This window comes from Urocitellus parryii, chromosome 6 (genome assembly GCF_045843805.1).
Source record: "Urocitellus parryii isolate mUroPar1 chromosome 6, mUroPar1.hap1, whole genome shotgun sequence".
Taxonomy (NCBI): Eukaryota; Metazoa; Chordata; class Mammalia; order Rodentia; family Sciuridae; genus Urocitellus; species Urocitellus parryii.
In genome coordinates, this window is record NC_135536.1 from 173,233,984 (window position 1) to 173,302,171 (window position 68,188).

Here is a 68,188-nt window from a genome sequence, read left to right on the forward strand (position 1 = left end):
GGGGGGAGGGATGGAGGCCTCGGGTGTGTTCACCTGGTGGTCACGCGCCTCCAGGGAGCATGCGCGGGAGAGTCCCAGCGCAGGACCCTGCCCAAGCCTCGCCCAAGCGGGAGAGTCCCTGCCCAAGCCTCGCCTTGGAAAAACGTCGCCAGGGCCAAAGCCAGGGCGGAGGGAGGAGGCCCTGCAGCAGAGAGGCTGGCAGGGACCAGTGGGTCTGGGGTGGGGTTCAAGTCTCCCACAGAAGCAAACCCTGGTGTCCAACCAGGAGGGATCACGGGGAAGATCCCAGCAGGCAGCCCCCGCGTCACCCTGAACGGGCGCTTAGAGACAGACATTGCGCTGAGGAGGGCAGTTCCCGATCCGAGTCCACGAGAAGAGGTGACTGTCCTGTTAGGTTACCTTTGCTGGCCAGCAGGTTGGCCCCACGGGAAAGCCAAGTCCCGGGTGGACGGTAACAGCAGCAGGCGAGGAGGAACAGAAGAACCGAACCGGCCCAGAGATCCGTCCGCCGAGGGCTGGGTAAACAAACAGCGGCTAATGATAGATGCCGCGGCCATAGCAGCGAGAAGATGACCTTGGTCACAAGACCTCTGTGTGTAATTTGGATAAATCTGGAAAACACATAGCGCAGGCAGAACACTGCAGCCTGCATAATAGCATGTATTTAAGTTTTGAAAACACAAAAAAACATGATGCACTGTTGGTGCACTGAGGGTGTCCCCAGGGGTGGGAGGGAGAGGAAGGAGGCCGGCCTCACCTGGAGCCTTTCGTTTCTTTCCAAATCTAGGACAAATAGGCCCAAGGTCGACACGTGCCAGTGGGAGGATGGGATGTGGCGGATGTCGTACTATCTTGAGCATTTGTCTGATTTCCGGGGCGGTGTACCAGGGATTGAACTCAGGGGCACTCCACCACTGAGCCCCATCCCCAGCCCTATTTTGTATTTTATTTAGAGACAGGGTCTCACCGAGCTGCTTAGTGTCTCGCCATTGCTGAGGCTGGCTTTGATCCTCCTGCCTCAGCCTCCCCAGCTGCTGGCATTACAGGCGCGGGCCATCTGAATTTGTCTCATCTTTTTTCCCAAAAGATAAGTCCAAAATAAGGAAAACAAAATCCAGAAAATGGTAAAATGGTTTACAGCTGCTTCTTCTTCTTCTTCTTCTTCTTCTTCTTCTTCTTCTTCTTCTTCTTCTTCTTCTTTTACTAGAAATCCAATCCCACCAAAAAAACCATATGCAATGCCAGGTGCAGTGCATGCCTATAATCCCAGTGGTTCCAGAGGCTGAGGCAGGAGGATCTCGAGTTCAGTGCCTCGCTGTTACTGGGGCACTAAGCAATTCAGCACCACCCTGTCTCTAAAAAAATATAAAATCGTGCTGGGGATGTGGCTCAGTGGCCCAGTGCCCATGGGTTCCATCTTTGACACTCCCTTCCCCTCAAAAACCCACCATCTGCATCTACAGGCAGCAGGAGGTGGTGGAGGGACCTGAGCTGTGCTGTTGGTGGCACAGGCTGCGTTTACTTTCTCCCGCTTGACAATGTGGTCTTTCTGACTGTTCCAGGAGGGACACTCTGTGCTTGTTTAATAAAAACAAACAAAATACAGAGGGGCTGTTGGTCCTCTGGGTCACAGGCTCCTCTGGGCCTCCACGGGTCCCAGGTTCCAAAAGAGACCTGCCCTTGGACCTGGCAGGCCCATTCCTCGTGTCCTGGAGTGAGCGCCAAGGCGGGCTCAGTGGCGCAGAGCTCCCCAGGCCTGGGAGAGGACGGGCGCGGCCGGGGGCCCGGGCTGGGCACGGCAGAGGGGAACCAGATCTTCCACCCGGCTCCCCTGAGGACCAGAGCCGGGCAGTCCCGCGGTGGAGAGGGGAGACGGAGGCCAGGGAGGGCACCCAGAAAGAGGCAGCGTCGCTCACAGCGGAGGCTGCTGCGTCCGTCCGAGGCCCGTCTGCTGGGACTGGGCGCTGGGACTGGGTGACTTGGGACAAATCCCCACACACTTATGGGCCAGTTTCTCTGGCAGGCCCAGTGGGAACCGTTCTGCCTCCTCCTGCACCTTGAGCTGTCACAGGGTCTGTGCAAAGGGGCTCTGGGTCCTTCCAGTGACAGCCAGGGGACACTGTCACCATCCTTGGAGAACTCAGGTGCCGAGCACTTGAAGGCCTTTTGAACCCAGCCTCCCTGGCCAGTGGACCTCTCCAAAGTGGCCTCAGCTGTGTGTCCCATCCTGCATGCTGTCCATCGAGGGCCACCGCCTGCCCCTCCCCTGAACTTGGCCGTGACTCTGACTGCCCCTGGGAACAGGAGGCAGAGGAACCCTGCCCTGCATGACTTTGTGTGTCTTCTGCCGACACTGTCCCTGGAGATTCTTGCTCTTGGAGCCCCGGCCACTCGAGGAGGTGGATGTCATGGCTGGGGGGGGGGGGTGACAGTCTGCTGTGTGGGTGAAGGAGCTTCAGTGACTCGTGACCTCAGCCTTCGAGTGGCTGCTTCAACGCAGACAGAGCAGAGCTGAGCCTTCTTGCTGAACCTGTCCGTGGCCACAGAGGCGTAAAGCATTTGGGTCGGCTGATTTGTCACTGAGACCCAAAGACCCGACAGGCACAAGGGAGAGGGGGAAAGGTTTATTTGGGCTCATGGTTTCTGAGGTTCAACCCACGGTCGGCCGACTCCATGGCCCAAGTGAGGCAGGACATCACAGGTGGGGGGACAGCCGCCCTGGTATGGCACCGGGGAGCAGAGAGGAGAGCGCTCCACTCACCAGGGACCCAGCCTGAAGCCCACGGCACGTCCCCAGGGACCACTTCCTCCAGCCACACCTCAGGACAGTCACCCCCAGTTCACCCTCCTCAGTGGATCGATCCGCTGATTGGGTCCCGGCTGTCACCTCCCAGGGCTCCCACTCCAGCACCCCTGCGTCCTCACACCTGAGCGGTGGGGGACGCCTCCCGTCCAAACCGTCACAGTGCACGAAGTTGAGTGCCTTGCGACCCAGTGCAGGGACCCAGACCCTGGGCCCCGCCCAGGACCGTTCTCCCCGCAGATGCGGAAGCCCGGTCTCACCTGCCAAAGGAGCAGGATCAGGGTTCAGCCCCAGGGGCCCCCTGAGCCCTGGGTCTCTCTCTCCCTCACAGCAGAGGCCACGCCCACCCCGGCTTGTCCTGAGGCTCTGGGTCTGGGGATGGAGGCAGAGAGGGGACAGGTGACAGATTGTTGTTTGGGTGGACATACTCACAGGGACACTGATTACTTGCTCCAAAGATTCGTATCTGGCCTCCTGGGGACTCTGACAGACTGGCCCCCGGGATTGTCCTCAGCCCCAGGGCTTCCTGCCAGGACCTCACCACGCGCCTGTCAATGGCTGTGGGGATACCAGGTGATGGCCTTGGGGACCGACGTAAGCTGACCAGTTTACAACCCTCCACATCCACCCTGGGCCCTGAGATGTGGGGCCAGAGAAGCATCGGACGGCAGGAAACTGGTGTCCAACTGATGACAGCCAGCTAGCAGTGGGGACCCAGGCTGGTGACAATCTTCTTCTGAATGCAGATACCTGATGAGCCCAGATCGGCTTGTGGTCCCCCTCATTCCCAGGAAAAGATCAGTTTCTTTCAGGACCAGAGATCCTGGCGTGGCTCTGGGCTGTGGCCTTCCTGGTGGACATGAGTTTCCTGGTGACCTAAATGAGCCCTGAGGACCCTGGACACCCCAGTGACCCTGATGCTCCCCTGGTTCATGGGGGGAAATGGATTCACTTGGCAAATGGCCAGGCTGGGCAGGCAGTGGGCAGGGGACAGGTGCTTCGTGCCCACCAACGTCCAACCCCCTCTGATCACTTCACCCCACATCAGTGCCTTTGGGTCCCACGAAGTGGACCTGAATCCACAGCTCCAGGCCTGGATCCATGGCCCAGTCTGATGAACCCAATTATTCCATTCCTCTGGCTGTAGTGACCAGTCCAGGAATGGCCTTGTGACCTAAAGTGGAACTGTCCCCAGAGGTATCAGGAAACAGGCAATCCATTTCAGGGACTGAGAGATTGCAGCTGCTGCTACCAGCGGTGGTGACTGTCAGAGGGTGAAGCCCACAGAGGAAAATCAGGGCCTGGGGCGGGGGGAGCGGGAATCCCAGTAGCGTTTAAACACCTAGATCCAGCCATATCTGAAGCCGGACCCCTTGAACTTTTCAGTGACACTGGCCAATCAGCTCCCCGTTTCGCACCAGCTGAGCAACAGTGAAAGTCTTCAGATGTTATTAGTGGATTCTCCAGGCTCCGTCTCCATGGTAGCCACAGGTTGGCAGAGTCAAGTGACCTGGCCTCCAGCTCCAGCTCCCCGCCCCCCTCAGGAGTGGGGATGATTCATTCCATAAACGCTCGTGGAAACGGCAGTGAGCCTGAGCAGAGGACAGGCGACACTCAGATCCTAGCAGAGGGGAATGGTGACAGCTGTCATTTATTGAGCACATAATGTGCAGCAGGCTCTGCGTTAACCCCTTTCCGGGGATGAGCTTTTTAACCTCTTAGGCAACATGACTAGGCAATGAAGAAGAAACCGAGGGTCAGAGGGAGGTTGAGCAAATTGGGCAAAACCACACCCAACAGGCACAGCCAGGATTCCAGTCCAGACAGACTGGCTCCAGTCCACCCTCCACAGAGAGGAGAGGGCAGGAGGTCTGGTGGGACAGCAGGGACAGGGACAGGGGAAGGGAGAAGCTCTCCTGGGCAGAGCCAGCTCTGTCATCTATGGGCCCCGGACAGAACGCAAGTGGCTTCTGAATAGGTCCTGAACGATGATACCGTCTCCTCCCGGCTCCCGGGGGAGCATCTTCGTAGCCCTCAGCGTCCCTGTGAGACACCCGGCCGCCTGAAGCCACCAGGGCAGCCCAGGTGCTACAGGGGAAGGAGGAAATGACACTCAGCACAGAGGTGATCTGTTGGCAGCCACAGTGACTGGAGCAATAAGGAAACAAGGAACAGCGCTGGGTGGACAGCAAAGCTCTGGAAAGTGAGAGCAGCGTGTGCAAAGGTCCTGAGGCAAAGCACTGAGAAGGCAGAGCTGAAGGGAAGGCACAGAGGTGGGCAGGGCCCAGTTTGGGTCCCAAGCAGAAGGGGCACACCCCCACATCCACTGGGCACTTGTGTTCCTGCCTACATCCCTCCTGCAGAGGGGTGAAGCTGCTTCCTCATATGATTTTGGGCAAATCACTCAGTTGCTCCAGGTGGAGGACGGTTTTTCCCTTTTATAAAATGAGGAGAATAAAGCTCCGGCCTAACTGGGATCACCAACCTGCTCCGCCAGCACCGTTGTCGTGACAGCGCCACCCACTCTGGGCTGGGCTGCACCCGGCACTGGGGTTCGTGCCTCTGGCCCTGTAGCAGTGCGCTTCCCCCTCACGGGGCCTCGTCCACCCTGGAGGGAACTGAGGCAGCGCTGGCCCTGCGCACACAGGAAGGCCAGGCCCTGCTGGTGGCTGACCCAGCTGTGGCTGCTCTTCCTGCCAGAGCCCCACACCTGGCTCAGTGTCCCCAGGCCCCCAGGTGAGCCCTGTTCAGGAGGACCGCTGCCCATTCAAATCTCCACCAGGATTCGGGAAAACACAGCACGGCACAGCCCAGTGGACCTCGGGAAAGAGGCAGAGAGAGAGGCCCAAAGGCCACCCACTCCGGAGAGCCCACTGACCTGGCCGTGTTGGCCCGGCAACTGTGGCCCCAGGGACACAACCTGCCCTCCTGGGATCTGAACTCCGTGGGCTGGGGGCGGAAGACACACCGACATGGAACAGAAAACACTGACTCTGTGCTCACCTGGTGCCAGCACTTCCCTAACTTATTTGATTTTCATGCACCACGAAGGCACAGAAAGGTTAAGTGACTTTCCAAAGTCACACAGCTGATAGGTAGTGGAGCCAGATTGTAACCGACAAACAGAATTCCTCAGTCTCCACACTCACACGCCCTCCCCACGTAAGGGACGGGGGTCACACCAGTCTACAGTCAGGGGGCAGAGGCCCAGAGCTGCCCACCCGAGGTGTCCCGGCGAAGCGTGGAGGGGAAATTTAGTTCTAGCCTCCCCTGGGTCTGGGGGGTGGGAGTGGGGGGCTCGGCCAAGACACTTCAGCACCCCAAGCTCTTCTCCCCACAATCCACCGCCTCACTCCAGCCCCAGGCAGCCCCGGCACAGCCCAGGACGTGACAACTCATTATGTCACAGCGGCTGAGCCAGGGCCAGCCCCAGGGCATGACATCGCCCAGGCCCAGGGAAAAGTGAGGACAGGAGCCAGCCCCCAGGGGCACCCACTTCTCTGGCCTCGCCCCACCCCCTCCCCTCTTTGTTCTGGGGCTGGGGGTCGCTCCCTGGAGTTCAGCTGTCCCATGGCTGTCCCATGGAACCAGAGGGGACGGTGGAGGGGCTGGGAAGGGGGAGGCGCTGGGTCCTTGGGAGGCACGGGTCGAGGGCCGGGAAGCGGGTGTGAGTGTGCTGTCCGAGTCTCCCCTCCCCTCCCCTCCCCTCCCCTCCCCTCCCCTCCCCTCCCCTCCCCTCCCCTCCCGCAGGGAGGCCAGGCCCGGCTGGACAGCAGAGGTCCCGAGGCCTGGAGGCTGAGCCAGGCCTGCGGGCAGGAGCGGGAGGAAGGAAGGGACGCGAGAGGACAGCAGTGAGGGGTGCCTGGGGGTGGGCGCCGAGGCCAGGGCGACAGGAAGCCCAGCAGCTGGACCGGGGAGCATAAATAGCCGCGCGCAGAGCCGGCACGGGGCTGGGCGGTGCTCCCTCGGCAGGGGCTGTGCTGTCCCCGCGGTGGCCTGAGCACCGCCAGCGCCGACCCCCACCCCCGCCGGCACCGCGTCCCGGATGCTCTCCCGGCCAGCCATGCTGCTGGGCGGCCTCCTCCTCGCGGTGGCCACCATGGTTGCAGCCCAAAGGAGGGGACCTGAGGCGGCCGCGCAGCGCCAGGTGCACCTGGTCCAGAGCGGCCCGTGCAGCTACACCTTCGTGCTGTCCGACCCGCAGCTCTGCCCGCCCGGGGACCCCGGGAGCCCCGACAGCCTCCAGAGGGACGTGTCCCCCGCGTCGCCCTCGGCCTCCCTGGGCGCCTGGCGGGCCCAGCGGATGCGACAGCTGGAGAAGGCGCTGGAGAACAGCACCCTGCGGCTGCAGAAGGTGAGTGTGGCCACCCGCGACCTCGGGGACCTCCCAACCCGCGGGCGATCTGTCACCCCAGGACCCCCCAGAGACTGGATGTGAGGCTCCAGGCACTGGCGGAGGCCACACAGCAAGGCCAGGCGGCCTCAGAACAGGAGAGCAGGCTCTTTGCCACCGCCCTGGATTCATTCATTCACTGCTCAGTGGAACCTCCTTGGGCCCTGGCCACAGACGGGTCTGCCCCACGTGCAGGGGTTCAACAGACACAGTGGGGGGACAGCCCCTCTGGGTGAACCGGGGAGAGGCATAGAGGTGTCTACTGTGTCTGATGGGGACCCAAAATGGGAGAGGAGTGTGGGGCAAGTGGTGGCCGGGGCTGGCCATCTGAGGTCAGACCACTGGAGAGTGGGGTGACGGGGAACAGAGTGTGACCAGGCAGAGGGCCCAGCAGCAGCCAGGGCTACACAAAAGGGACGGGGTCATCACCTGGGGAAGGCACGGTGGCCAGCGCAGGCAGAGCAGAGAGCGAGAGGGAGAAGAGGGTCCAAGGTGGATCCCCAGAGGTGCGGGCAGGGCTGGCCGTGAGGCCCTGAGTGTCGGGGACCCAGCGTGGAGTCCTGAGCGGGCAGCAGCTGACTCCCAGCTCATCGCAGGGGGCAGGAGGGACTGCAGGGGCCTCCAGGGGAGGACACTGTGGCCCCGCAGCTGCCAGAGGGACGTCAGGTGACGCGGCCTGTGGCAGGGGGGCCTGGGCGCGGGGTGGGTGGGGTCCTGGCATGTTGGGAAGGGGCGCCGACCAGCTCTGGGGGTGGAGTAGGTGCGCCGTGGTGGACAGATGGTCGTGGGTCTCTGAGGGCACCCGTCCTCTCCATTCTTTCAGCAAACACTGAGCACCTCCCAGGAGGCCCAGGTGGGCTCTGGGCGCAGGGAACAGGCAGCCTTGGGGCGGCAGGAGGCAGGCAGGACCCGAGTCCAGGAGAGAGCTGGCAGGGCCACTGTGGGCCCATGGCAGGAGGACGAGGCCCAGGACACGGGACAGTCTGCGTGGAGGGCGCGGCAGCCCTGAGCCAGCTCAGGACGCACTTAACAGCAGCCGGACTTGACAGGGGAAGAGGCGGGGGCTTGGTGTGTCCCCAGACGCCGCTGACCCTCACGCCTGGCAGACGGTTTGGGCGGCACCGGCCAGCAGACACCTCCGCTCCCCCGGTGCGTGGGCATGGGCTGGGCAGCTGGACCCGGGCGCCCACAGACAGCGCACCTGGGGTGACGGGTGGAGCTCTGAGAGGATCGCATGTGAGCCTGCGTCCCCTCGTCTTCCAGAGGACAGTCCCAGCACCCTGTTCACCCTTCTCCAGGCAGGCCAGGTGCACGACGGTGCCCAGGTCGGGCAGCCCCGCACTGCTGCTGCTTCTGCCGGCCTCCTACGGCCCCGCCAGCTCCCCTGTCCCACCTGCCTGCCTGCCACACCCGGTCCCTCTGGCCTCCACCCTGCAGCCAACCCAATGCCCAGCCAGTTGCCTGTGTGTCTCCCAAGTAGCTGTCACGGAGTCCCATGGGAGAGTCCACAGGACAGAGGCTCCTCCTTCTCCAGCCTGACTCCACCCCCCACCCAGACGCTCCAGACAGGGACCCCTCCTTAAGGAGGAGTGGGGGTGGAGGGTGACCTCTCAGGCTCTGGGAAAGGAGGGTCTCCCTGGTCAAGGCCACTTCCCTGCCACCCCATGAGACCCTCAGACTTCTATGCTGGTCCTTCCCCTGAGCCTCCGCTCACACCCAAGTACCTCGTGTAACAAAGAAGGAGGAGACGGGGAGGAGGAGAGGAGGAGGGAGAGGAGGAGATGGAGGGTCAGAGGAAGAGGAAGAGCAGGAGGGGAGGGAGAGGAGGAGGAGAGGAAGGAGTGGAGGAAGAGGAGGAGGGGAGGGGTGGGGGAGGAGGGAGAGAAAAGAGAAGGGGGAAGAGGAGGGGAGGAGGGAGAGGAGGGGGAGGAAAAGGTGGAGGGGAAGAGGGAAGGAAGAGCAGAAGGAGAGGAAGAAGAGGAGAAGGGGGAGGAGGGAGAGGCACCAGAGGAGGAAGGGGAAAAGGGGGAGGAAGAAAAAGAGAGGGAGGGAGGGAGGAAGAGGAGGAGGGAGAGGAGGGGGATTAGGAGGAGGATAAAGAGGAAGAGGAGGGGGAAGAGGAAGAGGAAGAAGAAGTGGGAGGATGAAAGGAAGAGGAGGGGAAAGAGGAAGAAGGGGAAGAGGAGGAGGGGAGGAGGGAGAGGAAGAGGAGCAGGAGGAGGAGGAGAGGGAGGAGGGGAGGAGGAAGAGGAAGAGGAAGGGGAGGAAGGAAAGGAAGAGGAGCAGGAGGAGGAGAAAGGGGAGGAGGAGGAGGATGGAGATGAAGAGGAAGAGGAGGAGGAGAAAAGACGAGTCTCTTGCCAGCTCACTCTTCCTCACTTTCCAGTGGCTCCTTGTCCTGGGGTCACCTGCCAATTCCCAAGTCCCGAGGCTACGGCTCAGCCTTCCTTTTACTTGACCCCTTGACAAGCTCCATCTTGGTGACCAACACCATCCTTCTGGGAAGGGTCTCCATGGGCCAGTCCCTGCCACCAAGCACACCCGCTCTGGCCCCCACCCACCCCTGCCACCCCTGTCCCCTGCCTGCCACTTCGGGGCCTCCCTGCTTCCATCCCCACAGACAGAGGGTCCTCACGGAGGCCCCGGGGGACGCTGGCTCTCTGCCCGGGCTCCCACCCCTCAGAACACAGGGGAGTCCTTCCCTCTGCAGACTCCAGGTGCCTCCCCGACTCCTTCAGGACTCAGCTCCTCTGCCCCGTGTCACCTTCTCAGAGAGGTGCTCCTGTCCTCCCCAGGCCTGAGAACCCTCCTGTCCCCTCCCTCCCTTCCCTGGTGCCCTCGCAGGGCTCACCTGACCCTCTGCAGAGCTCTCGTCCTGGTCTGGGCCCCAGAGGACGGTGCCGTGTCTGGCTCACTGGGTTCCCAGGGCCTGCACCCTCATGGTGACAAACTGGTAAATATCTGTGAGGGAGTGTGGCCGTCCCCTCATCCCTCTATCTCCACTCAGCAATGTCACCGATTCACTCCTCACGGGATCCTGAGTCCCAAACCCGACTCCCCACATGAAGTGCCCCCAACGGGCACCCAGGGCTGTGGGCGTGTCCCCCAGGGCTGCCTGGGACTCGGCTCCTCGGCTGTCTCTGTCTAGGACGTCACACCACCCGACTCTGGGGGTCTGCTTGGCTCCCTGCTCAGCTCCAGGCAGCAGGTCCCACCTGTCACCTGTCTTCCCATCCCTGGCCATGGCCCTGGCTCAGGGCCCCCCCTGGTCACTACCAGCACTTCCACCCCAAGTCTCACGCTCTTGTCCCTCTTTTGAGTCCGCTGGGAGCCCTGGCTGAGCCAGCAGATGGAGTTGACCCCAAGGACTCCCTGGCCCGACCCTTCAGCCTGAGGTGGAGTGTCCTCTCTAGGTGTCCATGGGGGGGTCATCAAGAGCCCCGGGGTGCCCGAGAGTCCCATGGGAGCCCAACCAACCTGAGTTCACGTCTGACCCTGGCACGCACTTGCCTTGTGACCAAGGATGAGCAAAGTGGAGAAGGTGACAGCATGCTAGGGGACCCCGGTGAGACCACTCGGGCACTGCACTCAGCCCACTGCTGGCCACAGGTGCACGGCACACAGCTCCACCCCATCTGAGCGCTGGCCAAGCCCAAGCCCAGTTAGTCTTAGTCAAGTTGGTCAAAAGGTGCAGTGTCCCTGGGGCCAGGTTGTGACCCATCCATGCTGGTCTCAATGGGACCCCCATCCTGCTGTGTCTCAGGTGGGATCCGGGCACCCAGCAGAGACAAAGGGTCCACCATATGGTGACTGCCATACCATCCTCTGGGTCAGGGACCCTTGGCGTGGAGCACCCCATTCATGCCCTGTGATATTCACCGCCAGGTCACCCTGTGTCCAAGGAGCCAGCCAGAAGCTCAGAGCCATCTGAGTAAACATACCCCAGCGTCACTCTCCCTGCGTCTGTTCCGTCCCCAGACCCTGGAAGGTGGGGGCCCTGGCTGTGGAGCCAGGGGTCAGAATTCAAGTTCCACTTCTGCTCCTTCCGGGCTGTGTGCCTGGAGGAAAATTGCTTCACGTCTCTGAGGTTCAGTTTCCTCACCTACAGAATGAGGGGACAAGACTGCCCACCTCGGAGAGGATTTAATGAGATGATGCCCAAAAGCCCTTGGCCGGGTGCCAGGCGTCATGCAAGTTCTTGGTACCTGTTGACTGCTTCCCTTAACGGCTCTTACCGGACATAAACGTAGGCCCTGTGGCTTGGGGGTCTCTCCTCCTCCCGCCCCATGGTTGAGGCAGGCAATCCCTGGCTCCTTGGAACCACGCTGTCCCCTGGTCCCACCTGGGATGCTCACCACCTTCCCAGGCTGTGACCGGGACCTTCCTCTGGTTCTTCTCCTGGTCTGGGAGGCTGAGTCAGGAGGATCCTGAGTTCAGCAACTTGGCAAGGTCCTGTCTCCAGATAAAATAGGAAAAAGAGCTGGGGATGTGGCTCAGCGGTAGAGCACCTCTGGGTTCAGTCCGAAGGAGGAAAGGAAGGAAGGAAGGAAGGAAGGAGGGAAGGAAGGAAGGTTGATTCCGCCCACCTGGGAGAAGGAGGGAGTGCTCCCTGGGTGAGCACTCTAGCAGCTGAGCTTGCTCAGTCCACGCTCCCAACTCCCCTCCTGTTCTTCAGTGTACAGATGAGGAAACCGAGGCCGGGTGGTGGGGGGAGTGAGTGGCCCTGGTCATGCAGCCCACCTGGACTCTGGGTCCAAGTGCAGATTCTTCCTCCAGCCTCTGGACAGAGTCGAGGATGGCAGGGAGCCAAGTTCTGGAGAGAGTGGGCAGCTCCCTTCACCTCCCAATGGACCTCCAAGTCCAGGCAGGCAGCTGGTAGGGGCCCTACTGTCCTGAAAGAGTGCCAAGGCGGGGGTCCAGGCTCACCCCCTCCCTGGCTCCCTCTTCCGCCCCTCCCCCTCCTGTGCACCCCTCCTTCTCTCCCCACATTCCCAAGTCCCTCTCGTGGTCCCCACCCCCCTCCAGGCCCTGGCTGTCCACGCCGGAGACCTGGGTCCCCAGAACCCCGAGGTCGGCACCCACCCGCGGCCAGGCTGCTCGCCCGGGGCCTCTCTTCGCATTCTGCACCCAGAGCCTCGCAGGGAGGGCTCAGGACAGGCAGGGCCCTCCGACCTGGCACCGCCCCAGGCCTGCGGATGGCTCCAGGTCCCTGACGTCAAACCTCAGAACACCTGGGTCCCTCAGCCCAGCAGGGTCCAGGCCTGCCGGGTGGACATGGGTGGGAGAGCACCCAGCGGGAGCCCAGTGTGGGGTCCCCGCCTGGCCCAGGACCCTCCCAGCGGCCCCGGCCTCCCAGGCTGCCCGCGAATTCTTGGCCTTTTCGGCCTCGGGTTATCCAAACAAGAAGTGGGTCCCGGTGGCTGAAGCCCGCGTCTTGGGGTTTGATCCTGGCCTCTCGGCTGGCTTCTTTCCTGGCAGTTGGGCACCAGGGGGTGGGGTGGGGCGCAGGACCTCCGCTTCTAGGAGCAAAAGGGTTATTTTTCTGCAAAGGGACCTAGAACTGTCCACCCAACGCCATCACCCTGGGGACGGCCGGCTGGTTGGTGCCTGGGGTGAGCGGCGGCAGCAGGCCTCTCTGGCTTTCCCCAGAGGAACAGGTTCACTTGTTCACGTGGTTTGGTGGGGCCATCCCCCAGGGCAGGGTCACATGTTCCTGGCTCTGTCCACCCTGGACCGAGAGTGCATGGGGCTGGGATCTGCGCAGACCCTCTCCCCTTCCCCTCAGGAAGGGAATGTGAGGAATCAGGCCCCGTCTGCCCCTTGACAAGCCCACACCTCCGGCCAGCTCTGGCCTCAGGGCCTTTGCTTAACCTCAGAGAAATGTCTGGAATGGACCTGCCCGTGGAGTCTGGGTTAGACCGACCTGGGAACAGAGGTCATGTTCTGGGGGGGCCACCAACCTGCTGTGGGACCTGGGGAAGTCACCTCCTCCACTGGCTTCTCTGTGAAGTGAAACCCGATGTGCTCTTGGCCTCCCAGAGTGAGGGGGACAAAGAAAGTTAAGAAGAACTGCGGGGGGCACATGCTGAGCGCCCAGGGGGTGCCCCTGACCGTCCTGCGGACTTTGTGCAGATTCTTGCATCTGCTTCTCAAAATGCCCAGATGAAGTGAGATTGTGCATGAAGAGATAAGGAAACTGAGGCCCCAGGAGGCCAAGGGGACTGAGACCTTTCCACTGTGGGCCCCTGGACACCCACTGGGGCCTGGGACCCCAGCAGAGGTTCTGGGGCTCCCCAGCTTTCCAGGCTCTGGTGGACTGAGGTGCTCCCTGCGAGCCTGGAGCTGTCCTTGGCTGAGGGAAGGGAAGACCCAGCCGCTGCCAGTCTCCCTTTGGTGGCCATCCCTTCCCCCTCCCAGTCCCACGGAGGCCACTGACTCCACTTGAACCCCGGCTCCTCTTCCCACTGGCTGCATCCTCCCAATCAACCACTGGGCCGCTCCAGGCCCCCGTTTCCTCACCTGGGAGACAGGGACACAGGTAGAAGCTGCTTTGGAGGTGACGGTGGTGATTAAGTGGGTCAGCGCTCACGCAGGGGGACAGACAGCTCCTGGGGTGGGTGAGGGGCCGGGGAGTCGGCTGGGGAGTGCGCAGAGCAGGGAGCCCAGGCTGCAGGGGGCGACAGAGGGCCCTGCAGCCTCTCCAGGTCCCGACTCCCACCAGAGCCTTTCCTCCTCCCTGGGCCTCCGTTTCCTCATCTGCAAAGTGGGGCTCATGGAAACCGCCTCCGGGGAAGAGCACATAAGGCACAAACTCAAACCCCGGGGTGTCTGGGGTGAACCGACTCCTGGGAACCTTGAAGTTGAGAGCAAAGCCGCCTCTCCTTAGACCAGCAGATCCTTGTGGACCCCCCTGCTGACCCTAGTCCAGTGTCCAGGGGTCCATGCACACACTGAGGTCACCAAGCAGGGCTGCAGGAAGGAAGACAGTTTCCAGGTGGCCGAGGGGAACCCTGGGAGGCAGTTCTGCAGAGAATGCGGATGGGCTGCGGGGGCCGAGGGGAGTCGGGGGATGAGCCAACAAGGCGTCGGAAACCTGCTCCCGCAGCCCCGAAGACCTGAGCTCCAGGCCCCACCCCGCCTCTGGCCAACGGCCTTGTGGCTTTGCTCAGCTTTGTAGTTAAATTTCAGGGTTCAAAATCGGGAAATCTTAGCTGGGTGTGGTGGTGCACACCTGTAATCCCGGCTACTCAGGAGGCTGAGGCAGGAGGATGGCAAGTTCAAGGCCAACCTCGGCAACTTAGTGAGACCCTGTCTCAACGTAAAATCCAAAGGGCTGAGGACGTAGCTCAGTGGTGGAGCTCTGGCCCAGTGTGAAGACCTGAGCTTGTTTCCTAGGACTGCCGAAGTATGTGTCCCTCCCTCCTCCTCCCACCTCCCAGAACTATTCTGAATTTGGTGCTGATCACCCCTTCCCTGTGCCTGTCCCTCTCCAACCTGGAGTAAGTGTATTTCCTACCTATGTGACGTCACATCATCTGCCATCGATCGCATCTTTCTATGAGTTGCCTGTATTGGCCGGGCCTTGTGTTTGTGGAATGGGCACCTCTGCAAATGTTTGCGGAATGAGCCTCAGTTTTGCCATCTGTGAAAGGGAGACACGGTGCCCGGGCTGGCGGGGGTGGGAGAAGTCACTATTGTTCCTGCCGTGTGGCAAGGCCACACTGAATCCACACAGGGACTCCGAGCCAGGACCTGTGGCGTGTGATTTACGAACATTGGCTCAGCTCGCTAAACCCCGCTAAACCCCAACCCCCTGGCCCCCGAAACAGGAGGGCTGTCAGGATCCTAAGAAGAGAGGGCCTGCACCCCAGCAGACAGCTCCAGTCCCACAGTCCTACCCCTGTGCAGCCTATCTCTCTCCACCCGCTCCTTGGACAGACGGGGACACTGATGGGTAGAGGAGTGACCTGGCCTCATTCACTCCAAAGTGAGTGACGAGGTTAGATGGGGCTCAGAGTTCCTGTTTGTCCTCCCCAGGGGTGGACAAACATGACACACAGCATGTCACGATGTCGTGAAAATCCATGATGGCCTTGCCGTTGCGGGGTCTCATGCAGCTGAGCGCGCACATGTGCCAGCGCCTGCAGTTCTGAGCTGGATCCGCTGGCCGAGATTGCTCCCTCCTGCCTTCCCTTGCCCACGCCTTCCTCTGAGTTTACTGAGAGCTTGCTCTGGACCCAGGCCCTGGGTAGGTGGGAGGACTCAGCCCTGAGCAAGGAAGGCACATCCCGGTGCTCCTGGGGCAGTGGCACAGACACACCTAGCCATCTCTCATAGGTAGTGGTCATTCATGGTATGTGCTGTAAAGCAGGGGCGGGGGACCACCATGCGCTGGGGCGTATAACAGGCACCTGACCTGGAGGGAGAGACTGCATCAGGAGAACAGAGCTGGGCTAGTTCTCTAGTTCCCAGGTGAGGAAAGGAAGGGGAAAGCATTCCAATCACAAGGAACAGTGAGTGCAAAGGCCCTGGGGTGCAACCTAGCAAGGAGGTGAAAGGAGCTCTGTGTGGCTAGAGCACACAGGGCCAGGAGGGCGTGACCATGAGGGGGTGGAGTGCACAGAGGGACCAGGCCAGATCTTCCTGGGATAGACTCTGTTCTCGAGGACCATGGGGACCAGGAACTGATGTGGCCATGCTTCCATTCCGTCCCCACTGAGGGTGACTCTGTGATGGGCAGTGGCTATGGACATCTGGACGTGTCCTTCCCCCCTTGCCCTGATCTTCTCTCTGACACCCCAGCTGCAGGCACTGCTGGGCTGCCACATGTGCAAGATGGGCATTTATGGCTGAGGGTAACACTTGGCCTCACCGGCCCTCCGTTTACTCATTTGTGAAGGGCAGAACCCATAGGTGGACAGAGGACCCCATGAGAGGGGAGACTCAGAAGGCAGGATGGCCACAGGTATGCAGCAAATGTTGGTAAGCACCCACTGTGTGCTAGATCCCAAGAACAAACTGGACAGAATCCCAGTGCCCAGGGAGCAGATTCCAGTGGCCATTCCTCTGCTCCTCCCAGCCAGTCTGGGAGTGGGGGACGATGAACTCCGTCTTCCAATGAGGCCACTGTGGCTCTGAGAAGCCACATCACTGCACAGAAAAGAAAGGCCCCAGCTCCCGGCTCCCAGCAGGGTCCACACCCAGACTGGACTCAGGGTCACAGCTGGAGTCCGGAGGTGCTGGGCCCCTGCTGGGGCACTGTGGCCGGGCAGAGATGCACAAGGTCCTGCTGGTCCCTGACTCCTGCCTGCCTCCTGCCCACTCCCTGCGCCAGCTCTAAGCTGTCGGAGGAAAGACCACAGACTCCCTGCAGGGAGGGGATCAGCTGGGGGGGGCTGGGCGCGCTGCTCCCAGACAAGACAAGTGACCTCAGTCTGCCAGGAATCAGAGGGTGGCTGGACCCCGCAGGAGGGAGCCTGGCTGCAGGGCCCACAGGTCCAGGGGTGGCAGAGGGAGGGGTGACTGGCCAAGCCTGGAGCAGGAATCAGACGCAAGAGGAGCTACCAGAGGGTGAGTGCGGCAAAGCAAAGCCCCCGAGGACATATATCAGCTTAAAATGACCTCGGACATTTCCCAGCTTTCTGTTTCTGAGGGGCAAGGGAAATCCAGGAGATGGAGGAGGCCGTTCTGCACTGGGGTCTTTTCCGTGGGTGGCGCAGGGTCAGCTGCTGGCTCGTTGGTGCGCCTATGGGTGAGGCCTCGGTTCCTCTCCAGGACGCGTGGCTCTTGTCCTAGAGCCAGTGACCAGACAGAAGGGAAGCCCGTGCGCCGGCCTGAACACACCAGCATCTCTAGGACAGCCAACGGTGACCCAGTGGGACGGGAGAGCACCAGGGCCAGGGATCTCCGGGGGCCCCTCAGGATGGCCGCCACGTAGCCCGATGGGGCCCTGGGTGCTGGATGCCTGCACTTTCCCTGTGATCATGAACACACAGGAAGCCACCGATTGCTGGGGGTCACCGCGGTGTTTCTGCGCTCGCCTGCGCCTGCGCCAGGCGTGGGTGTGTCCATCCGCCCTTCTTCTACCCAAATGCTGGCATTTAAATCCATCCTCTGCCGCCTGTGACTCGGAAGAGGCTCAGGCTTCCTCACACCGCTTTTCCCTGTCTGCAAAATGGGTGAGCGAGACGGCGGAGGCCTGAGCCAGTGTGTGCGCACCGAGCCCCCAGCCCCTCCCGGGGAGCCCCTGGCCCGCTCTCCCCTGCTGTCTCCCCAGTCCCTGCACAATCTTGGCACCTCTGAACAACTCCGCTGATCAAGTGAATGAGCACAGAGACTGTGCCTCACTCATTCTAGAACTTTCCTCTGCGCCCCCCCTCCCCCCCCCTCCTCCCAGGCTCTCGTCTCCATGTTGGCATTTCCTTCCCTTCATTTCCTGCCCTTCTTGGGATGCCTGTCCAGTCTCTGGGCTCCACCCTGCTGCCCTCTCTCAGGGCTCCAACAGTGACCAGGGCCAGGACCTGGAGGCCCAAACTTATTTCTAGCTACCAAACAGCTGGTCCGTGGAAATCTGGTCCCGTGTACAAAACCAGCTCGTCTGTTCTTTTTGGGGGGTGGGGGTCGGGTTCCAGGGATTGAACCCAGGGGCACTCGGCCACTGAGTCACGCCCCCAGCCCTGTTTCCTATTTTATTTAGAGACAGGGCCTCACTGAGTGGCTGAGGCTGGCTTTGAACTCGAGCTCCTCCTGCTTGCCTGTTCTTGACTGAGGGCCACCTGTGTGCCTCCTACTGGTCCATCCTCGCAGCTGCGGCCATGAATGGGGGCACTGTGGGGGCTGAGATTCCCGGGGGAATCAAATGACACGGCATGGAGCCGTGCAGAAACCAGTGTGGGCACCCCGGTGGGCAGTGGGGTAGAGAACAGCGGGTGGGGCAAGGCTTGCTGTGGGTGGGTGGTCAGGGAAGGCTTCCCAGTGGAGTCAGAAGGAGGCTGGGGAGAATCGGGGGTCTGCAAGTGCGGGTGGACAGCCCTCTGGCTCCTGCGGCCACCTCTGCAGACTCCAGGGCTCCTCCCAGCACAGGGTGGAACTGCCCAGACACTCCCTGGGCCAGCCCAGGAGAGAACAGTAGTCCCAATCACCAGGGCACACACCCTTGAACGTGCAGTGCCACTTGGAAGGATCTGCTTCCCTCGAAGCCTTGCAGGGGTGATAAATGACAGGTGCACAAAGACATTCACCTCTTGGTGATGGCAAAATCCTGGAAGCAACCTACAGGCTCTGCCCTTGGGGACCCGATGAGTGGACAGCGGTGGCCTAGGTGGTCCGGCACGCAGCTGTTCACCAGCAGGCGAGTGTCACTGGATGGATGTGTCGCAACTTCCATAATTATGTCAAATAAAAAGAAGCCAGGCGCAGGTCCCCAAGCCCACGTCCCGGCAGACCACAGGGCAGGGGACGGGGGTATAAGCATGCTCGCGGCGGGTGTGCGTAGTTTTCTCTGGAAGGAAACCCAGGAAACTCCCTCGGTGGCCTGTGGGGACAGGAACCGCAGGCTGGGGCGGCGCTGGGAAATTTGTTTTCCATTTCATTCCTTGGGGCTCCTTGGAATTCCGAACAATGTGTCTCTATCGCTCCTTCAAAACAATTAAAATCATAAAAATTTACATGTAAATGGAAACACGCAGGAAGTCATGTGACCAGCTGTGACTCCCAGGTTTTCACAGATCTGGACCAAAGGTGGCTCTTAGTCCATGTGTCCTCGGCTTTATCCCTCTCCCAACTGGGACCTCAGTTTCCCCGTCTCTGAATGGAGGGGGTAGGGTTGAGTGGTCCTCCTGGGTACCCCGCCTCTGCACTTGGCGCTGCCCGGGGTACACCTCTGCTAAAGCCCTTCTGTGCCACCCCAGCAGGCTCCCCCGCCATGGCCTGTCTCAGCTTCGAGGTCAGAGAAGGCTCACCCTCATGGCCACCCCCTGCCCAGGGCATCCGGGCTTGAACCTGCTTGTTGGGGTGGTCTTGCAAATTGCCAAAGCAAAGACTTTTGTTTCCTGGAAAAGAAACTGCCAAGAAGCCTGCTTCTCCCTAAGTGACGGGCCACCGCCTGGTTTGGGGCACAGAGTGCCACAGTCTGACTTGGGTTTTCCGAGACCTTCTGGCTTCGTACGTGTGGGGCTTACTTTAGAGGCTGTGGGACTGAGGACAGAGGCTGAGAGTGCAGTGAGGGGGCATGTGCCCCACGAGGGGTGACGGTGGTGGGAAGAGGCAATCAGATTCGGCATGTGGCCGAGGCTAGGGACCACAGGGATGTGGGGCGCCGGAGAGACAGAGGAGCCGGGACCCCTCTGAGGGCTTGGGCCTAACACTACAAAGGAGAGAGAGAGGTCAAGTCATTTGACTGAAGTCACACAGCCGGAGATGCAGAGCTGGGACCTGTCATGGGGGCAGAGAGGCCCTGGCCCCTAGCCCTGCCGTCTCTGCCCTCTGCAGTGTGCTGGGGGAGGATCCAGGGGGAGACTCCAGGGGGAGGCTCCAGGAGGAGGCTCCAGAGGAGGCTCCAGGGGGAGGCTCCAGGGGGAGGCTCCAGGGGGAGGCTCCAGGGGGAGGCTCCAGGGGGAGGCTCCAGGGGGAGGCTCCAGGGGGAGGCTCCAGGGGATCTCTGCTTTCTCTACCTGGCTCACAGCCTGGCTCACCCAAACCCTGGTTCTGTTTGGTCTGGTTCAGGAACAGGCCTGGGACGGGGACCCAGCAGCTGGGTCAATAGGTAGAAGCCCACAGCGGGGCTTGCTGGGTCCCCCCTGCTCCTGGCTGGAGGGCTGGTCCTCACACTGCTCTGCCCCGACCCTCCCACCTGACCTGGCCCCCCAAACCAGCGGACCTGGGGACAAGCCTAGCATCTTGACTGCGACGTGTGTCTGAGCCCCCAGTTGCTCCTCTGTCAGTGGGGCCAACCGCAGAGCCCTCCTGTAAAGGACTGGGCTAGGTGCCCTTGAGAGGCTACTTCAGGGGCCCCAAGCCTCCTGATGCACAGTAGGGGCACCCCAGGGATTACCAGGACAGCTGCCATCCTTCAGGACCCCTGTCTCTGTGCCCCGTCTCTGTGCCCATTCTTCAGATAGTGAAACTGAGGCTCTGAGAGACCACACAGGCTGGTGTGGACAGAAGCCCTCTCCAGGCCTGAGAAAAGCATAATTAGGTGGGCGCAGTGGCACAAGCCCCAGCAGCTCGGGAGGCTGAGGTAGGAGGATCATGAGTTCAAAGCCAGCCTCAGCAACTAGTGAGGAGACCTGTCTCTAAATAAAACAAAAAGGGCTGGGGATGTGGCTCAGTGGTTAAGCACCCCTGGATTTAATCCCTGGTACCAAAAAAAAAAAATCGTGCGTATCTTCCTTACACACAGTAGGTCCACACTATAGGTAGCACTTAGCACCCTGCTGTTTTTTACTGGAGTGTGTCCGGGGCATCTTCTCAGCCCACTGACTGAATGAAGTTCAGCCTGGTTCTTTTTAACCATTGGGTGTTGACCCATGACCCAGACAAACCAGAACGGTTCACACGGTGGTTGTGTGACCACTCATCGGGCCCTTCACACGCCAGAACGCTCCAGATGACCTGGAGCTAGGAGGCATGATCATCATCATTTGAGGGAAGAGGCTCTGACAGAGGCATCTGCCCAAGGTCCCCCAGCAACAAGCTGAGGGCTGCGTCTCAAATCCCGGCCCGTGCTGCCCCCTCTGCGTTTGTTGATGTGCAGTTGACAAATGCTCTTTCCCTCCATAGGAAGACATCAGAGCGGGATGTCATTGAGTTGCTTGAATTTCAAATAGTGGACGCACTCCCGTCCCTCCCTTCCCTGGGTCTTGCCTGGCAAAACTCCTTCTCTTTAAGGCCCTCTCCACACGCCTTCTTTCCAACAGGGTTTACCTTCCCATTCACAGATGTGACAGCGAGGCTCTGAGACATGTGATAACTCCAAGGGCCCAGGCTGGGACGCGGCAGAATCCGAACTTGAACCCAGGGCCCGCGCTCAGCCTCTTCGTCCGCCTCGGTTGTGGGGCAGGTTAAACCCTGTCTGGGCCCACTCCTCCCTGGAATCCTTCCCCTGCCCTTCCAGTTGGTGCCCAGGCTCCAGACAGACCCAGCCCCACCATCCTTGTGGATCTGATCTCCAGAGCCCCAGCCAGTGAACTGGGCCCATCTGGTTCAGATCATCTGCCCCAGGACCCGTGCTGGTGGGCGGCATGGCGAATTGGGTGATAGGATCCAGCTGCGGGTGGCCTCTGCCCAGCCCGGCCACTTGGAGCCACAGGACCAATGGGGGACCAGTGAGGGCACTCTGGGAGCTCTAGTCAATTGAGGTGACCCCAAATTACCCTCAGTCCCCAGAAAGCCTAAAGAAGCCCCGGGGCGAGAAGTCTGGGAACCTGGCCTGGTGGCTGGGGACCTGGGACCCGTCTTCTGAGTCCTCTGGGAGGCTTGGGAGAGATGCCCGGGAAGGTCCCAGCTCAGGAATGAGCTTGCGATCCACCCCAGGAGCAGAAGCTCAGGCCTGGGGGTCCGCGTTTGTACCCAGGGTCCAGGAGCCTCTTCTGAACGGGAAAGTCAGGGACCAGCCTAGGAAGCTCTGCTGGCCCTGTCCCCTGGTGGCCCCAGCCAGCCACCCCTAGGATTCCTGGGCAGTTGAGTTAGCAGGAGAGGATCCAAAGAGGCAGCCCGTGGAGAAGAGGGAGTGGGCGAAGGATTCCACATTTGCATTGGCATCACAGCGGGCAGAACCCACCAGAGGGTGAATGTGGCGGGTGACAAAAAGAGCAGTCAAAGTGGAGGTCCGGGTCGGGGGCTTCAGAACCAGGTGGGCCGTCTACTGAGATGGGAAAGATGTGGGAGAATGGGGTGCAGGGTCGGGGGAGCTGGCGGGGACGTCCAGGGGAGAAGTCCAGGGGAGACGGTGACAGTCCCGTCAGCGTGGGGGATAGGGAAGTCCCAGGAGAAGTCGGGCGCCTGGCCGGGGCCCCGATGCTGTTGGAGCCTTGGGTCCTTTGGCCTGGGGTCCTTCGGTCCCGGGTGATGATTATGGGTCATCCTCAGAAACACATAAAATAAATGCATAAGGACATCTAGTCATTTTGAAATTATAAAACAAAATATTAAAATCTAATCTTTAATAAAATCATAGCACGATGGGCTTCCTCATGTCCAAAATCACGATGGGAAGGAGCATATTTCACAATACAGTTGCCAGCTGCGTTAAGTCTGAAAGTATCCGTGAGTCCTATTGGCCTCGAAGTCCGGGGACCCCCCGAGATCCGCCTGGTCTGTGGCCCATGCTCTTAACTGAAGGAAGCGGGAGGCTTTAAGTACAAGTTAGTCAACCGAAGACGTCATCTTTTTCTCTCAAGGTCATGGAGCCCCTGAATTCTTCTCACAGACCTAGGGTCCCCCTTGAGGACCCACCCCTGACCTAGAGGAGGTGCAGAGAGGCAGGGGCCCAGGAGGGCCATCAGAGCCATCGGGAACCTGATAAAGGAGGAGTCAGAGGGGGGTGACAGAGAGGGGAGGAAAGCAGGGGAGGTGGGACCTCCAGTGGCCACGCTCCCCACTGGTCAAGAAACAGGACACGGAAGTGTCCCTTGAGTGAGGTGTCCAGGATGGCCACAGCAAGGTGAACGAAAGAGGGAGGAGCGTTCTCAGGACAGGAGAGCCATTTGTGGTGGGCATGGGCACAGAGGAGTCACGGTCAGGTCGCTTCCTTGTTCTTCTTTGTTCGCGCAAAAGGCACCATAATGGCCGGGTGCGATGTCACACGTCTGTCATCCCAGCGGCTTGGGAGGCTGAGGCAGGAGGATGACAAGTTCAAAGCCAGCCTCAGCATAAGTGAGGAGCTAAGCAACTCAGTGAGACCCTGTCTCTAAATAAAATACAGAATAGGGCTGGGGAGGTGGCTCAGTGGTCAAGGGCCCCTGAATTCAATCCCTGGCACCCCAATATCCAACCCCCAAAAAGGGCACCATAATAATATATTAATTTTTAAGGGGAGGCTGGGTGTGGAGGAGAGAAAAGAGCTTGTTTAAGAGTTTGTGTGGAGGAGAGCAGAGCATGGCAGAGGCAGGGGGGCCGTGGGGTTCATTTTAGATACGAGCCACACAGGGATGGGCTGGGGCCAAAAGCCGATGGCCGAGAGAAGCTCCAGCCTGTCTGTCTGGCCCTCTGTCCGCTGCGATCTCCACCCTGAGGTTTCCCACAGTCACGTGACCTCAAGCATCAGGTTCAGTCGGGGGACCGCTGGGCCAACCGCGTGCCTGGCAGCGAGATTCCTCACGTGCGCCCAGGGGAGGCCGGGCCACCACACGTGGAGAACCACACTCCTGTGTGCACCAGCCCTGCCCTCGGGCACAGGGATCAGACAGTGGCACATATTCCTCCCAAAGTGCTGCGGGGCTAGGGGGGGATGGGAGGGGACGTGGAGGAGGAGGGGACCTGGAGGAGGAGGGGACCTGGAGGGAGCAGCCAGAGCCTGGCCCCCAGCCGAGACGGCCTCCTCTCCCCGCGGGGCACCAGTGTTCCCAGGGACCCTGGGAGCTGCCTCGCTGGACCTCTGGGAGCCAGAGGGTGAGAAAAGGAGCCAGGCACAGGGGCGGGGATGATGGCCAGAGGCCATGCTTATGTGCAGCATGAGGAGGATGGACCGGCGCTGCCCGAGGCTCGGAGCCCCGGAACACACTGTCCACCTTTCTGACTCTGTCCTGGCCTCCCACCAGGCCGCTCCTCTGGCCCTCGGGAAAGTGCAGTCAGTTCTGTCAAAGAGGTGAAGCTGGCGAGGGCATCTCAGGACCCTCGGAGACCGCGGTCACCCTGTTTGGCAGACCGGAGGCCAGAGGTGGAGGCACAGCTGGCGAATGGAGCTGTGAGACTGTGCAAGGGCAGGATGTGGCCCACCCCTGCTGGCCGGCCCTCCCCTGGGAAGCTGGGGAAAGGGCACGAGATGGGCGCTGCCCGCCGACCCTCGCAGCTCCCTGTCCATCATTGAGCATAGATGTGCTGCGGACCCACTGTGCAGCGAGCATCAGGCCAGACATGGAGATAAAGTGGTGACCAAGGCTGCGTCCCTCGCTTCATGAAGCTGACATTGGGCAAATGAGAGTTTAGAGTCAGGGAAGATAAGTGTTTGAAGAGACCTGAAATGATGTGGGGGAGTGAGCCACATGGACGGGGACAGATTGGGGGAGGTTCTAGAAGGAACACAGAGGGAACTGGTGCCAAGGCCCTGAGGTCGGCATATGCTTGCTGCATTGGAGGGATGTCATAGAGGCCAGGCATCTGGAGCAAAGGGAGGGAGGGAGGGGGAGAGGGAGAGAGGGGACCAGACTGGTTAGGAGGAAAATGCCGTCTTGATGAGGACTTTGGACTTCCCTCTATCAAGATAGGAACCCTGAGATGGTACTGAGCGCAGGAAGGGCGTGGCTTGACTTGGGTTGAACGGGATCCCTCTGGCTGCCCGGCAGAGGATGGACATGTATGTGATGAGACTAGAGGTGCAGGGGCCAGGAGGAAACTCCAGGGACAGTCACCTAGACTGTCAGCACAAGCTGAGCCCGTCATGGAGACTTGTGGGAGGGACAGGAGTCAGGACGCTCCCCCAGTCCTCCCCATGACCCCTGTCCATGGTCTCCCCGCAGCTAGAGAGGTACATCCAGATGAATCTGAGGTCAAAGCTGGCACGGGCCCAGCAGCACATGGTCCAGAACCAAACGGCCGCCATGTTGGAGCTGGGCTCGGACCTCCTGAACGAGTCGGCGGCCCGCACCTCCGACGTGGAAGCCAAGGTAACGGGCGGGTGGGGGAACAAGCCAGCCCGGGCCACCTGGTCCTGACCTCTGTCCCTGGGTGAGGTCAGTCTCCCCTGGGCCTCTAGCCCCTGGTATCTTCTCCCCAGTAAACCCTGTCCTAAAATTGTCACCCCCCAGGCCCAAAGGGGTGGGCAGACACTGGGCAGTGACAGGTCTGCACTGGGCCCTGGGGAGGGGTGGTGCAGCACAGCCCTGTCCTGGGGTTCACACAGGAGAGGAAGAGTCCCTGAGAGCTCGGTGACGAGGACCCTCTGCATGGCACAGCAGAAGAGAAGGATGGAGAGAGAGAGAGACAAAGGGTTGATGGAATGAGCAGCAGATGGGCACGTGTTGGCTGAGCCCCCACTGAACATCAGGCACCACTCAAGATGCCTGGCCCCAGTTTACAGCAGTGAGCAGAAGAGGCAGGCTTACTCACTGGGGAGAGTGTGCCAGACAGGGAGAACAGCATGTGCAAAGGCCCAGGGGTAGGACTGTGCTGGCAGCTCCAGGAACATCCAGGAACCCAGTGTGGTGGAATGACTGGGGGAGAGAGGCAGAGGAGGGGCAGAGACATGACAGAAGAAGATGAGTCATGTGGCCTGGGGCCTGGCCAGCTGGGCCAGGACCTGGCTTTTCTGCTTCCCAAGATGCGAGTCACAGAAGGCTTTGGAGTAGAGGCTGTATTTTGAAAGCCTGCATCAGGCTGCTCAGTAGGAAATAGAAGGGGACAGAGGTGGGACTGGGGAACCCTTTAAGGAGGCTAGCATGGGACACTGGACAAGAGACGATAGAGACGGAGGCCACAGCAGTTGGTGGAGGGACACCGTGGGGCTGTCAGCACTTGCTGGAGGACTGGCTGCGGGGGTCAAGGATACCTCTTCTGGGGCCTGAACAGCCAGAGGACAGTCCGCAGGGCCATGAGGCAGGGAGGTCACATGGCTGCAGGTGTGAGTGACCTGTGGGTGTCTGTGGGTCTGCAAGTTTCCCGAATGGCAGACCCAGGGCCTGCAGGTGGGGGCTGGGCAGGGCTCCCTAGGGCTCACCCAGCCCCATCCCGCCCGCTCCTCGCTGGGTCAGGTGCTGAACGAGACATCGCGCCTGGAGGTCCAGATGATGGAGACCTCGCTGTCCACCGAGGAGCTGGAGAAGCAGCTGCTGCAGCACAGCAACGAGCTGCACCGGCTGCAGGGCCGCAGCAGGTGGGCGCTGGGGACCAGGGGTGGGCGCAGAGTCAGGCTGGGTCAGGACCCACACGGAGCATGGAGCCCAGGCTAACTGGGAGGGAGGGCAGGGGCTGGGTCCTGGACAGGGCTGAGGCCCAGGGCTGGGTCCAGGTGGCCCCGGGCCAGACTCCCCTGTGTGGTGTGGGCAGACAAGAGGCGGTTCCGGGTTGGGTCGCCTGGATACATTTCCTCCTTTCTTCCCTTCAGTCTTTCATTGTCTTTCATTCTTCCCTTTCCCTGTCTTTGCTTTATAAATCTTAACTGCTTTATTGGGATGAAATCTACATGCTCTACAACCCACCTGGTGATTTTTAATCAGCTCGACCTCTGGGTTTTGCTGCTGTTTGTTTTGGTTCTGGAACTTGGGTCCAGGGGGGCTTTACCGCTGAGCTGCAGCTCCAGCCCTTTTGAGTTTTTATTTTGAGACCAGGTCTTGCCAAATTGTGGAGGCTGGCTTGGAACTTGCCATCCTCCAGCCTCAGCCTCCCAGATGGCTCGAATTACAGATGTGCACCCCCCCCCCCAGCTCTGGCTTCACTTATTTGTAAATAAATACACCTAATTCCATCCACCTGATCACCTTCCCTGAAGAGACCAGTGAGCAATTTCTTGTCTGCAATATCAGAGAGTTCTTGCATTATATGCAAATAAATTACCAAGGTAAAAATAGACACAGGTTATAGATAAAGCAGAGAGCTCTGACTTCTGAGGCCTGATTTTATCTTGGTTTCGAGTTCAGTGGAGGAAGAACTGCCAAGGTCAGAGTTCTGGGAGGGAGAATCTACTTACTGAACAAGGCACTGACCGCTCTGCGGGGCCAGATGTTGGCGAGTGCTGGCCAGGACACATCACATCACAAGATCCTCCACCCCCTCTGATCTGGGTACAGTTAAGGGCGGTTCTTATTGCTATTCCCCCACCCACCCCAAGGTCTAGGTGGCGAGAACCGGGACATTTTCAGTTACTCTGGACTCGTTATCAGGTGCCTGAGAATCAGTGCAGACAGAGAATGTTATCGATGAGCCTTGATCCACAAAGACAGCGAGAATCCTAGAGCTTCAGCACCCAAATTCTCACTTCCCGCAGCATAATTTGGAGCCTGAGGAAATTCCTTCTGCCCTGGTTGAACTTATTTCTGTCTGGAGAATGGATCAGGACAACTGGATATAGAGTCAAATGTCCCCTCCCTCAGCCACAAACCCACTAAAGCCAGTGACCACCCGCCTATCCCTCATTTCTTATAAGTCCTCCCTTGCATTTGGTCAACAAGTGTTTTTTGTTGTTGTTGTTGTTGTTGTTGTTGTTTTGTTTTATTTTTAATTTTTATTTTTTTTTGTACCAAGGATTGAACTCAGGGGCACTTGACCACTGAGCCCCATCCCCAGCCCTATTTTGTATTTTATTTAGAGTCAGGGTCTCACTGAGTTGCTTAGCGTCTTGCTTTTGCTGAGGCTGGCTTTGAACTCACGATCCTCCTGCCTCAGCCTCAGAGCCGCAGGGAGTATCAACAATTACTTTTTCAGCCCGCCTTGTGCAGGCATGTAGGACCCTGGGGATTCATAAATGAAGGAGTCTCTGTCCTGGTGGAGTGGCTATTCCAGGGCTTCTTATGAATATGCAAATGTGCACAAGCCTTCCCCCACCCCACCCCGGTTTTTAAGCCCCACTAGAGCACACCCCACCTCCCACCCTATTTTTTCCCCAGTTCCTTGGAAATGGCTCTACAACTGCATGACATGCTTGCAGGTTCTTTTCTCCAACTTCCCATTATTCCAAAGTATCTATTCCCCCCACTCCCCAATTAATGGACACTGAGATTGTTTCTGTTTCCAGTCTGCTGATCCAACGGTGATAGGGTGACTAACACTTCCATATCTCATTTTACTCAGATGGGAGTAAATCTGGAGGATGAAATGCCAAAAGGGGAGGAGCTGAGTTGAAAGCTTTCTTTAAAAAAAAAAAAAAAAGCCTCTTTGTTTTTTAACCCATAACTTTGTGCCTTGTTGTAATAACGGAGACCTGTATAACATAAAAGTAAAGGGCTGGGGTTGTGGCTGAGCCGTGGGTGCAGCCCTTTCCTAGCATGCAAGAGGTCAGGGGTTTGATCCCCAGCACCACTCAAAGAATAATAATAAAAATAAAGATGAAAGTCAGCCCTGCCCACCCTGCAGAAATCAGCAGGGTGGGGACGTTCTTTCCCATTCTCTCCAAACTCGGGTGTCCCCCAGGGTCTTTCCACTCTTCCCCCATATTGTTCACCCTATCTCTCTACATTTCCATGAATACCTTTGATCTTTCTTATGTCATCCAACACGTGGTTAGAACTAGAGGCATTGGCTGGGCGCAGTGATACACACACCTGTAATCCCCCAGACTCAGGAGGCTGAGGCAGGAGGATCGCGATTTCAAAGCCAGCCAGTCTCCTCAACTTAGCGAGGCCCTAAGCCACTTCTTTTCTCTTTTACTAGCAATCTCCCAAGGCATCCTGGCCCATGCTCCCTGGAGGCTATCTCCTGAGACTGGACTGTGGAGTCAGAGGACGAGCATATTTGGGATTTAATAATGACTGTCTGGTTGCTGCTGTGTCCCCCCCGCACCACCATCTCTTTCCTTTTCTGGATCCCAAACCATACTACTCCGGGGCCGGGTCTCTCCTTCCTCCCTTCCTCGGTCTGGGCTACGTGGGCACGGACTGCGGGGCGGTGTAACCCAGAACCGGATTTCTCTGAGCCTCCCCGCAAGCCTTCTGTGCGTGCTCTGCGGGCGGCGGGCTCACCCCGTGCGCCCCGCTCCGCAGCGCGCTGGAGACGCGGTTGCAGGCCCTGGAGACGCAGCAGCAGGAGGACCTGGCCAGCCTCCGCGAGGAGGAGGAGCAGCTGCGGCGCCTGCTGGGCAACCACAGCGGCGCCCTGGCTGTCCTGGAGCGCAGTCTGCGCCTCGCCAGCAGCAACTCGAGCCTTCTGCAGATGCAGCAGCGCCAACTGCTGGAGTCGGTGCAGCGCCTGGTGCACGTGATGGCGCAGGGCCCCGGCGGGAGCGCGGCAGGTGAGCGCGCGGTGAGTGGGTGGGGCGCCCGGCGGGGAGAGGAGCGCGGGAGGAGGCTGGCACACATCAGGGGTACGGCCCACCCACCCCGACTGTAAAATAGAAAGAACAACAGCGGGGAAAATAACAGCAACAGCAATCCTAAAAGAAGCAGTGGAAACTCTGCCCGAGTTAGGTGACCCTGGTTAGGCCCCGCCCCCACTCTCGGCCTCAGTTTCCCCATCTGTTTATGGAGTGATGACCATAACCAGGGCGTCATAGTCCAGACTGCAAGTTTGGTTCCAGGATTCACCCTCCACCCCTCTTGCCTGGGCCTGCCCTGCCCTGGGCCTCGGTCTCCCTATGGAACGGAGTGGGGAGGTCGGATGTAAAGCACCCCAAGGATTTTTTTCCCCACTAACACCCCTGCCTCTGGCCAACAAGGCCACACCAAGACGAGGAGGGGTGGATTTGGAGACCTAGTCACCTCGATTGTGATATGGGAACAACAGAGTCCTTCGGACAGGTGTCCCAGAGCCAGGATTTGGGAAGATTTGTTCATGTGTGAAGTCCCAGCCCCTGGTAGCCTTCTGGTTCTCATTGGTGTTGAACACCTCTCTCTGGTACTTCAGCCCCATCCTTAGGTGCCTGCCTCCACAGAGAGATCCGGTTCTGGTAGAATCACAGCCCAAACCTCTAATTGGGTCCTACTAACTGAACCAGAGAGAGGATTTAAAATCTCTGCATTTTAGCCAGGCATGGTGGTGCAGGCCTGTAATCCCAGCTACTGGGGGTGCTGAGGCAGGAGGATGGCGACCAGGTTGGAGGCCAGCCTTGGTGACTTAGTAAGACCCTGTCTCAAGTTTTGGGATGTGGCCCCATGGTGGAGCACTGGCACGGCATGCACGAGGCCCTGGGTTCGACCCCTAATACCATGAAAAGAAAGAAGAATTTTTTAAAGGCATAAGTCTCTGTATTTTATTCATAGTTTATTTTTCAGGCCAGACTTGGAGGCCCAAGGACTCTGGTGGTTTCAGTCATTAAATTAATGCTCTGTGACCCCAGAAAAAGAGTCCAGAGGGAGGAGGGCCTTGATGGCCAGTGGTCAGCTCCAGAGAAGACTGAATGTGGAGCCGCAGAGAGACCAGCTGAAAGGGAGGGCTGGGGAGAGAGCCAGGCCTCCTGCTCAGTGGAGCTCCAAGAAGGGAGGGCTCTGTCCCGTCCCCCCTCCCCCATGTCCTTGGGCCAGTCACCTCACCCTGGACCCCACCCTGCTCTGAAGGGAAGCAAACTGGGAAGTACCTCCCTAGGGGCAGGTGCCCATTTCCCTCTCCCCAAAAGCACAGCAGCCTCCCCTGGAGGCTCCCCTCTCAGAGGCTCAGCCTCCAGCCCTGCTCCACTCTGACCCCGGGGCTCCTCCTCAGCCCAGGGGTCGGGGCTGCTCAGCCTGGCGCTCTAGGCCAGCTGGCCCCACGGAGACTCATCTCCTTTCTGCCCTCTCCGCTCCTCCCCCTCGCGGTCCAGCCTCCCCCTCCTCACACAGCCCAGCTCTGATCTTGGGGCATGAGTCACTGTCCTTCCCTGGCCTTGGCCCCAGGCCCCCTGTCCTCATCCCGTGTGTCCCCCGCACACACCAGGACTGTTCCCACCTGGGGGCCTCTGCCCCCGCGGTTCCCTCTTCCTGGAACACCTCCCTTCTCTGCCTGGACCCCTGTCACTGTCCCAGCTCCCCATCGCCTCCGCCCTCCTCCCCTCAGAGCCTGCCCAGAGCGGGCAGGGTGTCCCCACCTGTCCTTGCTCACCTCCGCTGACTTTTGCTTTGTCCCCGGGTAGCCCCCATGAGGGCCCCTGAGCAGGTGTTCCAGGACTGCGCCGAGATCCACCGCTCCGGAGCCACCGCCGACGGCGTCTACACCATCCGTGTGGCCAACGACTCGGAGCCCAAGAAGGTGGGTGCCTCCCGGGGGCTGGGGAGCGGAGGGCGCCGAGTGGGGCTCCCCAGGCAGACCCCAGCAGCTGCGGGCTTTTCAACCATCCAAGATGCCAGTGGAGGTGGGGGTGCCCGACCTTTGGGGGGCCCCCAGTCAGGGGTCCGATCAGGAGGTGAAGGAAAAGTTCCCAGAGCACCTCCTGCAGGAAATGGTTGCGTGGGGAAGGGAGGTGCCGCAGGTGGAACCGGAAATGCCAGGGCTTAGCACCTCCAGCTCACAGGGGCCCACTGAAGGCAGGAGCTGGGCTCCGCTCCCCTGGGAAGTTGGCACCGGGGGCTCGTTTCAATGAGGGGCTCCCAAGGTCCCCTGAGCTTTCAGCCCAATCGCCAGGTGGGAAGGGGTGGGAGGAGAACAGGGGGTCAGGAGGCAGGGCTCTGGGCAGCCCAGAAGGAGGAGGGCATGGGAGCAGGTGGCCATGTCCTGCTCCGTGATCCTTTCAGCCCCCAGAGTATGTGAGGGACAGTGGCTCAGATCGTCTGCAAACCGTCTTCAGCACCTTCTTACACACCTGCTCACCAAAGAGACGGAGCCCAGGGCCCTGTGTGGGCACAGACCCCAGCTAGAACCCCACGACATTATTTCTTTCAGGAGATTTGTGGATTAGTACCAGGGATTGACCCAGAGGCTCGTGACCACTGAGCCACATCCCCAGGGAGACAGGGTCTCACGGACTTGCTTAGGGCTCACTAAGCTGCTGAGGCTGGCTTTGAACTTGCAATCCTCCTGCCTCAGCCTCCAAGTCACTGGAATTACAGGCATGGGTCGCCGTGTCCCGTTTATTAGATTTGTTTTTTAAAATCATCTGAATAGAGGCAAGTGTTACTAGTTTTCTATTTATGGTACTGGTAAGATTTCCTTTTAAAATATTTTTAACCTAAGCATTTATTTAAATTTTTTAAAAAAGGATTCCATTTTTTAAAGTAAATATACTGTGTGAAAGTAAGTAAATTCCACAGTGTGGCATTGAGAAGGCTGGATGACGGAGACCGGGACGGTAATAGGGAGGAGCTTGTCTGGGAGATGAGACACCAGGCTCACACCTCAGCTTTCCTTTTTTGGGGGGGCAGGTACTGGGGATTGAACTGAGGGGCACTTGATGACTGAGCCACATCCCCAGCCCTGTTTTGATTTTATTTAGAGACAGGATCTCAACAATTTACTTAGGGCCTCACTAAAGTGCTGAGGCTAGCTTTGAACTCCAGATCCTCCTGCCTCGGCCTCCTGAGCCACTGGGATTACAGGCGTGGGCCTCCACACCCAGATTCAGCTTTACTCTTGACTCACTTGCCAGAAGCAACTGCTTCCCCTCTCTGAGCCTCCGAGTCCCTTCCTGTACCCACTGCTACCCCCAGAACAGGTGCGACAACTTCTCTTGGGCTGTTCCCATCTTGCAGTCTCTACTCCTGTTTCATTTTTCCCTGAAAACACCATCCACCTGTCACTCTCTGGGAGTCTCATCATCATTCAATGCTGTGTTCTGACACCACCTCCAGGGAGCCTTCCAAGATTGCTGAGTGACTCCTTCTGGAGTCACTTCTTGGGACCTCCTCCAAGAAGGAGGACCTACCTTCAATTCTAAGTTGCCCAGATGTTCACAGTCAGTAGTCTGTCTGGGCTACTGTACCCTCCTCCACACTGAGCCAGCCCTGATGGCTGATTGACCTCTGATGCACTGATGACTTATCCAGTCCAGACACGTATTCGTTGAACATGGAACTGGCACAGAACTGGCTGGAAAAGTCATCTGTCCACTGAGGCCGGCCGGGAAGGCCTAGCTGGGGTAGACGGCCAGCTCAGAGGGAGGATTCTTTTGATCTTATCTGTATCGGCATCCCCAGTGCCTCGCACCAGAAGGTGCTCAGAAAACCTCTGCCCGCTGCGTGACGGTAGGACTTGCATCTCGAGTCCACACCAGGGACTTCACCTGCGGCCTTAGTCCTCGCAGCAGCCCCGCCACAATGACAGTCCCAGTCAGTCCTCGTGTCCCCAGCACATCGCAGACTCGACCCCTCTCATTCTCGCCGTCACACCAGTGTGCCCAGGAGGCAGGGGACCACACAGTGAAGGTGTCAACGCCCACCTTTCACAACAAGGAGAGAGGGGTTCTGAGGCCTCCCCTACCTGTCAGTCACTGTAGAAAATGGTGACAGCCCATGGGCATGGCAGCCTGGATCTGGCAGGTGCTCTTGACCACCTGGTTTGCTCTGGACTTGGAGGGGCCTCAGGCTGCCCCCGTGGGATTCCAGCTGCTCCCCTGTCCCCCAGGTGTTCTGTGGCATGGAGTCCAACGGAGGCGGGTGGACCCTCATCCAGCGCCGTGTGGATGGCAGCGAGGATTTCCAGCGGAGCTGGAAGGAGTACAAAGAGGTGACACTGCCACCCTGGGGAGGGGCTCTGCAGCCAGTGGGGCTGATGCAGGCTCGGGGTTGTGGCCGGGGACTGGTGTGCCTTCGCCCCTTCCCAGGAAAAAGAAAATCCGATCTTCTAGAGCCAAACAGATTTCCCAGTGCATATTCACTTTCTGGGACCCCATTCCCTGGAATTGAACCGGCTTTTTGAAATTTCTGATATACGTCCTAAGATCGAAAATTTAACTTTATTTTGTTTCAACTTTTAGGAAAGGTAATATAGGTGCATGGCTTAAAAAATTGTTCCCATGTAAAATGGAGGAGACAAAAGAAAATCTCCCCACCCACCTGGTATACTGCTTAATCAAATGTCCTTGTCTTTTTACGCACTGATGGCCACATCTTAAAGACCAGTTCTTTAATGTGCACTGCTGGCTCGAAGGCCACATGCAGTGTACAAGATGAGGAGTGGTGTCTGCTAGTCTTTCCGTTTTTTTTTTTTTTTTTTTTTTTTAATTGAATTTTGAGTAAAGGATTTGGGGCAAGCTGACTTAAAAACCCTTGAAAGTTTTCAAAAGTAAAATATTATTTGCTTTTAGTTCATTGGATAAATACTTAAAATAAATACATTGGATATAAATTCATGAATGTTCTTGTATCTATTGATATTTTAAAAAACATCTTTATAAAATGCTAAAAATGCAGGGCCGGGGCTGTGGCTCAGAGCTAGAGCACTCGCCTAGCATGTGTGAGGCACCGGGTTCGATCCTCAGCACCACATAAAAGTAGATAAACAAAAAAGGTGTTGTGTCCATCTACAACCAAACAACAAAAAAAAAATTTTAAATGCCAAAGATGCAGAAACACGCGCAGGAGTGCTGGGTACTGACCCTTTGCGGCTTGATTCAAGCGGGGGGCGGGGCTTAGGTGTGCCCCTGTCCTTGGTGCTGAATTGTCTTTCTGCCAATGCGTTGGTTGTTGTCACGCGGGACAGGACACTCCTTGCGCTCTTAGCTTTACATTTCTGCCTTGCAGAGTGGCTCTGTCAGTGAACAGAGTTTGTTCTGCCATCTAGGTAGCAGATGAAGTTTTAATTTTTTTTAACCGAGGTATGATATCCGTGCAGCCAAGTGCACAGGTTTAATAAGTAATTAAGTGTACACCTCGATTAACTTTCACACATGTATTCAACCATCTGACCCCCATTCAGAGCTAGACAGACAACCCTGCCAGCACCCAGAAACCCCCTTGTGCCCCCTTCCAGTCAATATTTCCCCAAAGGCAATCACTATTCTGTTGTGATTATTATTTTTGTCTGCTCTTGAACTTCAAAGAAATGTGATCTCAATTTTTTTTTGGGGGGGGGTGGGTGGTCCTAGGATTGAACCCAGGAGCACTCAACCACTGAGCCACATCCTCAGCCCTTTTTGTATGTTATTAGACTCAGGGTCTTGCCAAGTTGCTTAAGGCCTCACTAAGTTGCTGAGGCGGCTTTGAACTCATGACCCTCCTGCCTCAGCCTCCTGAGCTGCTTGGATGACAGGCCTGTGCCACCCACCGTGCCCAGCTCTCAATTATTTTGAATGAGCTTTTACATTGACAAGTGACTGAGTCTTCTTCCTCGGGGATATGGAGGCTGCCCACTCCTAGGCCCAGTTCACAAGGGGTCAGTGAACTTGACCCCCTGGCACAGTGGTCTTGGATAAGGGGCTGCAGAGCCTGGCCTAGCCCAGCTCCTCAGCCAGGGGTGTGTCCCTTCCTCCCCGTAGGGTTTCGGAAACCCAGCGGGGGAATACTGGCTGGGCAATGAGGCCATCCACCAGCTCACCAGCAGGGCCACCTACTCTCTGCGCGTGGAGCTGGAGGACTGGGAAGACCAAGAGGCCTACGCCCAGTACGAGCGATTCCAGCTGGGCAGCGAGGCCCAGTTGTACAGGTAGGTGGGCTGGGGCCCGGGCCCGCAGGTGGGCTGGGGGTGCTGGGCGACTGGCCGCAGGGTCCGAACCAGGGGTCAGTCCCTGGCCATCTTCCCATTCTCACCATCTGTCCCCCATTTGAGGGCACGTCACGGGATTTGGAGGCGGTTGGTTAGCACTCAGCAGTCCTGGCCACAGGGTGGGGTGGAAAAAATGTCACTGACGCCATCTCAGGCGCAGGAAGGGGCCTTCCAAGGTCACTCACCCCAAGTCACTCATTTTACAAAGACTCAGCAGGAGGGACTTGGCCAGTCTGCCCTCTGCCCCGGAGTGAGGTAGAAAGGTCCCTGTGCTGGGAGGTGGGGACACGGGCCCTGTCTGGCCCTGCTGCTCGGGGACTTGGACAAGTCCAGGCCGGGTTTCTCTGAGCCTCTGCCTCTTCAGTGGGCTGGGATGTGAGGATGTTGCGAAACCAGAAGAGGTTTCCAAACCCCTTCCTCGAACTTGTTCCTGGTGTGTGTAAGAAAAGGAAGGGACATTTTTTGGGCACCTACTGTGCTCCATGCACTCTATCAGATCAGCCTCGAACCCTTGGAGGTAGAGTACCTGCTTTAGTAGTATGGAAACTGAGGCGCCCAGCTCAGGTCCCCTGCCCCAAATGACAAGCTACATAGAGCCTGGATAGGACGCGGGCCTCCCTGCTGCCAAACCACACCATAGTAAGGCCCCATCATAGGATAAGTGTTATGTAGAAGGTGGAGACATACAAACAACATATTCAAAGACAGAAGCATGACGTCTCCAGAGCTCCATCTGTGCTTCTGTCCACCATTCCAGCATAAGTGTGGGTCTGGACCCCGCCGTGCTCTCCTGTTGGAATTGGATGAGCTCCTCTGGCTTTTCATCTGGCCACGGAGCTCCCTGCCCACAGCTTCAGACTGTGAGGCTCAAGGCTACAAAGAACCCACACTTACTGACCCTCTGCAGAACCTGAATGACAGGACCATACGTAGGCCGGCACTGCTCATTTGGGAAGCACCCCCTCAAAGTGCTCCCAGTCCTGTGTGGGGTGTGGGCATGTTCACAGGCCACCCACGCCCCTGGGGAGACAGCAGCTGCTAAAGGGGGCGTGGAGGTGTCGTGCCGTCAGGGAGGACCCCAGGAGAAGGTGATGCCTGCAGTGCGTGCGTACTCTCCAGAGTGGGTTAGAAGAGCGCCCAGGCAGCAGGAATGTTCTGAGAAAAGGCAGAGTTGGCATGCAGCTGGGTCACACATGCCTGGAACCTGCCAGGGCAGCTGGGAGCTCACGGGCTCATTCAGGAAGAGTCCAGGAGACTGGGGTTGGGGATGCAGGAAACCAAAGGGTGGCCTGGAAACCGCCAGAAGAGGGTGGGAGGGGGAGGAGGGCAGATGCCCACCCTCCAGGGTCAAGGGGATGCTGAGGAGGAGAGGTCCCCACAAGGAAGCCCAGAGGCAAGGGTGCTCAGGTGGCCGGTCAACAATGGGGAGTGGGCGCCAGGGTGACAAGGGCACTCTCTTCTGCCAGATGCAGTATGGGGTCCTCGTGAAGCCCAGCTGGGGTGCTGATCATGGAGGGTGCATGCAGAGAAGCAACCCCCAGGAGGGCTGGGGGCACAACCAAGGCACAGCTTAGCATGGGGCAAGGCGGGAGGGACAGACACCAGAGGCGCACACAGGCCCAGACCCACATACAAGTGCAGGAAACACACACAACCGCCCAGGCGCCGTGGAGGGGCTCACCCCAGCCCTGCAGGACACACACGGGCCTACAGAGCACACGCGCGCGCGCACACGTGCATAGCTGCACAAACACACACACCCCAAGCACAGGCACACAGTGGGACATGTGCCAATGGGCCTCCCAAAAGCCCTCGCAGGGAAACACACACACACACAGTCCCCGGTGGACACAGGGACAGAATCCAGAGCGCACATGCGGGCCCAGGCCAGAGGCTCTGACACAAGCACCAGCAACACGCCCATGAAGAGAGGCTGGAGGAACCAGATCCAGATCCAGATCCAACGACAGACGCTCAGGGCTGCACAGATCCCTGGGCCTGGGGAACACCTCGTGGGATCCCCAAGAGACCTGCATATTGAGGTTTCCTTGGGCCTGAGCCAGGAGGCTTCATTCAGGCTTCCAGAAGAGAGGGGCTCACATCCCTGAGCCCTCGGGGAGCCCCTGATGACCACAAGGAGAAGCCAGAACCACAGGAGTGGGGGACAGCCTGTGAGTCCCCACCCAGGGACCCCCTAGTGGGAGGCCTCTTGGCTGCACCAGCCCCACCAGCCCAGGGCGCCATGTTCAAGGGTGTGGTGAGGGCGTCATGGTGCACAGCCATCTGGACGCTGAGCACTGAGCCAGCCACAGGCCCAGGCCCCTCATTCCCTTGGGTCCCATGGGGACCTCTCCCAGGTCCTCCCCCGGGGAGCCAGAGCTTCCTTAAGCCACCCCAGCCACTTGCCACCACCTATAGGAACTTCTGAGTTGCTCCCAGCGAAGCTCCTCCCCTTTCGGTGCCAAGCCTCTGACATTCTCCAGCCAGGCTCAGGATGTGCCAGGGGACCCACAATGACAAGCATCAAGCGTGTGGAGCACACACCACATGCTGGCGTTGCCCTGCACGCTACCCACACACGGACCTCCACGGAGTCTGGCAAAGACGTACAAACCCGCCCACCCCTCTGGCTGCAGAGGTCGAAGTCACAGGGCTGGGGGCGCCCTGGGCACAGATCCATGGGTGCTGGTGTGGGCAGGGAGGACTTCCTGGAAGAGGTGGCTGCACCTGGCACCAGCCCTTGTTGATTTTAGACCTGGGCAGGAAACTGGCTCCCAGGACCCCCACTCCTGGTGTGTGAAAGGGTATCCTGAGGTTCAAATGAGAACAAGTTATCCAGACAAGTGCTTTGAACAGTGCCTGGCACATAGTAGGTGCTGGAGAAAACGTCAGCCATTATCCTTGTTCTGATGCCCCTTGCTCCTCTCCAAGACCAGGTTCAGTGAGAGGAGGAGGTCCTGCATGCAGAAGCCACTTTGTCCCCAGAGGCAGCAGGCAGGGAGGGTGGTTAAGAGGGAGGGTGGCCAGCGATCAGAGACCCAGCCTTGGACCAAGTCCCCAGGGAGGTCCCACCTAACTCTGGCCCTTCTCCAACACCACCTCGGTGGCTCCAGGATTTCTCTGTCTGGGTACAATGACTCCGTGGGGCGCCAGACCGGCCTGTTCTTTCGGAGCGCCAACTTCAGCACCCGCGACGCAGACAACGATAACTGTGTCTGCGAGTGCGCCCAGCTCATGTCGGGAGGTGAGCGCACCCACCCACCAGGCTCAGCCAGCACCTCCCCAGCCGGGCACCTCCTCCGAAGCCTGGCACCACCAGCGTTCCACAGAGGCCTGCTGGAGGAATGCACAGTGCAGGGGCAGCCCCAACCCTGGCCTCAGCACTCCCCTCCCCCAGGCAGGCAGGAGAGGACCAGGGAGACTGGGGCAGCTCCCCATCAGCCCCCACTCGGGCAGGGCTCCTTGGCAGGGACAGAAGTCAAAGAGCGGGAACAGGATGGGCCAGAGACAGGGAGCCGGGCACAGAGGCTCACACCTGTCATCCCAGCAGCTTGGGAGGCTGAGGCAGGAGGATGGCAAGTTCAAGGCCAGCCTCAGCACCTTTGTGAGGCCCTAAGTAACTTGTTGGGAACCTGTCTCCAAATAAAATAAAATGGGCTGGGGTGCGTCTCAGTGGGTAAGCACCCCTGGGTTCAATCCTTGATAGGAAGGAAAAAAAAATAGGAGAAACAGAATGGGAAGGCCTTACAGAGACCTAAATCCCAGAGACAGGGACAGAGAGAGACACCGAGACTGATAGAAAGAGGAGGGTGGGGACAGAGAAGCCAGAAGGAGAAATGGGAAGAGAAACCCAGGAGTGAGGGAAGGGGGCAGCAAGGACCAGAATCAGAACCTAGCAGAGAAAGATGGCCAGCCGGAGAGAGTCACCGGGGAGAGGGGACAGGCCCTGTGTGCGAAAGGCTCAGAAAGAGACGGAGACCCCTGGAAACGGATGGGAAAGAGAGGAGTCGCTAGGAGTCCAGAGGATGGAAGGTCGGAGCCGCGGATGGGACTCAGCGGGAGAAGGGGGAGCACAGCGGGGCGGAGTGGGGCCCCACTGCCCTCCAGAGGCCGCAGCTGCGCAGAGCCCCGCCCCTGCCCATCGCAGCTCCCCGCCAGGAGCAGCCTGATCCATCTTTGTTCTTTTGGGGGGGCGGGGTCTGCCCTCACCCCACCGGCAGGACCCCACTCCCCAAAGCTCTGATCCCCTCTTCCTCCAGGGTGGTGGTTTGACGCCTGCGGCCTCTCGAACCTCAACGGCGTCTACTACCGGCACGGCCAGCACCTGCGCAGGATGGACGGCGTCCGCTGGCAGTACTTCCGCGGCCCCGGCTACTCGCTGCGGGCCACCCGCATGATGATCCGACCCGTGGGCGGCTAGAGAGCGGCTGCGCCCCGAGGGACCACACGGGAGCCCCGAGGCGGATCCCCGGACAGCCTGGGCCGCGTGGGACACAGGGCCCGGGCTCTCACCCCACATCCCGGACCACCCGCGCCCGGGTCACCTCCCGGAGTCGCTGCGTCCTGACTCCCTTCGATCTGTGACAAGGGGGATGGGGGTCCTCACTCTGCTGGGCCTGTTCCTCATCCCCCTCCCCTGCCTCCCGCAGGGACTCCTGGCCACTCAGGGGTGGTGGCCTCCCGAATGAGTAAAGGACAGAATAAACTTGGCTTCTCAAAGGAAGACCTAGCTAATGGGCCTGGTGGCAGCCGGGGAAGGAATTTTCCGGGAACTGACTGGCTTCTGTGCCCTGGGTTGGCAGGGGCATCTCCTGCTCCAGCTCCTGTCCCCAGCTCGCCTGGCCTTGACATCTCCTCGGGCTTTACTTTCAAAGCTGAAGGGGGGCTGCCCCTGCCCCTGATGCTCATTATTTTGTCCCCACCGGTCATTGCTCCTAGGAGCCAATGTCTGGGGATCACACCTGGTCTCTGAGGGGCTTCAGGAGGTCTTAGAAGGATTCCTTGGCCCCCCAACGTGTCCCAGAGGGTGTTCCATAAGTAACCACCGGGGCTCTTCTCTAAAGTAAGTACCGTGGCCAAGGAGGAGAGGAACAGCAGGTTCAGTCCAAGAAGCCAGCGTCCCTAGCTGCAGGACTTGTCAGAGCCTTTGACGAGCTCATTTGCCTCCTGACTGCCCGTGGAGCGGCTGGAGTGAGTCGCATTCTTCAAATTCATGTATTTGAAAATGGTCCCTGTTTGTCCCACCTCCAGGCTATGGATGCCCTGGCCCTCCCTCTTCAGGAGGAGGAGCCCCAGGGCCCCATCTGTCACCCCAGCTGTTCTCACCTACAGGGACCTCAGTGACAACCTCAGACAGTCTCTAAAGACACTGAAAGGAGCTTTGAGTTGAAACCCGCACACACCACCCTGAAGAAGCTCTGGGCCTGGCTCCCTGTGCACGCCGTGAGCTAATGTGCCCTGGGGCTCCTTGCGGCCCAGTCCCCCCGGGCTCAGGGCCAGGTTTCTGGGTGGGAGACCGGTGCCTCCGCAGGAAACCAGCCTCCTCCGGCCTCTTCCCGCAGAGCCTGAGTGGGGGTCTGCAGGGGGCTGGGTGGCCTGGGCCTTCCCCTGAGCTTGGGGGTCCAGGGGCTCCTCATGAGCATCTCTGAGAGAGGCTGGAGTCTGGAAGTGGTCACCCCCCTCGCAGTGTCCTCTCTTTGGCCCCATGAGGCCCCTCAGCCCTGTCACCGTGGTCCCGGTGGGACCCCACCTAGCACGTGGCCAGGAAGCACCCATTTCAGGCTTCCTCCTGGAGGAGGCGGGGCCGGCAGGCGTGGGACCCTGCACCCCTCTGTGCCGGCCTGAGCGCACTGCACCCCGAGCGCGCACGGTCCTCCTTGGACCCCTTCAGCGGAAACAGCACTTTCCCTCAAGGTCCGGTGGACGTGGCTGTTGATGGCGGCATCTCAAGAGGACGGGGAAGTACCCAGGGGCAGGCGGCTGCCCAGGAAGCCCCAACAGCCATGCAGAGCACCTGCCCAGCAGGCCTTAATGTAGCACCTGCTGTGTACAGTGTGATGCCAGGGCAGGGCTTTGACCCAGCTGAGACCTGAGGCTCTCAGAGTGGCCGTGAAACAGACTGGACTCGCTCCTCACCAGGCGGGGACAGGGGAAAGGGGACATGGCTGTGAGCTCCTGAGCAAAGCCTGCCACCAAGCAGGTGCCCATAAACGGTGGCTCCTGAAGGGTGAGCAGGGGGAGGGAGGCAGCCCCTGCCTGTGATACTCCGTCTCCCAGGTCCAGGAAAGGGGAGGCCGCTTTGATTTGAAACCCAACACATTATGTTTGTACTGCGGAGTTGAGTAGAGGCTGGCTGCATGCTGGAGGGGAGGCCAGAGCCCAGGGACCCGGAGGGGTGAAGGCCCAAGTTCCTTCCTGTCTCTGCTCCAGTTTTCTAAAAAGCCCAGGAAGACGATTTCAGTTCCTTACGTCATTGTTCTCACCCTCCTCCTCCTCCTCCTCCTCCTCCAGGCCAGGACCCACAGCACAGGCACGGGATCTCTAGCTAGGCAATGAGTGGATTCACGTATCTGGAAAGACTAGATCAAGTTTCAGGTATGGTTAGCTCTAGGGACTCCAACGATGTCCACCTCCACCTCTGGCCTTGGCCTTGGCGTTGTCCCGAGGAGATGCCCCCCAGCAGCCAGGCTCTGTCCCCCCAGCTCAGCATCCCCAGGCAGGGAAGCCCTTGGTGCGGTGGATCCGTAAAGGAATGATGCTCTCCAGCCACAGTCCTGGGCCCATCCCTGCACTTACCGCTGATTCTGATTGGCCAGACCTGGGTCACATGATCACGCCTGGCTCCAGGGAGCTGGATCAGCTGCACCCAAGTCCAGGTTTCATGAAGAGGGAGGCGGGGCGGCAGGAGGGGTGTTCTTGTGCCTCCAACCTGTCCCTGACATTCTTCCAACTCTGCCTCTCTCCTGCCTTCTGCCCTCCAATCCTGGCCCCAGGCCCCGCTCATCCCCAGGGGCCTCAGACAATCAGGCACACGGATGTGGGGCTGGGCTGGGGCTGAGTGGCGGAGCACTTGCCCAGTATGTGTGAGGCACCGGGCTCCACCCTCAGCACAGCATAAAAATAAAGAAGTAAAATAAAGGTGTTAAAATGCCCTACCCAGAGACGTCAGGCCTGGTGCTCGGTCCCAGCTCTGTCCCTGCAGCAGACAGAGCCCCGGCCCCCTCTGCTCTAGGGTTTCCGTTCCGTGCAGTCAGGACAGGAAGCGCCTCTGCCTCTCACAGCCCTTGTGACAGTGACACTGACTCCCGACAGCTGCACACAGGCCCAGCCAGCACCCGGCCCCGAGGGGTCATGGCTGGTGTGGCCCTGGTCAGCCTGGGGTTCCTGGGGGCCAGAGCTTGCAGAAGCTAGCTCTAAGATTCCTGCATCTGCAGGTTCCTGTGCAAAACCTTTGTCACCTCTCCCTACATCAGACCAGTGACCTCCCCGTTTATGATGAAGAAATTAGGGCTCAGAGGCGGAAAGTGTTTCATACAAGGCCACTCAGCCGGGCGCTTCTGTCTGTGAGCCTCGTCTTTCCTCCCGAGCTTCCTGGAGGTGTCTTGGCCCCGGAACAACAGTGTTCAGGTGGGTCCCTCTACCTAGAACAAGGGCTGAAGGAACTTTCTGGAAAGGCCTCAAGACCAGCCTGCCTTTCCCCACCTGGTAGAGCCTAACAGAGCCAGAGAAGCCCAACACATCATCCCGAGGTCTCTGCACGTCCCCAGCAAGGGTGATTTCCAGCCGGGAGGACGGAGGCCCTGGAGGGGCAAGGGCACGGGAGGCCAGCCTCTGGACGGCTTGTCTCAGGGGCGGGGTTCTGAGCCCTGGGATGGGGCTACTTCCCCTCCATCTGCTGGGCCTTCAACTCTCCCGTTTAAAGGTGCCTCCAGGAAACCAGCTCCGTTGCCTTGGCAACAGCAGCATCCGCATCTTTTGACAGAGCAGCCCTTCAGAGGATGAGCTCTGGTGCAGGCCTCCAGGATCCGGCTCACAGGGGAGGCGTGAGCGTCCAGTGCAGCCGAGGACCCAGGTCCGGCCTGGCGTTTCCATGTTTACCCCCTGCACGCGATTATTCACACACCTGTCAGTCATGCTCGGTAGACCTGCAGGGCCTGGGCCAGGTGAGGGGCTGGGATGGAGCAGTTCACAAGACAGTCGGACGCAGTCCTGCATGTGTGCACTGAACTGCACAGGCTAAGGCAGAGACTGGCAAATAATAATAATAGTTTCAAATACAAAATTAACTAATTAAATATTGCAATAAGCAAGGAGGTAGAAATAAGAGAATTATGGAGGGTTCAACCTGGGTGTTCGGGAAAGACCCCTCTGAACAGGTGATATTTAAATTGAGTGCTAAACAGGCTGTGGGCTCCCCAGAGGGAAGAGCAGGTGCAAAGGTCCTGAGGTGGCCACAAGCTTGATTAATTTGAAGAACTGCAATGAGGCCAGCAAGGCTGGAGCCCAGTGGGCAGGGGTGGGTGGTGAGAAAGCATGTCCTCAAGGGTCGAAGGCTGACCGTCCCCAATGCCCCCTAACAACTGGATCCAGCCGCCTTTCTCCCTGACTCCTGTGTTTCTGGGACAAATTCCTGTTCCTCTCTCAACTTCGTTTCCCATCTGCAAGATGGAGGAGAAGGGTCACCCGTCGATTCCATCTGGAAGTCACCGAGATCCTGACCCTGGAGGAATCCGGGTGGAGGGCCTGTTGTGTCCACTGCCCTGAGAGGTGCCGATGGCAGAGTTAGGGGGAGGGAGAGGATACAAGGGGGCCTGGCCTTAAGCTCATAGAGAGAGGAGTGTTCCCTAACAGGGGTCAGCAGCCGGGGAGACTTGGGTTTGAACAACCGGCATCCCCGGTGCCGTCCCCATGCCGACCCGGCCCTCTACCTCCAGGCCACCTCGCAGAATCTGTAGGTTCTCCTATTTCCCCATTTTACAGATGTGACAACTGAGGCTCAGAGAAGTGCGGAGCCTGCCTGGGGTCACACAGGGGTCAGGACACAGGCGGGGCTGACCCCAGAATCCAGTGGGTCAGATCTGCCTCTCGCTGAAGTCTGGATCTGAGGAGCCACAGCTGGTGGCTCGACCGCCACCCCACCCACAGCCCGCCTCTCTGGGGCAGGGTGATGCACCCAAGTACCAGTTTCCGCCCGCCAAGAGGGAGGCAGGCGCCCTCCGCACCCCTCCCTAGACCCAGCCTCAGGAGCCCCCCAGAGCCCCGTCTCCAGGTGGCTGCCCCGCGTGGAGACTTCAGTGGCTCCTCAGTGTCCTGGAGTGAGGTGTGATGGTCACGGTGGGCGGGAGGCCGCGGCCAGCTCCCAGACGCCGCGTGTTCAATGGTGATTCCTAACCTTGGTCACAAGGGAACGAAGCTCCAGGTGACCCTCTGCTGCAGCGGGCTCCTCCTCACCTGCCCAATACTTCCCAGCCCCCCTCTGCCCTAGGGGTTCCTGGGGGGGGAAAGGGCCCAGAGGGCGGCCAGGTGTCCTGGACCCACCTCCTCCTGATCTCCATGAGCCGAGGCCCTGCAGCACGGGGTCCACGTGCTGTCCCCCCTGACAGGGGAACGGGAGCCCCTCTAAAGTCCCTGTGGGGTGAGTGGCCATGAAGCACCAGGGCCGGGTGTGTGCGGCTGGCGCTCTGTGACGGTCCCTTTCATGCCCAGCGCCACACCAAGAGGTGCCCTGGGAGCCCGCGGAAGCCATCACCACCCGCCGAGGGACGAGCAGTATCACCCCCTCCTTTTCCAGGTGGGGAAAGGGGGGCCCAGGACAGGGAAGTCGTGTGGCCCAAGTCACACAGCAGGGAGGTCCAGAGTGGCTTCGGACCCAGTCACCTGCTCCAGAGCGCGTTTATCTTGATCCTGTTCCAGAGGGACCAGGGTTAGAGCAAAGTCACTAAGCCCCTGAGCACTGGCTGATCAAGGCCGGGGGAGACCAGCATTTTGAGGATGAGTGTCCACCATCCCTGTTGGCCCTTTGGAGGACCTGGGGCCATGGGCAGGGGACAGAGCTTCCCTCTGGCTTCTGGCCTCCTGACCGTCCTGTCGTGGCGCGTGGCCAAGGGCTGCTGCCCCAGCTCTCTCTTACGCAGAACTTAGCCTCTCCCTGTCAACCCCCCGGGCCTCCCCGACCAGGCCTGGGGCAGGGGGCAGGGACAGGCCGAGGCGGGGGACGGGGACAGGCCGAGGCGGGGGACGGGGACAGGCCGAGGCGGTTCACTCAACCTGGGAGCAGGAGGGCAGTGGGGGCCTGGGAGCCCCCGGCTGACCGAGGCCCTGTCCCTCACCGGCTCCTGCCCCCTCCGCCTTCCCGTGTCTGGGAGGTGTCAGGCCACAGTCGTGAGGGCCTGGCGGTGTCCACAAACCCAGGCACCGGAGTGGCCTTCCCTCTCTGGGCCTCGCCTTCCCCATCTGTAAAGCGGGAGAGAGCGCCCCCCTATGCTGGCCTCACAGGGTCGCAACGAGACACGAGCAAGACCCTCCCCTTACCAAGTCCTTGGGGAGCACCTACTATGTGCCAGGAACCGTGCTAGGCACTGAGGACAAGGCCAGGACAGACCGACACCTGCTCTGGGCCCACAGTGGGTGGGAGGACCCAGAAGCTGACCCAAGCACAGATGGCACAGTGACCGGGACAGGGAACCCTAACTGTGGGAGCAAGGGCACTGACGAGGCCGCCAACAGCGTGCTGGAGGACGCGGAGGCTGAGTGAGGAGGGAAAGGGAGGTTTCGGGTGAGGGACCAGCACCTGCCAAGGTCCAGGGGCCGCTTCAGAGAGTGCAGGAAGGGGAGGTGGCCGAGCCCTGGCAGGGGCCTCGGTGCCAGATGGAGAAGAGAACGCGGGGACTGAGGCCCAAACAGAAAGAGGCTGTGCGCAGGGGTGCCCGAGCCTCCACCCAGCTTTCCTGTCCCCTCCCCACCGCCAGTGTGTGACCTGGAGCAAGTCACTCCCCCGTCAGAACCTCAGTGTTCACTCCCCATGGAGCAGACACCTGAGGCCTATTTTGCCGATGTCTGAAGATGGGAGAGGACCCAGCTGCGCACAGAGGCCGGTGCACAGGAGCCTCTGTACCATGGCGGCCTCTCTGAGCCCTTCTGGGTCTTCCCGTTCCGCCCTGTTTCTGGACCATCTGTCACCGTTCCGAGTTGGTGGCAGGCAGGTGGGGGTGGACCCCAAAGGTTTGGGGGCAAATCTTAAGCTGAGAGGAGCCAATCCGTGCGCTCGCTCTTTCCCTGTTGTTTGGGGAAAGAACCCCAGGGTTCCACGGGAACCTGGTATGAGAACAACTAGCTCCAAAGAAAGATAAAGGAACGTGTGACAAACCCGACGTCCTGCAGCGGTGGCCGGTGACCTCAACGGGAGTCCCCACCTCTGGAAGCTGGCTCTGAACCCATGACCCCCGCCCGGGTTGTTCCTGCAGAAAGACTGCATTGCACGCTCGCCTGCGGTCCAAGCCGTTCAGGAGGCTGAGGCAGGAGGACCGCAAGCTCCAGGCCAGCCTAGGCGCCCAGCCAGACCCTCACTCAAGTTGAAAAATTTAAAAAAAAACGGTCTGGGGAAGCGGCTCAGTAGCAAGGCACCGCGGGTTCAGTCCCCAGTGCCAAAAAAAAAAAAGAAGAAGAAGCAGCTTGGCGTCAACTCAGATGAATAGAGTGTGGAGCGTTTGTTTCTGGATATCCACGTCCCGATCCGCAGTAGTAAAACCGCTGCCCACATTTCATTGTGCTCCTGGCTTCTGGGAGTCAGGAGTTCCGACGGGCACCCTGGGCACAGGGGCATGGCCTGCCTCGTGGTGAGGGGCGGCCCCGCCCAGGCCGCCACAGGGGGCTCAACTTGAATTCACTTTGGGTCTCACTGAACATCCAGGCACCGCGGGTCTCCAGAAGTCTGCACCCCTAGGTGGACACGGTGCAAATCAATCACGTGACCCTGTGACTCCCTGCCACCTGCATGATCCGTTGTCCCACCTGACGGCCCTTCCAATATCAAGTCCAAAGACAGAGGTTAAGAACTGCGAGGCACCAGTATATGATACGTGAAAACCCTCGAGCTTTTGTCTGGGGATTGGCTTATTTCATTTAGCACGATAGTCTCCAGGTCCAGCCATTCACTGGCAAATGTCATAAGGCCGTCATTATTAACGACTGAGTAATATTCCGTTGTGTAGATGGACCACACTTTCTTTATCCACTCACCTGCCGAAGGGCTCCTCAGCTGGCTCCGTAGCTTGGCCCCTGTGAATTGAGTTGCTCTAAGCATAGATGTGGCCACGACACTGCAGTGTGCTGATTTTAACCTTTTTGGATATAAACTGATTTTAACTTTTCGGATAGTTGGCAGATCCCACCTCTTCAGAGGAGTGTCAAAGAATGAGCAGCCCTTTAAATGCCCCCCCCCCCCAGTATTGTAGGTGATAATGTGACCAAATAAAGGTCATGCTTCCGGGAATGCCTGATGTTAAGGTGCAGTATATGACGAGGTTCTGGAGAGGATTTGGAAGGCTAGAAAATGGGACAGCTGCTTCATGAAACAGAGGCCACCAGAGCTGGGGGCTTGGCCCTTGCCCTTTCCTTCTGTGTGAAGTGCAGGTGTGATGGCTGGAGCACCAACAGCTTGGACCACACACGAGGTGAGACTGAAGACTGAAGCCACCCTGGGCAGGTGGCCAGGATGGCAGAGAAGCTGGATGTCTTTTGATGGCGGAGCTGCCCTGCCAGCCCTGGCCCACCTTCCACAAGAGACGGACAAATTTTTATTGTGTTTAAGACACTATTATTTGGGACTTCAAATCTTAACTGATACATACTTTTCCCCAGAGACCTTCAACAGGGGACACAGAATGCTGCCTGCTGCTAACTCCATTGTCATTGTTTAAAAGGAGTTCTTAAAATTTAAAAAAAAAAAAAAATCTGGCTTTGCACTGTGGATATGATCCTTGAACTCAAATTTAATCAGGTCTAAAGTAAAGAAGAAAGTCCGGGAGGCTGGCCCCGCCCTCTCTCCAGCCTCATCCCCTGAGTGGCTGGGGCTGTGGGCGCCATTTGGCGTCCTGGAGAGAGGCTGTTATACATGGAAACAGCACAGAGAAGAAAACCAGGGTCTGGACATGATGCCTGAAGCTATTTTGATCCTGAATCAAGCTGCACCTGAAGCCAGATTCACTTACACTTTTCAACTCCTTGGACCAATAAAAGTCCTGTTTTGCTCCAGCGATCTGGAGTTGGGTTTCCATCAGCTGCAGCTTATAGAGGCCCAAGTAGATCTAAGAGAAGGCTGGGCAGGGGCTGCCCAGGTGTCTGAGGGACTCTATGGGTGGTCCCTCCCCAGGCTTAGCCGCTGAGCCATGATGTGGTAACATGCCGAGCCACTGTTATCATCTCTGTAAATCACAGGCAGCCAGCGCTCCCAGAGCCCAGCTCGGAGACACCATCCTCCAAATTACAGCTGAGAAACCCTGTGGCTCTGAGATCCAGTCATTATCTACACGGCGGCGGGGAAGTTTCCGTGGGTGGCTATGTATGTTAAAATGTTCCAAATTGTTTATCTAAGTATGTGCACTTCTCAAACATCAGTTTACCTTAAAGCTGTTTTAGGAGACAAAAAGGTGATGGACACTGGACAAAACGCAAGGCGTTGTTTGCTCTCTGCATCCAGAGACCCTCGACACGACATCCCCGACACGGAGGCCACCCCAGAATTGGGGTGGCCTCACGAAGGACAAGAAATCGTCCCTGTTGTGGTGTACACTAACCAATATAATCAGTGAGAGTGTAAGTGGTCGGTCATGGATTAGTAAGAATATAGATTACAGACATAGGTTTTGATCCGTGAGACAAGACGATTACGAAGCCAGAGTGTCACAGGGAGGCAGGCCTCAGACGCCACTGTGCTGCCTTCACTGGGACAAGAGCTGCTTCTGAGAATCTGAAGTGAAAGCTGTTTTCTTAGAAAAACTGCTTTTCTGTACTTGGTGCCCCACAGAGTGGACCGCACTCAGGATGCAGCGGTGGTGGTGAGCCACGTCCTGGGTCTGGGTGCCCTTGGGGGACTTTGCAGTGGGTTCCCGCCCCCGGCCCTGCTCAAACTCAGGCTGCGCCTGCTGAGCACCTGCTGGGACCCGGACCGTGGTCAGCTGAACTGCGAGGTCGCCCTTTTCTAGCGTCTGAGCTCAAGGTCAGGACAATCCCAGTCCTGCTTGGGGCTCCGGGTCCTGTAACTGTGGTTTTAGTCTCTGTGACCGACTTGCTTACAGGACGCTAAGCAAGCCCCTGAGTTGTGGTTTGTGTCCATAAATTCTCAAAAAGCGGGCCAGGAAGCTGCTGTTCTCCCACAGAGCTCCAGTCTCTACCGGTGGTGACGTCCCTGGCCACTAAAGAAAGCTCTCATCGATTTGGATTCAAACTCAGGGTGTTTCTGAAGCAGCCCCAAGAACAGCCCATGTTTCTTTTTTTTGGGGGGGGCGGGGTACTGGGATTGAACTCAGGGGCACCCAACCGCTGAGCCGCATCCCCAGCCCTATTCTGTATTTTATTTACAGACAGAGTCGCACAGTTGCTTTGCGCCTCACTTTTTCTGAGGCTGGCTTTGACTTGCGATCCTCCCGTCACAGCCTCCGGAGCCACTGGGGTTACAAGCACCGGCCACCGTGCCCGGCTCCTGTCTCTTCAATGAGTCAATGAGGTGACGTACCTGCCTTCATGCGCCCATCGTCACCCCCTCTTGGGGAAGTACCTCGCAAAGCTGTGATGATGGCTCCAGTGAGGTACAGGTGTGAGGTTGACCAATGAGGACCTCAAAGAACCCGTGCACTGCAAATACTGATTTTTTATCGACATCGGTTAGATTTAGTGAAGAAAGCGATTCACCAGACTTGCTCTGTGATGTGATGCAGAGAACGAGCCCCTAGCAGCCAAGGGCTGTCAAAAGCAGTAACTGATTGAATAATGCGCATCCCTGGGGATCTGTGTGACCTTGAGCAAACTGTACAACCTCTCTGTGCCTCAGGTCCCCTCGGCAACAATCAGTAAAACAGTATTTCCCGCTTGTCCATGACTTTGATTTCCACAGCTTCAGTTCCCTAAGGTCAACTGCAATTGAAAATAATGATTTTTGCCTTAAGTCTTTCAACACAAGACCATATTCACATGACTTTTATTAGAAAATAGTTATGATTGTTATATTTTGTTATTAGTTATTATTGTTAATCTCTTACTGTGCCTAATTTGTAAGTTAAACTTGATCGTAGGCATGTATGTATAGGGAAAAAACACTGCCTACAGACAGCTCTGTCAGGATGTCAACATAACCGGGTACCGTGGCACACGCCTGTGATCCCAGTGGCTCAGGAGGCTGAGGCAGGAGGGTGGCGAGTTCAAAACCATCCTCAGCAATTTAGCAAGACCTTAAGTAATTCAGTGAGACCCTGTCTCTAAATAAAATATATAAAAGGGCTGGGGATGTGGCTCAGGTTGAGCGCCCCTGAGTTCAGTCCCTTTCACATCTTTGTAAAATTGAAAATTCCAAGTCAAACCATCCCCCCGGGTGCAGCAGGCCACACCTGTAAACATGGAAGTAAAAAGATGTCACCTGTGTGCACACGCAGGTCCTGGGGGGCACCCCCTGCACACAAGTGCTCCCAGGCAGAGAGCAAGGCCACAGACTGGAGCCATTGCCACTCGGCTCGGCCTGCAGGGATGGTCTGCTTGGACCTTAGATCTGAACCGCAGAAGGCTGTGGGACACCAGCTCAAGTCCTGTCCTGCCAGGAGGGTCACTAACAGTGACAATGAACACCCTGTCTGAGCCTGCACATCAGAGCATCTTACACACAGCACAGCCCTGAGCAGCGAGGGACACACAGCACCACCCCTGCCTTCCTGCTGCTGGTCCCTACTCGGGGCTGTGAGCCCCTTCCCCAGACGTGGGTCAGCCAGTGCAGACGTGCCGCTGGCCATGTCCCGCCCGGCAGGTCCTGTGAGGCGGGTCAGCGCATCCCACTGAAGCGGAAGACGTAGAGATCTGGGATACCGAGGGTTCCCCTCTCCTGCTTAGACCACAAGGGACCCCATTCGGGACAACCCGACAAGGTAGGCTGCACGGTGGGTCACAAGGTGGAGGGTCAGAAAGGGCCCAGAGGTGAGCGCCACTCTGCAGCCTGCCCGTCTCTGCTGGCATTTCTAGCACCTCCCTGAGCCCCACCCCTCCCGAGGGCAGACCCATTTCACAGCCCAGAAAGCTGAGTCTCAGAGAGGCCGGTCAGTCTGTCTCCCACCCTTAGCCGGGAAGGCTGGGTTCCAAGTCAGCGCTTTGCCTCCCCCAGACACCACCCACACCTTCCCTCGTCCATCAGCTGGTCGTGGGAACCCAGGGCAGTCTGTTGGGGTCGGGCTTCCCCCCACACCGCGCTCTGCTCTGTGGCCGTGTGCTCGCCTTCAACCCTGAGCTGAGCCAGGGCCACGGGGGTCGGGGGGCTGCACGGGGCCTGGAGCGCGGTGCCACGGGGTCTGTGTCCCCTTTCCCACTTTCCTGTTCCTCCCTCCACGCGACCTGGTTTGGGAGGCCCATCTCTCCCCGCTGTCCACACTCCACTCCCCAAAAAAGATCAGGGTGGTGTTTTCTGGCAAACGGGCAGCGGTGGAGTCAGCTGGTCGGGTTGGCAGGGGGACTGGTAACCGGGGTGACACGTTGGGACCCAAACTCAAGGCCTTTCCTGCCCTCCTGGGCCTCAGTTTCCCACCTGGATCATGGAGGCCGGGGCTGGACCTCAGGTGCCCTTGGCCGTGACCTTCAGGAATCCTTACATCCCTTCTGAGCTGGGGCGGGGGCCACCTCTCCCAGGACCTGGCCACAGGACACATCCTCCGCTTCATTGTCCCTCCCAGGGACCATCCCAAGGTCACATGACAGAAAGGGAAACTTCCAGGAAACGAGGTGCATCCTGGGTCCCTGTCCCGCTGGAGCCGGCTGCAGCTGGTGCTCGTCCTGAGCTGGGAAAGGGGAAGGAGTCCTCTCAGAGCCCTGGACAAAGCAGCCCTGAGTTCCCGGAGCTGGTCAGCAGGAAAGGCATTGGCCAGGCCCAGGGGTTGCTGCAGCCTGAGGCTCACAGCTTGGGCTCCATCCTGTGGGGCACAGTGGCATCACAGGACACTAGCATCAGACCAGGCCTCTGAGTGATGAATCAAGCTAAAAACAAGCCCAGGATATCAGAGAAAACATTTGGCATGTTTTTTGGGGGTTGGCTAACTTCACTTGGCATTATCTTCTCCAACACCATCCATTTACCTGCAGATGCCATGATCTTGTTCTTTTTTAGTGTTGAGTAATATTCCACTGTGTATAAATGCCACATTTTTTTAATCCGTTTATCCACTGAAGGACATCTAGGTTGGCTCCACAGTCTAGCTATTGTGAATTGTGCTGCTATAAACCATGACAAAGTACTCAGACTGACATGTTAGTATTAAATTTAAGAATAAGTTTTCTAAGTATCTACATGTAGCTTGTATCTGGTATTTAACTGTGAAGTTTAGAACGGCAGGGGCCGGAGGGATGTCTGAGATGAGATTTATTCAGGTCGACGGTATCATGACCCCACCCCTCAGCAGGACCGGAGCACAGACCACAGGGCTCTTGCTCCCGCCTCTTCAAAGTCACCCAGCACAGCCCAATCCCATGACGACAAGCTCCCAGCTCCCTGCTGATGGCCCCCAGGGCCTGGCGTCTCTGGCTTCCGAGTCATCAACCACAGGTGGCTCCTGGGGGTCCTGGGCTGCAGGTCCCGGACAGAAAAGTATGTATCCCATATGTGTGTCTCTCAGGGGACTCAAACTCCGAAACAAAATCACAAATAATTCAATGCCGTCATACACTAGGAAACCAACGATGATCATCACTATTCCCAGTTTATTCGTGATCATCAAGATAGTGACGATGATAATGGCTGTTATCACTGCTCACCTGCACTGCCATCTGCACTTCCCGCCCGCCTGATGGATGGATTCCCAGCAACCTCCCTGAAAAACACACCCTGGTGTGACATGGCTTACCTAAGAAAGTGGTTTGTTTTGAGTCAGGTTCTTTGTTTTTGTTCTGTTGTTGTTTTATTTTTTAGTTCTTGGTTCCAGGATTGAACTCAGGGGCACTCGGTCACTGAGCCCCATCCCCACCCTATTTTGTATTTTACTTAGAGACAGGGACTCACTGAGTTGCTTAGCACCTCACTGTTGCTGTGGCTGCCGTTGAACTCCCGATCCTCCTGCCTCAGCCTCCTGAGCCCTGGGATGACAGGCCTGGGCCATGGCGCCCAGCTTTAAGTGAGTTTTTATACATAGAAAAAAGAGGCCGCAAACTGGGTGGCTCAAAGTGGCCACTGAGAGGCTGGGGGACACGGCTCAGGGGAAGAGCCTGATTCTAGCGTGTCAGAGGCCCCAGGGTGAGGCCCCAGGACTACAACGATCAACGGATGAAGCCCCTGATGCGCACTGTCCGCCTGGGGCACCATCGTGGAGGTGGCCTGGCCATGCAGCTCCCCTGCTCCATGAGGCTGGCGTCCCTGGCCACCAGGTGGACTCGGCCCCCAGGACTGACCCAGGACCACGCAGCTCCAGGTGCTGCCATCTTCACGCTTGGCCTTTTCCTGTCATCTAAAGCGGGTCACAGCGTCCAGTCCAAGGACGGAGAGGGGCACATTTCCATCGAGAATGAAGTCCTGCTGCAGGGGAGCCCCGGAGGACAGAAGAGTCGCTGATTTCCCTCGAGTGAGACGTGGGGGGACAAGAGACACAAGGTGGACAGCTGGTGCAGGAAAATGGAGCAGCTCTGGATCCTGAACCCGATGACACCACACCCACAAGCTGTGCCCGCGTCCAGGACGATTAGAGGAAAAAATGCTGAAAAGAGGTCAGTCCTGCAGAGGCTGCCAGAGACCCCTGGACGCTACCCCAGGAGGGGGGACGGAATGCGCCCCAGTGTGTCCCTCCTCAGTGTGTCCCTCCTCAGTGTGTCCCTCCTCAGTGTGTCCCCCTAAGTGTGTCCCCTCCTCAGAGTGTCCCCTCCTCAGTGAGTCCCTCCTCAGTGTGTCCCCTCCTCAGTGTGTGCCCCTCCTCAGTGTGTCCCTCCTCAGTGTGTCCCGCCTCAGTGTGTCCCTCCTCAGTGTGTGCCCCTCCTCAGTGTGTCCCCTCCTCAGTGTGTCCCTCCTCAGTGTGTCCCGCCTCAGTGTGTCCCTCCTCAGTGTGTGCCCCTCCTCAGTGTGTCCCCTCCTCAGTGAGTCCCTCCTCAGTGTGTCCCCCCTCAGTGTGTCCCCTCCTCAGTGTGTCCCTCCTCAGTGTGTCTCCTCCTCAGTATGTCCCCTCCTCAGTGTGTCCCCTCCTCAGTGTGTCTCCTCCTCAGTATGTCCCCTCCTCAGTGTGTCCCCTCCTCAGTATGTCCCCTCCTCAGTGTGTCCCCTCCTCAGTGTGTCCCCCTCAGTGTGTCCCTCCTCAGTGTGTCCCTCCTCGGTGTGTCCCTCCTCAGTGTGTCCCCTCCTCAGTGTGTCCCCCCCTCAGTGTGTCCCCTCCTCAGTGTGTCCCCTCCTCAGTGTGTCCCTCCTCAGTGTGTCCCCTCCTCAGTGTGTGACCCTCCTCAGTGTGTCCCTCCTCAGTGTGTCGCCTCCTCAGTGTGTCCCCTCCTCAGTGTGTCCCCCTCAGTGTGTCCCTCCTCAGTGTGTCCCCTGCTCAGTGTGTCCCCTCCTCAGTGTGCCCCAGTCAGTGTGACCCTCCTCAGTGTGTCCCCTCCTCAGTGTGTCCCAGTCAGTGTGACCCTCCTCAGTGTGTCCCCGCCTCAGTGTGTCCCTCCTCAGTGTGTCCCCTCCTCAGTGTGTCCCCCTCAGTGTGTCCCCCTCAGTATGTCCCTCCTCAGTGTGTCCCCTCCTCAGTGTGTCCCTCCTCAGTATGTCCCCTCCTCAGTGTGTCCCCTCCTCAGTGTGTCCCTCCTCAGTGTGTCCCCTCCTCAGTGTGGCCCCTCCTCAGTGTGTCCCTCCTCAGTGTGTCCCCTCCTCAGTGTGTCCCTCCTCAGTGTGTCCCCTCCTCAGTGTGTCCCCTCCTCAGTGTGTCCCTCCTCAGTGTGTCCCCTCCTCAGTGTGTCGCCTCCTCAGTGTGTCGCCTCCTCAGTGTGTCCCCTCCTCAGTGTGTCCCTCCTCAGTGTGTCCCCTCCTCAGTGTGTCCCCTCCTCAGTGTGTCCCTCCTCAGTGTGTCCCTCCTCAGTGTGTCCCCTCCTCAGTGTGTCCCTCCTCAGTGTGTCCCCTCCTCAGTGTGTCCCCTCCTCAGTGTGTCCCTCCTCAGTGTGTCCCTCCTCAGTGTGTCCCCTCCTCAGTGTGTCGCCTCCTCAGTGTGTCCCCTCCTCAGTGTGTCCCCTCCTCAGTGTGTCCCTCCTCAGTGTGTCCCCTCCTCAGTGTGTCCCTCCTCAGTGTGTCCCTCCTCAGTGTGTCCCTCCTCAGTGTGTCCCCCTAAGTGTGTCCCCTCCTCAGAGTGTCCCCTCCTCAGTGAGTCCCTCCTCAGTGTGTCCCCTCCTCAGTGTGTGCCCCTCCTCAGTGTGTCCCTCCTCAGTGTGTCCCGCCTCAGTGTGTCCCTCCTCAGTGTGTGCCCCTCCTCAGTGTGTCCCTCCTCAGTGTGTCTCCTCCTCAGTATGTCCCCTCCTCAGTGTGTCCCCTCCTCAGTGTGTCTCCTCCTCAGTATGTCCCCTCCTCAGTGTGTCCCCTCCTCAGTATGTCCCCTCCTCAGTGTGTCCCCTCCTCAGTGTGTCCCCCTCAGTGTGTCCCTCCTCAGTGTGTCCCTCCTCGGTGTGTCCCTCCTCAGTGTGTCCCCTCCTCAGTGTGTCCCCCCCTCAGTGTGTCCCCTCCTCAGTGTGTCCCCTCCTCAGTGTGTCCCTCCTCAGTGTGTCCCCTCCTCAGTGTGTGACCCTCCTCAGTGTGTCCCTCCTCAGTGTGTCGCCTCCTCAGTGTGTCCCCTCCTCAGTGTGTCCCCCTCAGTGTGTCCCTCCTCAGTGTGTCCCCTGCTCAGTGTGTCCCCTCCTCAGTGTGCCCCAGTCAGTGTGACCCTCCTCAGTGTGTCCCCTCCTCAGTGTGTCCCAGTCAGTGTGACCCTCCTCAGTGTGTCCCCGCCTCAGTGTGTCCCTCCTCAGTGTGTCCCCTCCTCAGTGTGTCCCCCTCAGTGTGTCCCCCTCAGTATGTCCCTCCTCAGTGTGTCCCCTCCTCAGTGTGTCCCTCCTCAGTATGTCCCCTCCTCAGTGTGTCCCCTCCTCAGTGTGTCCCTCCTCAGTGTGTCCCCTCCTCAGTGTGGCCCCTCCTCAGTGTGTCCCTCCTCAGTGTGTCCCCTCCTCAGTGTGTCCCTCCTCAGTGTGTCCCCTCCTCAGTGTGTCCCCTCCTCAGTGTGTCCCTCCTCAGTGTGTCCCCTCCTCAGTGTGTCGCCTCCTCAGTGTGTCGCCTCCTCAGTGTGTCCCCTCCTCAGTGTGTCCCTCCTCAGTGTGTCCCCTCCTCAGTGTGTCCCCTCCTCAGTGTGTCCCTCCTCAGTGTGTCCCTCCTCAGTGTGTCCCCTCCTCAGTGTGTCCCTCCTCAGTGTGTCCCCTCCTCAGTGTGTCCCCTCCTCAGTGTGTCCCTCCTCAGTGTGTCCCTCCTCAGTGTGTCCCCTCCTCAGTGTGTCGCCTCCTCAGTGTGTCCCCTCCTCAGTGTGTCCCCTCCTCAGTGTGTCCCTCCTCAGTGTGTCCCCTCCTCAGTGTGTCCCTCCTCAGTGTGTCCCCTCCTCAGTGTGTCCCCTCCTCAGTGTGTCCCTCCTCAGTGTGTCCCTCCTCAGTGTGTCCCCTCCTCAGTGTGTCGCCTCCTCAGTGTGTCTCTCCTCAGTGTGTCCCCCTCAGTGTGTCATCCTCAGTGTGTCGCCTCCTCAGTGTGTCCCTCCTCAGTGTGTCCCCCTCAGTGTGTCCCTCCTCAGTGTGTTCCTCCTCAGTGTGTCCCCCTCAGTGTGTCCCTCCTCAGTGTGTCCCTCCTCATTGTGTCCCCTCCTCAGTGTGTCCCTCCTCAGTGTGTCACCTCCTGAGAGTGTCCCCCCAGGGTGTCCCCTCCTCAGTGTGTCCCTCCTCAGTGTGTCCCCCTCAGTGTGTCCCCCCTCAGTGTGTCCCCTCCTCAGTGTGTCCCCTCCACAGTGTGTCCCCCCCTAGTGTGTCCCCCTCAGTGTGTCCCTCCTCAGTGTGTCCCCTCCTCAGTGTGTCCCTCCTCAGTGTGTACCCCCCAGTGTGTCCATCATCAGTGTGTCCCCCCCAGTGTGTCACCTCCTCAGTGTGTCCCCCCCAGTGTGTCCCCTCCTCAGTGTGTCCGCCTCCTCAGTGTGTCCCTCCTCAGTGAGTCCCCTCCTCAGTGTGTCCCTCCTCAGTGTGTCCCCTCCTCACTATGTCCCTCCTCAGTGTGTCCCCTCCTCAGTGTGTCCCTCCTCAGGGTGTCACCCACCTCAGTGTTTCCCTCCTTAGTGTGTCCCCTCCTCAGTATTTCCCTCTTCAGTGTGACCCTCCTCAGTGTGTCCCTCCTCAGTGTGTCCCTCCTCAGTGTGTCCCCCTAAGTGTGTCCCCTCCTCAGAGTGTCCCCTCCTCAGTGAGTCCCTCCTCAGTGTGTCCCCTCCTCAGTGTGTGCCCCTCCTCAGTGTGTCCCTCCTCAGTGTGTCCCGCCTCAGTGTGTCCCTCCTCAGTGTGTGCCCCTCCTCAGTGTGTCCCTCCTCAGTGTGTCTCCTCCTCAGTATGTCCCCTCCTCAGTATGTCCCCTCCTCAGTGTGTCTCCTCCTCAGTATGTCCCCTCCTCAGTGTGTCCCCTCCTCAGTATGTCCCCTCCTCAGTGTGTCCCCTCCTCAGTGTGTCCCCCTCAGTGTGTCCCTCCTCAGTGTGTCCCTCCTCGGTGTGTCCCTCCTCAGTGTGTCCCCTCCTCAGTGTGTCCCCCCCTCAGTGTGTCCCCTCCTCAGTGTGTCCCCTCCTCAGTGTGTCCCTCCTCAGTGTGTCCCCTCCTCAGTGTGTGACCCTCCTCAGTGTGTCCCTCCTCAGTGTGTCGCCTCCTCAGTGTGTCCCCTCCTCAGTGTGTCCCCCTCAGTGTGTCCCTCCTCAGTGTGTCCCCTGCTCAGTGTGTCCCCTCCTCAGTGTGCCCCAGTCAGTGTGACCCTCCTCAGTGTGTCCCCTCCTCAGTGTGTCCCAGTCAGTGTGACCCTCCTCAGTGTGTCCCCGCCTCAGTGTGTCCCTCCTCAGTGTGTCCCCTCCTCAGTGTGTCCCCCTCAGTGTGTCCCCCTCAGTATGTCCCTCCTCAGTGTGTCCCCTCCTCAGTGTGTCCCTCCTCAGTATGTCCCCTCCTCAGTGTGTCCCCTCCTCAGTGTGTCCCTCCTCAGTGTGTCCCCTCCTCAGTGTGGCCCCTCCTCAGTGTGTCCCTCCTCAGTGTGTCCCCTCCTCAGTGTGTCCCTCCTCAGTGTGTCCCCTCCTCAGTGTGTCCCCTCCTCAGTGTGTCCCTCCTCAGTGTGTCCCCTCCTCAGTGTGTCGCCTCCTCAGTGTGTCGCCTCCTCAGTGTGTCCCCTCCTCAGTGTGTCCCTCCTCAGTGTGTCCCCTCCTCAGTGTGTCCCCTCCTCAGTGTGTCCCTCCTCAGTGTGTCCCTCCTCAGTGTGTCCCCTCCTCAGTGTGTCCCTCCTCAGTGTGTCCCCTCCTCAGTGTGTCCCCTCCTCAGTGTGTCCCTCCTCAGTGTGTCCCTCCTCAGTGTGTCCCCTCCTCAGTGTGTCGCCTCCTCAGTGTGTCCCCTCCTCAGTGTGTCCCCTCCTCAGTGTGTCCCTCCTCAGTGTGTCCCCTCCTCAGTGTGTCCCTCCTCAGTGTGTCCCCTCCTCAGTGTGTCCCCTCCTCAGTGTGTCCCTCCTCAGTGTGTCCCTCCTCAGTGTGTCCCCTCCTCAGTGTGTCGCCTCCTCAGTGTGTCTCTCCTCAGTGTGTCCCCCTCAGTGTGTCATCCTCAGTGTGTCGCCTCCTCAGTGTGTCCCTCCTCAGTGTGTCCCCCTCAGTGTGTCCCTCCTCAGTGTGTTCCTCCTCAGTGTGTCCCCCTCAGTGTGTCCCTCCTCAGTGTGTCCCTCCTCATTGTGTCCCCTCCTCAGTGTGTCCCTCCTCAGTGTGTCACCTCCTGAGAGTGTCCCCCCAGGGTGTCCCCTCCTCAGTGTGTCCCTCCTCAGTGTGTCCCCCTCAGTGTGTCCCCCCTCAGTGTGTCCCCTCCTCAGTGTGTCCCCTCCACAGTGTGTCCCCCCCTAGTGTGTCCCCCTCAGTGTGTCCCTCCTCAGTGTGTCCCCTCCTCAGTGTGTCCCTCCTCAGTGTGTACCCCCCAGTGTGTCCATCATCAGTGTGTCCCCCCCAGTGTGTCACCTCCTCAGTGTGTCCCCCCCAGTGTGTCCCCTCCTCAGTGTGTCCGCCTCCTCAGTGTGTCCCTCCTCAGTGAGTCCCCTCCTCAGTGTGTCCCTCCTCAGTGTGTCCCCTCCTCACTATGTCCCTCCTCAGTGTGTCCCCTCCTCAGTGTGTCCCTCCTCAGGGTGTCACCCACCTCAGTGTTTCCCTCCTTAGTGTGTCCCCTCCTCAGTATTTCCCTCTTCAGTGTGTCCCTTCTCAGTGTGTCCCTCTTCAGTGTGTCCCTCCTCAGTGTGTCCCCCTCAGTGTGTCCCCCTCCTCAGTGTATCCCCCCAGTGTGTCCCCTCCTCAGTGTGTCCCTCCTCAGTGAGTCCCTCTCAGTGTGTCCCTCCTCAGTGTGTCCCTCCTCAGTGTGTCCCTCATGAGTGTGTCCCTCCGCAGTGTTTCCCTCCTCAGTATGTCCCTCCGCAGTGTGTCCCCCCCAGTGTGTCCCTCCGCAGTGTGTCCCCTCCTCAGTGTGTCCCTCCTCAGTGTGTCCCTCCTCAGTGTGTCCCCCCTCAGTGTGTCCCCCCTCAGTGTGTCCTCTCCTCAATGTGTCCCCTCCTCAGTGTGTCCCTACTCAGTGTGTCCCTCCTCAGTGTGTCCCTCCTCAGTGTGTCCCCCTCAGTGTGTCCCCTCCTCAGTGTGTCCCCTCCTCAGTGTGCCCCCTCAGTGTGTCCCTCCTCAGTGTGTCCCCGCCTCAGTGTGTCCCTCCTCAGTGTGTCCCCTCCTCAGTGTGTCCCCCTCAGTGTGTCCCTCCTCAGTGTGTCCCCTCCTCAGTGTGTCCCCTCCTCAGTGTGTCCCCCTCAGTATGTCCCTCCTCAGTGTGTCCCCTCCTCAGTGTGTCCCTCCTCAGTATGTCCCCTCCTCAGTGTGTCCCCTCCTCAGTGTGTCCCTCCTCAGTGTGTCCCCTCCTCAGTGTGTCCCCTCCTCAGTGTGTCCCTCCTCAGTATGTCCCCTCCTCAGTGTATCCCCTCCTCAGTGTGTCCCTCCTCAGTGTGTCCCCTCCTCAGTGTGTCCCTCCTCAGTGTGTCCCCTCCTCAGTGTGTCCCCTCCTCAGTGTGTCCCTCCTCAGTGTGTCCCCCTCAGTGTGTCCCCCCTCAGTGTGTCCCCTCCTCAGTGTGTCCCTCCTCAGTGTGTCCCTCCTCAGTGTGTCCCCTCCTCAGTGTGTCCCTCCTCAGTGTGTGTCTCCTCAGTGTGTCCCACTCTTCAGTGTGTCCCCCTCAGTGTGTCCCCTCCTCAGTGTGTCCCCTCCTCAGTGTGTCCCTCCTCAGTGTGTCCCCCTCAGTGTGTCCCCTCCTCAGTGTGTCCCTCCTCAGTGTGTCCCCCCTCAGTGTGTCCCTCCTCAGTGTGTCCCTCCTCAGTGTGTCCCCCTCAGTGTGTCCCCTCATCAGTGTGTCCCCTCCTGAGTGTGTCCCTCCTCAGTGTGTCCCTCCTCAGTGTGTCCCCCTCTGTGTGTCCCCCTCAGTATGTCCTTCCTCAGTGTGTCCGCCACAGTGTGTCCCCTCCTCAGTGTGTCCCTCCTCAGTGTGTCCCTCGTCAGTGTGTCCCTCCTTAGTGTGTCCCCCCCAGTGTGTCCCTCCTCAGTGTGTCCCCTCCTCAGTGTGTCCCCTCCTCAGTGTTTCCCTCCTCAGTGTGTCCCCTCCTCAGTGTGTCCCCCCAGTGTGTCCCCTCCTCAGTGTGTCCCTCCTAAGTGTGTCCCCCTCAGTGTGTCCCTCCTCTGTTTGTCCCTCCTCAGTGTGTCCCCTGCTCAGTGTGTCCCTCCTCAGTGTGTCCCCTCCTGAGAGTGTCCCCCCAGTGTGTCCCCTCGTCAGTGTGTCCCCTTCAGTGTGTCCCCTCCTCAGTGTGTACCCTCCTCAGTGTGTCCCCCCCTAGTGTGTCCCCCTCAGTGTGTCCCTCTTCAGTGTGTCCCCTCCTCAGTGTGTTCCCTCCTCAGTGTGTCCCTCCTCAGTGTGTTCCCTCCTCAGTGTGTCCCTCCTCACTGTGTCCCTCCTCAGTGTGTCCCGTCCTCAGTGTGTCCCGTCCTCAGTGTGTCCCCCCTCAGTGTGTCCCCCCTCAGTGTGTCCCCTCCTCAGTGTGTTCCCTCCTCAGTGTGTCCCTCCTCAGTGTGTTCCCTCCTCAGTGTGTCCCCTCCTCAGTGTGTCCCTTCTCAGTGTGTCCCCTCCTCAGTGTGTCCCCTCCTCAGTGTGTCCCTTCTCAGTGTGTCGCCCCTCAGTGTGTCCCTCCTCAGTGTGTCCCGTCCTCAGTGTGTCCCTCCTCAGTGTGTCCCCTCCTCAGTGTGTCCCTCCTCAGTGTGTCCCTCCTCAGTGTGTTCCCTCCTCAGTGTGTCCCCTCCTCAGTGTGTCCCTTCTCAGTGTGTCCCCTCCTCAGTGTGTCCCCTCCTCAGTGTGTCCCTTCTCAGTGTGTCCCCCCTCAGTGTGTCCCTCCTCAGTGTGTCCCGTCCTCAGTGTGTCCCTCCTCAGTGTGTCCCCTCCTCAGTGTGTCCCTCCTCAGTGTGTGTCTCCTCAGTGTGTCCCCCTCCTCAGTGTGTCCCTCCTCAGTGTGTCCCCCTCAGTGTGTGTCTCCTCAGTGTTCCCCCTCTTCAGTGTGTCCCCCTCAGTGTGTCCCCTCCTCAGTGTGTCCCCTCCTCAGTGTGTCCCCTCCTCAGTGAGTCCCTACTCAGTGTATCCCTCCTCAGTGTGTCCCTCCTCAGTGTGTCCCCCTCAGTGTGTTCCCTCCTCAGTGTGTCCCTCCTCAGTGTGTCCCTCCTAAGTGTGTCCCTCTCAGTGTGTCCCTCTCAGTGTGTCCCTCCTCAGTGTGTCCCTCCACAGTGTGTCCCCCTCAGTGTGTCCCCTCCTCAGTGTGTCCCTCCTCAGTGTGTCCCCCCTCAGTGTGTCCCTCCTCAGTGTGTCCCCTCATCAGTGTGTCCCTCCTCAGTGTATCCCCTCCTCAGTGTGTCCCTCCTCAGTGTGTCCCTCCTCAGTGTGTCCCCTCAGTGTGTCCCCTCGTCAGTGTGTCGCCTCCTGAGTGTGTCCCTAATCAGTGTGTCCCCTCCTCAGTGTGTCCCCCTCACTGTGTCCCCTCCTCAGTGTGTCCCCCTCACTGTGTCCCCTCCTCAGTGTGTCCCCTCCTCAGTGTGTCCCTCCTCAGTGTGTCCCCTCCTCAGTGTGTCCCCTCCTCAGTGTGTCCCACTCAGTGTGTCCCCTCCTCAGTGTGTCCCCTCTTCAGTGTGTCCCCTCCTCAGTGTGTCCCCTCCTCAGTGTGTCCCTTCTCAGTGTGTCCCTCCTCAGTGTGTCCCCCTCCTCAGTGTGTCCCCTCCTCAGTGTGTCCCTCCTCAGTGTGTCCACCTCAGTTTGTCCCCTCCTCAGTGTGTCCCCCTCAGTGTTTCCCCTCGTCAGTGTGTCCCCTCCTCAGTATGTCCCCTCCTCAGTGTGTCCCTCCTCAGTGTGTCCCCCTCAGTGTGTCCCTCCTCTGTGTGTCCCCCTCAGTGTGTCCCCTCCTCAGTGTGTCCCCTCCTCAGTGTGTCCCCACCTCAGTGTGTCCCTCCTCGTGTCCCTCCTCAGTGTTTCCCCTCCTCAGTGTGTCCCTCCTCAGTGTGTCCCCCTCCTCAGTGTGTCCCTCCTCAGAGTGTCCCTCCTCAGTGTGTCCCCTCCTCAGTGTGTCCCTCCTCAGTGTGTCCCCCTCTGTGTGTCCCCCTCAGTATGTCCTTCCTCAGTGTGTCCGCCACAGTGTGTCCCCTCCTCAGTGTGTCCCTCCTCAGTGTGTCCCTCTTCAGTGTGTCCCTCCTTAGTGTGTCCCCCCCAGTGTGTCCCTCCTCAGTGTGTCCCCTCCTCAGTGTGTCCCCTCCTCAGTGTGTCCCTCCTCAGTGTGTCCCCTCCTCAGTGTGTCCCCCCAGTGTGTCCCCTCCTCAGTGTGTCCCTCCTAAGTGTGTCCCCCTCAGTGTGTCCCTACTCAGTTTGTCCCTCCTCAGTGTGTCCCCTGCTCAGTGTGTCCCTCCTCAGTGTGTCCCCTCCTGAGAGTGTCCCCCCAGTGTGTCCCCTCGTCAGTGTGTCCCCTTCAGTGTGTCCCTCCTCAGTGTCTCCCCTCTTCAGTGTGTCCCCTCCTCAGTGTGTCCCCCCCTAGTGTGTCCCCCTCAGTGTGTCCCTCCTCAGTGTGTCCCTCCTCGGTGTGTCCCTCCTCGGTGTGTCCCCTCCTCAGTGTGTCCCCCCCTCAGTGTGTCCCCTCCTCAGTGTTTCCCCTCCTCAGTGTGTCCCTCCTCAGTGTGTCCCCTCCTCAGTGTGTCCCTCCTCAGTGTGTCCCCCTCAGTGTGTCCCCTCCTCAGTGTGTCCCCTCCTCAGTGTGTCCCTCCTCAGTGTGTCCCCTCCTCAGTGTGTCCCCCTCAGTGTGTCCCCTCCTCAGTGTATCCCTCCTCAGTGTGTCCCCTCCTCAGTGTGTTCCCTCCTCAGTGTGTCCCTCCTCAGTGTGTTCCCTCCTCAGTGTGTCCCTCCTCACTGTGTCCCCCCCAGTGTGTCCCCTCCTCAGTGTGTCCCCTCCTCAGTGTGTCCCTTCTCAGTGTGTCCCCTCCTCAGTGTGTCCCCTCCTCAGTGTGTCCCCTCCTCAGTGTGTCCCCCTCCTCAGTGTGTCTCCTCCTCAGTGTGTCCCTCCTCAGTGTGTCCCCCCTCAGTGTGTCCCTCCTCAGTGTGTCCCGTCCTCAGTGTGTCCCTCCTCAGTGTGTCCCCTCCTCAGTGTGTCCCTCCTCAGTGTGTGTCTCCTCAGTGTGTCCCCCTCCTCAGTGTGTCCCTCCTCAGTGTGTCCCCCTCAGTGTGTCCCCTCCTCAGTGTGTCCCCTCCTCAGTGTGTCCCGCCTCAGTGTGTCCCCCCTCAGTGTGTCCTCTCCTCAGTGTGTCCCTCCTCAGTGTGTCCCTCCTCAGTGTGTCCCCCCTCAGTATGTCCCCTCCTCAGTGTGTCCCGCCTCAGTGTGTCCCCCCACAGTGTGTCCTCTCCTCAGTGTGTGCCCTCCTCAGTGTGTCCCTCCTCAGTGTGTCCCTCCTCAGTGTGTCCCCCTCAGTGTGTCCCCTCCTCAGTGTGTCCCTCCTCAGTGTGTCCCTCCTCAGTGTGTCCCCCCTCAGTGTGTCCCCTCCTCAGTGTGTCCCACCTCAGTGTGTCCTCTCCTCAGAGTGCCCCCTCAGTGTGTCCCTCCTCAGTGTGTCCCTCCTCAGTGTGTCCCTCCTCAGTGTGTCCCCTCCTCAGTGTGTCCCCCTCAGTGTGTCCTTCCTCAGTGTGTCCCCTCCTCAGTGTGTCCCCTCCTCAGTGTGTCCCCCTCAGTATGTCCCTCCTCAGTGTGTCCCCTCCTCAGTGTGTCCCTCCTCAGTGTGTCCCCTCCTCAGTGTGTCCCCTCCTCAGTGTGTCCCTCCTCAGTGTGTCCCCTCCTCAGTGTGTCCCTCCTCAGTGTGTCCCTCCTCAGTATGTCCCCTCCTCAGTGTGTCCCCTCCTCAGTGTGTCCCTCCTCAGTGTGTCCCCTCCTCAGTGTGTCCCTCCTCAGTGTGTCCCCTCCTCAGTGAGTCCCCTCCTCAGTGTGTCCCCTCCTCAGTGTGTCGCCTCCTCAGTGTGTCCCTCCTCAGTGTGTCCCCCTCAGTGTGTCCCTCCTCAGTGTGTTCCGCCTCAGTGTGTCCCTCCTCAGTGTGTCCCCCTGAGTGTGTGCCTCCTCAGTGTGTCCCCTCCTCAGTGTGTCCCTCCTCAGTGTGTCCCCCTCAGTGTGTCCCTCCTCAGTGTGTTCCGCCTCAGTGTGTCCCTCCTCAGTGTGTCACCCTGAGTGTGTCCCTCCTCAGTGTGTCCCCCTCCTCAGTGTGTCCCCTCCTCAGTGTGTCCCTCCTCAGTGTGTCCCCCCTCAGTGTGTCCCTCCTCAGTGTGTCCCGTCCTCAGTGTGTCCCTCCTCAGTGTGTCCCCTCTTCAGTGTGTCCCTCCTCAGTGTGTGTCTCCTCAGTGTGTCCCCCTCCTCAGTGTGTCCCTCCTCAGTGTGTCCCCCTCAGTGTGTCCCCTCCTCAGTGTGTCCCCTCCTCAGTGTGTCCCGCCTCAGTGAGTCCCCCCTCAGTGTGTCCTCTCCTCAGTGTGTCCCTCCTCAGTGTGTCCCTCCTCAGTGTGTCCCTCCTCAGTGTGTCCCCCTAAGTGTGTCCCCTCCTCAGAGTGTCCCCTCCTCAGTGAGTCCCTCCTCAGTGTGTCCCCTCCTCAGTGTGTGCCCCTCCTCAGTGTGTCCCTCCTCAGTGTGTCCCGCCTCAGTGTGTCCCTCCTCAGTGTGTGCCCCTCCTCAGTGTGTCCCTCCTCAGTGTGTCTCCTCCTCAGTATGTCCCCTCCTCAGTGTGTCCCCTCCTCAGTGTGTCTCCTCCTCAGTATGTCCCCTCCTCAGTGTGTCCCCTCCTCAGTATGTCCCCTCCTCAGTGTGTCCCCTCCTCAGTGTGTCCCCCTCAGTGTGTCCCTCCTCAGTGTGTCCCTCCTCGGTGTGTCCCTCCTCAGTGTGTCCCCTCCTCAGTGTGTCCCCCCCTCAGTGTGTCCCCTCCTCAGTGTGTCCCCTCCTCAGTGTGTCCCTCCTCAGTGTGTCCCCTCCTCAGTGTGTGACCCTCCTCAGTGTGTCCCTCCTCAGTGTGTCGCCTCCTCAGTGTGTCCCCTCCTCAGTGTGTCCCCCTCAGTGTGTCCCTCCTCAGTGTGTCCCCTGCTCAGTGTGTCCCCTCCTCAGTGTGCCCCAGTCAGTGTGACCCTCCTCAGTGTGTCCCCTCCTCAGTGTGTCCCAGTCAGTGTGACCCTCCTCAGTGTGTCCCCGCCTCAGTGTGTCCCTCCTCAGTGTGTCCCCTCCTCAGTGTGTCCCCCTCAGTGTGTCCCCCTCAGTATGTCCCTCCTCAGTGTGTCCCCTCCTCAGTGTGTCCCTCCTCAGTATGTCCCCTCCTCAGTGTGTCCCCTCCTCAGTGTGTCCCTCCTCAGTGTGTCCCCTCCTCAGTGTGGCCCCTCCTCAGTGTGTCCCTCCTCAGTGTGTCCCCTCCTCAGTGTGTCCCTCCTCAGTGTGTCCCCTCCTCAGTGTGTCCCCTCCTCAGTGTGTCCCTCCTCAGTGTGTCCCCTCCTCAGTGTGTCGCCTCCTCAGTGTGTCGCCTCCTCAGTGTGTCCCCTCCTCAGTGTGTCCCTCCTCAGTGTGTCCCCTCCTCAGTGTGTCCCCTCCTCAGTGTGTCCCTCCTCAGTGTGTCCCTCCTCAGTGTGTCCCCTCCTCAGTGTGTCCCTCCTCAGTGTGTCCCCTCCTCAGTGTGTCCCCTCCTCAGTGTGTCCCTCCTCAGTGTGTCCCCTCCTCAGTGTGTCGCCTCCTCAGTGTGTCCCCTCCTCAGTGTGTCCCCTCCTCAGTGTGTCCCTCCTCAGTGTGTCCCCTCCTCAGTGTGTCCCTCCTCAGTGTGTCCCTCCTCAGTGTGTCCCTCCTCAGTGTGTCCCCCTAAGTGTGTCCCCTCCTCAGAGTGTCCCCTCCTCAGTGAGTCCCTCCTCAGTGTGTCCCCTCCTCAGTGTGTGCCCCTCCTCAGTGTGTCCCTCCTCAGTGTGTCCCGCCTCAGTGTGTCCCTCCTCAGTGTGTGCCCCTCCTCAGTGTGTCCCTCCTCAGTGTGTCTCCTCCTCAGTATGTCCCCTCCTCAGTGTGTCCCCTCCTCAGTGTGTCTCCTCCTCAGTATGTCCCCTCCTCAGTGTGTCCCCTCCTCAGTATGTCCCCTCCTCAGTGTGTCCCCTCCTCAGTGTGTCCCCCTCAGTGTGTCCCTCCTCAGTGTGTCCCTCCTCGGTGTGTCCCTCCTCAGTGTGTCCCCTCCTCAGTGTGTCCCCCCCTCAGTGTGTCCCCTCCTCAGTGTGTCCCCTCCTCAGTGTGTCCCTCCTCAGTGTGTCCCCTCCTCAGTGTGTGACCCTCCTCAGTGTGTCCCTCCTCAGTGTGTCGCCTCCTCAGTGTGTCCCCTCCTCAGTGTGTCCCCCTCAGTGTGTCCCTCCTCAGTGTGTCCCCTGCTCAGTGTGTCCCCTCCTCAGTGTGCCCCAGTCAGTGTGACCCTCCTCAGTGTGTCCCCTCCTCAGTGTGTCCCAGTCAGTGTGACCCTCCTCAGTGTGTCCCCGCCTCAGTGTGTCCCTCCTCAGTGTGTCCCCTCCTCAGTGTGTCCCCCTCAGTGTGTCCCC

At 59.2% G+C, this 68,188-nt stretch overlaps 1 protein-coding gene across 1 annotated transcript; it reads left to right on the plus strand.

Annotated features, from left to right (window-relative positions):
* Positions 1-6,848: 6,848 nt before the first annotated feature.
* Positions 6,849-35,550, plus strand: Angpt4 (angiopoietin 4). Its single transcript, XM_026402169.2, has 7 exons — positions 6,849-7,157; positions 24,872-25,018; positions 26,102-26,223; positions 29,045-29,292; positions 31,105-31,220; positions 33,528-33,629; positions 35,380-35,550. The coding sequence occupies exons 1-7, from the start codon at positions 6,849-6,851 to the stop codon at positions 35,548-35,550; spliced, it is 1,215 nt and encodes a 404-aa protein (XP_026257954.2).
* The last annotated feature ends 32,638 nt before the right edge of the window (positions 35,551-68,188 follow it).

Excerpts from the sequence above, each read along its gene's own strand:
- Angpt4 (XM_026402169.2), top strand. The coding sequence starts at position 6,849 with ATGCTCTCCCGGCCAGCCATGCTGCTGGGCGGCCTCCTCCTCGCGGTG. Across the intron at positions 7,158-24,871 it reads GCACCCTGCGGCTGCAGAAG|CTAGAGAGGTACATCCAGAT; the intron begins GTGAGTGTGGCC and ends GTCTCCCCGCAG. Across the intron at positions 26,224-29,044 it reads CGGCTGCAGGGCCGCAGCAG|CGCGCTGGAGACGCGGTTGC; the intron begins GTGGGCGCTGGG and ends CCCGCTCCGCAG.